Source organism: Apium graveolens, chromosome 4, assembly GCF_009905375.1.
Source record: "Apium graveolens cultivar Ventura chromosome 4, ASM990537v1, whole genome shotgun sequence".
NCBI classification, from domain to species: domain Eukaryota; kingdom Viridiplantae; phylum Streptophyta; class Magnoliopsida; order Apiales; family Apiaceae; genus Apium; species Apium graveolens.
Genome location: NC_133650.1, coordinates 122,315,452 through 122,387,540, shown reverse-complemented (window position 1 = coordinate 122,387,540; position 72,089 = coordinate 122,315,452). Strand labels below are relative to the sequence as shown.

The following is a 72,089-nucleotide window of genomic DNA, read 5'->3' as shown; positions in this document are numbered from 1 at the left end:
TTCTCCTAAACCGTACATCGGATTCAAGCGAACCACATATCAAAACGAAGCTCGTAACATGAACTACCTAAAAATGGAAATGGTCAGAATCTAACAGTGAGTGCATGGGTCCTGAAGTTAGGAACAAAAACAGTCCAAGGAAAATTGGGCATTACGACGGCTATAACTTAGCGATTCCCAAAATTTTATCAAATCAATTCAACACCAAACCACCATCAATCAATCCCAATACAACCATATGACAATATCACTCATCAACCACTTTAAACCATTTAAACAAAGCCCAAATCATACCATGAACCATCAAGAACAACTAGTACTACTCTTTACTCCCAAAATCAACAAAAGCACATAACAACTAAGATCTCAACATGGCAAAACAACTACTACACTTAATCTATCATTCCATCATCATAATCATTTATATCAAACAATCTTAATACTAAGATCATGAAGCCATCCTTCAAGCTTTTAATCAATGAAAGATCCTTGGAATGCCCATGGAAGCCTTGATCAATGCTTAAGCTACCTTGATCTTACAATAAAAATCAAGTATCAAAAATTTGTTCTTGAAAGTTACTATTCACCCTAGACTTTTAGGAATTGTTTAACTAGGTAAATCTTGGAATCTTGGATCCAAACTTATAGCATAACTAAGTTATGAATTATGGAAGCTAAGGAAACAAACCTCTTAATTTTTGATGGAATGGAGCTAGGGTTTTGAAAATCTCCTCCTTGATTTAAGAAGAAAGGCCGAGAGCTTTTGTTCTTGAAAAAGAAAATTCAAATTCTATTTTGTGTTATGATTTGCTTGGTTCCCTTTTTGGCTTGGCAAATAATTAGAATTTTTTACCATGGTAACTTTTACTTGGCCTAGAATCATCCAACCAAATACTTCTCCTTGTCATGCTTACATTACCCTACTTATGTCATCCATTTGCCACATGTCTTCTCCTTGTGGTGTGATGACACCATCATCCACTAACCTCTTTGATTAACCCCTAATTACTTGACTAATGACCACTTATCTGTTATACAGTTCGCTTAACTTTCGTTCTCGTTCGTCGCTTGAGGGGTCATATCCGGGATCTTATTACTTGGGTTCCCCTAAACCTTTCTCTATAATTTATATTGCTTTTATGATCCTCTCTTATAATCCTTGAATTAAAATCCTTTTAATTATGTTACCTTATACTCAATTCTTTCGGTATCTGGTGGATTTTTGGGAAAAATCAAAGTGTTCGAATTTGGATTCTGACGATCTTTACATACACCTATATATCATATAGAGTACTAATAAGATCTCAGAATATCAATAAATGAACCCCTACATAGTGTGGCATGAAAAGTTTTCTTATTCAGCATAATCAGCAAAAATCATTATTCATAAGGGTTACAAAAAGTCCAAAAAAATTTTTTGGGGGTTATTACAGTCTCCCCTCCTTAAAAGGGATTCCGTCCCGGAATCAGATAGAAAATAGTTGGGGATGCTTTTCTAGCATTGTGTCTTCTAATTATCAAGTCAATTTTCCCACATTGTGGTTCTGCCACGAAGTCCTGACTAGCATTTGTTCCTTTCTCCTAAGCACTTGTTCCTTTTCGATCTACAACCCTTCCTGGTTGCTCCATATAGGTTACGTTTGGTTGCATGCCTATGCGCTTATATGCCCCTATTTGTCTGGCATCCGGATTACACTTCCTTAACATTGATACGTGGAACACGTTATGAACTTATTACAGGTTCGGGGGTAGGGCTAGCTCACATGCTAACTTCCCAATATGTCTTAATATCTCCAAGGGTCCAACAATTCGTGGGCTTAGCTTTCCTTTCTTTCTGAACCTCATCCATCCTTTTCAAGGGAATACTTTTAACAAATCAAGGTTCCCTCCTTCATACTCTTTGTCCTTTTGAGTCAAATCAGGATACCTCTTTTATCCATCCTGGGGTTGCTGTCATCCGTCCTCTGATTAGATCCACTATGTCTTTGGTCCATTGGACCACTTCGGGTCCGAGCATCTTGTGCTCTACAACTTCATTCTAACATAAGGGAGATTGACATTGTCTTCCTTCAAGGATCTCATAAGGTGATATCTCGATACTGACATACCATCTATTTTCGTAAGAAAACTCAATCCGTGCTAAGTGACCATTCCAAATTATTTCAATTCTATTGCACAGACTCTCATCATAGCTTCTAGCATTATAGCTTTTGATTCTCAATACTCCCTCTTTTATTGTTCGTAGTCATTACTATCTTCCGTACATAATACTATACTGGATACACTTTTGCTCGTTAGTATTCTATAACCTTTTACTAACCGCGTCAACCTTAGTATCACGAACGCGTTTCGATTTTGGAGACAACACACTTGCAGTACTCATTTTCTAGCTACTTCTATCTTTGGAAGCTTGATCAATCCTATAGAAGTAAAGGAATTTATTGAGAGATCACTATGATCATGAACACTTGTTTTATTGCATAGTTAGTACAGAAGGTGGCCAACCTTTAGTACTTGACAAGCAATTAAACAACATGTGTTATCCTACTAGGCTTCTATCACACAGATAGATAGTCATTCGGCAATACATCCCCTTCTGGAAGGGTTGTTCTTCTCAGCTTACATGAAATGAAAAGGAGAGAAAAGAACGAATTGAAGAGAATCGTATATATATAAAAATACTGCCACAAAATATCTGGCTTGGAATCTACCTCTGAACTATAAAGGTTTGTCATAGGAGAACAAAACATATACGTATATATATATATATATATATCAACATCAAGTATTAGAGCATCGCATTTCACATGCCTAAATATTTTTGCTATTTCGTCCATCATTCTATGGACCCATGCTCTTGCAAGAGCTTATAAACAATCACCTTTAAAACTTCCTCGACATCGAAAATCGAATCTGGGATTTCATTCTAGACATCATAGTAATAACCAGTATTTTTCTTTGTAAATATATATATATATATATATTAAGTTAATTGTAGTTGTAAAAATAAATATTTATTAAATTGAGTGGATCCATATACATACTTATGCAAGATCTTAAAAAATATATATTTGAATAATACATTTCTTTATGTTTCAAAAATCTTTAAAACAATTACATATAATTTTATATGCTTACATGTCTATTTTTACTTGGTCAAAAAAAACAACACGTTATTCAGAGATAAGATATGGGTCATTTAAAAAATAGTGGGTGATAACTAACCGTCATAATAGGAGGGCACTACGTCAAATTTATAAATAAATATACGTGTCTCACCTAGTTTATTTCTTGCACAACATCTTCTTTATGAGGTACTCCTCATTCTCTCTGTTTTCTTCTACCTTTCTTTTAAAATGTGTTTTCTCACTTTTTTATACTCACTTTAATACATTTAATTTACATTGATGTCAAGTTCTTTCAAATGCTTGCATACTTGTTGATTTAATAATACGTGATTTATACATGTTATTAGATATTGATATTTGTTAATTAGTTCATATGTACTTGGTATATAATTTGTTAAATATTTAAGTACCATATTTTTAAATTAGTAATTTATCTTAGATAAGATGATTTATGGTAGGAATCTTATGATTTTATTAAATTATGTAGGTGTCTGCAAAGTATCAGGTTAATAATTTATATTGTTATTGAATATAATTATATACTCGTGTGCAGGGATATGTTTTATTGTAATATTATTGTATATAATATGTTCACTAACCTGCATATTTTATTAATATTATTATTATGTATTGTAATCATTATTGCTATTATTATATATTAACTGATTTGGGTAGTCATAGATAATTTATTAGTGAGTGGTAAAATAAAATGAATTGGTATTGTTTTGACATGTTATTATACTAAATATATTATGTCTAGACTTTAATAATGTGTTTATTAATTTATATTAGTTAATGTAAAATTTACACATGTTTTTATTATTTATTTTCCAAAGTTTTATACATCTTGTAAGTTTAATGTGTCTGGTAATGTTTGTATATTTATTTTCATCATTATGTATACATTAATTACGTGTTATTAATGTATTTGGCTTAATTTATATAATATAGTAGAGTTAGTAAATATTTTATTTGATTTGATGAATGAAAAACTATTATTACTTATTTATTGTTTTACACTATCTAAATTATGTTTTAAAATCTTAAAGTTTGTTTTGTTTATAATTTTATGTTGTCAGCCTATTACTTTGTTTTATTTTGTTGTCAACTAATTACTCTGTTCTTTTGTAAGCATGTTAGGGTACATAATTCTAACATGTATTAATCTGTGACATTGCTTAGCATGATATTTTCAGATTGGATTTAAGGTGTTTGCTCTACTTGTATAAATTAGGTTAGTAATTATCTTTGTTTGGTTCACTTAAATATAGGAATTACTTGGAAATATTTTGGACCATCATTAGCCCAGTAAGGTAAGTTAACTCTTCACACTTTATTTTATTTTAAAATCTTTTAAATATTTTTGCACTGCTTTTGTTTTAAAATTTATGAATCAAGTACCCTGTTTTAGAAATAAGAATTTCCAGTGAGCTCTGACTTATGAACCAGTTAGTAATTGCGTATAGTTCCGGAACTAGCCTTTGATACCTTACTAGGGAGTGCTACTTATGATGCCTTCGGGAGCGCACATTCTATGATACCTTAGTAAGGGGCGCATTATTGACATAAATTATGAACTTTTGATTTGTGGCCTTAGCTAGCTGTGGAATTTTTATATCTTATGTCATATGGATTTCGGAAAATGATTTTTGTTTTATAAAATTATGATACTTGATCCACTAGTGTAGAATTGTTTTCTTGCTGGGCACTTGGCTCATTACTCACAAATTTTCAGGTGCTTAGCTTTTGGGACATCTTAAAGGTGGACTTGATTTGAGCTTGCTTTGGAATAATATTTTAGTGATTATGTTTGTAATGGAGTTGCGTCTCCCAGGATTTGCTTTATTTTCAGCTTAGATGATCTTATTTCTGTCTGGGATTTTAGAATTTTATGAAAAACTATAAACTTATTCTTATTATGGATTTAATTTGGAGTTTTAGTTGAATATTTAAGTATAATTATTTTCTGAAAAGTTGGGGTATTACAATCATCGTTATTAGAATTCTATGCTTGCATTACAACCTTCCTCGTATAGTAATACGACCCTCTATTGATAAGAAGGAATAAATATTCAATTGGTAGATAATCGACTTAAATAGTCTATCAATAATAACTTATACATCACCACAACCCGATTAGTGGTACTCAATCTCAACATCCATTCCAATATGACTCTCACGGTTGCAAGTAATCGGCTCATTACTCGCAGAATCATTCCTGCATTACTATGGTCCACCGTTGACCTACTGTAGTCATTTGTCTTCCATGAAGTCTTAATAGCTAACCATACAGAGTCCATACATATCGTATCGAATTCTTCTAAGGAGGTAACATGATCACAGTTCATGATTCATGAAGGACACTCCTGAACTTGACGTACATATGACATGAAGCAGATAAAATTGTAGAAGAATATCAATCAAAGCAACAATAGCAGGTTATTACCGTTAGTAATCATATGTCCTCAATAAGAGACTGGAAACTCAAGGGTTCATTTAGTCCTTTCATAACATGGCCCTGGCTTATCTCAAGATATGACCTTCTAAGATAGATAACCCGCTTACGGCGATTGCATAAATTAAATCTTTACCAAACTACTATTACGGTTGAGTATCGCACAATCATCAGAAGGAATGTCAATCTTTCACACCATAATACCACCTTCACGGCTTTAACCATCATTACTGTATTCCTATGGCATGAGCGCCTATAATTTCTCTTTTACAGTTAGAGTGTCGGCCACCTCATTGGTATTTCCTGATAGTAATAGTTCCTTACAATCAATGTCCTTTGAATGATCTTCAACTAAATTTTCTACCTCATTTCCATTCACTGCTGGTGTGAAAATGCTCTTCCTTAAGCTTTGGTGAGAGAAAAAAAATATCACAATTTTCCCATAATGTATTTCCTCGGTCTTTGAATGTGAAAATTGTCACGACTGACTCTCAATCATACTTTGGGCGTCCCTTATCTTGGGTACTTCTCGTTGTCACCAATCTCGACCTTTATTGGGTCGATCTATAGCTTCTTATGGTTTAACACGTGCCCCACCTGGCATTATTATAATTACGTCATATTTCCTTTACCAAAGTTTCTACTCTTCAGAACTTTGAATATTACCTTTCTCCTTGTAAAACCTCTAAGGTTATCCGTGAATCGTTCCTCCTGTATTCCCTAGATACAAGGCATATCAAAATACCATTTACTAATACTAGAACCATTGTCTATGGAGTTCTGAAAACTTTCTCCACTGATCTTTAAAGATTGTTGTTGCCTTAATCCTTAATTCCATATTACCCAAACTCATAATGTCCCTATTAAGGGTGAAATGCCAACCTTTATGCATTCCCCTATGGTTCATCTCAAGATATCGAGGTTCCAACCTTAATTCCGCCTTTTAAAAAGGTACTTGTATCCTTCCATAGATAAATCAAGTCATGTATCCCTGATGAGGGTGTCTTATTCTATCATTCCCACCTCGATAGTATATGCCTAATTTCACGATAACATCTGCATTCAAAATGAGGTCAATCAATATGGCCTTCAAAAGATAACAACGGTTATCCGCTTTTCTTGCCTGATTTAGTAATGATAACAGGGATGTTCTGGAAGATATTGGGCGTGTTCAACGTGGACTTCTTAGTTCTAACTATTCATTTATCTTTGTTATTTATCTCAACAGTCATCTCAATGTTGGAATACCTTTTATACCTAGAGTCTCCCTTTTGGGCACCAAGCCACAGGTGTTACATACACTTCACATTCTTGAAGGTCACTTCCTTCATTTAACTTTCCTAATTTCTTACTTCCTTGTCTCCTCAGTCCATCCGTGTTTCCTTATTAATCAATCGATCTATCTCAAATTTTCATCGAATACTGTCAACTTCAAGGGAATTAACTATACGTATCACTTATGCCTTCAACCTTGAATTTATCTCATGATCAGTCACCATCGCGCTGATGATGACACACTTCTCTATATTTATTGCAAGGGTTTCTTAGGGTTTCCCATACCTAACTCCCTTATCACTTCTCAACTCTATTTCCTTTATATCCCTTTATACTCCTTCCCTTTTCAGTCTTTTATTTTCGTTTCCATTACAACCATTACATGAACCAACCCAACATAAGCATTGATTTCAAACATCTCGTCATTCTGGATTCGTGTCCTCAGAACGAATCTTGACAACTTTTACAACTTAGATTCATAATTCATCATACTCGTCCGCTTTTATCTGGCTCTAAAGCTTTTACACTACCTCCATAACCTTGGGAAGTACTTTCCCGAAAACAATCGTCTGAACTTTAATCAGTTTATTATTACCTCTGGCTCCATGCATTTTTTGACCTTTCACCAACGGGTGGCCTCTCTCTTAGGGGGTAAGTGACAAAAACAGTCTTTTGTTCTTCGTCAATCATTTAGAATCTCAAATGATTCCTATATTTCCATTAGCCAGGCTCTTGCCTCGACTGGGTCAACCTGTTCCTTGGAACTCTGAGAGCTTAGCGACTTAAAGGTCCTGAAAGAATTTCTCACCGCATTGCTTCCTCAGGTGGTGGTTGGGATAAAAGTATAAGTTTTGTTTAGGCAGGTCCATTAATTTCCCCATAGGAGTACCGTCCTGGTTCTCCCTATCTTGCTCAACTTCTGTTTTCTCAGTATGAAATATTCATCCTTCTCCCATAATCGGGGTTATCTTATACGTTAAAATCCTTGTCTTCCATTTCATTATGTTATGGGTTCATTCTTTCTTGATGGCGACCTCCCTGACTATCACATTCAGGGTTTGCCCTAATCTTATTCCTCAAACTATGGCTTTCATCTAAGATCCCATCCTTAAGCTCTTGAACGTTTGGAACCCAAATTCCGTAGGAACACCTCATTATTCCCTTATCATCTTTCTCGATATTAATCTCTTCTCTATTCATTGGCTCCCTGCCTTCCTTTATCACTTCTTCTTGGCACAATATGATCTTTTCCAATAATTCGGGCTGCAATACAATCTCAAACAACTTTTCAGTTTTGGCTCCGGTTAACTTTACTTCTGTTTCCTTTTTCTCAAAATCTCTTATCAATTCTCCCAAAGACATTATCATCTTGAGTCTCACCTTTCTACTAAGGGCGTTAGCCACCATATTGGCTTTCCTTGGATGATAAAGAATCTCATAATCGTAATCCTTGATTTAGCTCTAACCACCTCCTCTGGCGCGTGTTAAGCTCTTTCGGCGTGGAAGTATACTTGAGCTCTTATAGTTTGTGTAAATCTTGCACTTCTATCCATAAAAGTAGTGCCTCCAATCTTTAGGGCAAAACTATTGCCGTGAGCCCAAGATCATGGGTGGGATATCAAATTTCATATTCCCTTAATTGCATTGACGCGTATGTGAATACCTTGTCGTGCTGTCTAAGGACGCACCCTAATTCCTTATGCGAAGCGTCACTACAAATCATAAAATCTCCTTTTTCATCCGGCAACGCCAACATAGGGGTCGTCACCAACCTTTGCTTCAGTTCTTGGAAGTTGTTCTCGCATTTCTCTGTCCATTCAAACTTCTCAGTCTTACGAGTAAGCCGCATTATACGGGATGCGATCTTTGCAAACTTGAACGAACCTCCGGTAGTAACTGGCCAATCCTACCTTTGGCAGTCGCCCTGACTACGGTCATCAATTCCTCAGCAGTCCTTTCTTCGTTCTTGTCAGGATCTCCCACGGGATCCTCTTCAGCAACAATCCCTTCTGGGATAACATCCTTAACCGTTACATCCCTAATATGAACATCATCTGGTCCCTCATTAGAACGCTCTATCGGATCCACAATCTGATCTCCAATAAGTAATAAAACATCATCGCGCTGTTGCTCCTCAACCTCAGGGTTCGGAGTCCAGCTACCATATACGATAACGAACTACGCTTCTATCATGATATTTATAAGGGTTCCCATAAGGGTTTTAACTGTCAGTGCTACGTTAGGTAGCCCGACTATGAACTTGGCAAGAGTTCTTATTATCTTAGTGAACTTATTATCTTAACGCCACATCATCTCTGAGGTGTATAACGCTTTGCTCTGATATCATTTCTGTAGCACCCCCAGATCCGGGGTCGAGGATTCGGGTTGTCACGATTTCCATTTCCCTTATCAATACTTAATCTTAACATCCAACCAACTACTGCGTACTGTGACCCCACAATATACACACACACACCACAAGTTATAGTCTCAGAGATGAATACCAAAAATAACACAAGTCATTTTATTCCACAATTATAAGTCATTACACCTCAAAAGGGTTTCTGAATAAATTTACATTTCCTTGCCATTATTACAATTCATAAATATACATAAGTCTGGTACAACAAAATTTGAAAGCCTAGCCTATTGGTAGTTCCTACCTCAGCTACAACAGCATCAACGCCTACAGGAAACTGCGGAATATTTCCTATCCGTTCACGAATTGGGAGCTTGGTCTTGTTCATCTTTTCTATCTATTGTTGTGTGATGAAAGAAGAAAGCAAGGGTGAGCAACAAGCCCACCGAAATAATATGTATAATAATTAACAATATATGAGCATTCTCATAGTACTCATGAAAGTCTTGGTCAAGTAAAAATGAACCAAGTTTGTTATCTTAACGTGACCCAGTCGCAAAATATTCAGTATATATATACCTATATACTTTTCACAATCTTTGAAATCCTCTGACATGTATAATATACACAGAGTTCCAGTTTATAACTGTATAAAAATATCGTTGCAAGGTGATCTCATATATCTAACCTTATCTCAACATTTTTCTGAAAATCTTTGACATGCATAAGATAATCATTTACTAGACATAAGTTTAAAAGATGAAGTTACAAGATACTCCAGTATACTTATATCTTTTCCAAATACTACTTGAACTACCACCGTTCAAGTTATAATCAGTTTCAAAAGTTCATCACATAGATGAGACTACAAGATAAGATTTGAATAGATTCGATCTTTGAAATATCATTCAACAGAAATGAAGTTACGAGATACTTCATTAAGTCCTGATATATATATATACACCTATATATATATCTCATATTTTCCTTGGAAACCTCTGTTATAAAAAGTATAAACAGAGTTATAATATCTAATGAATTTGGAAAGAAGAAAACCTTGGCATAAACCTGATATCTTGTTGATCAGGAAAATATACCAATAAGTAATATTTTCTACTAGTAGATGGAAGAATTTCCCACTGGTCATCACCCTGGCCACATTAGGACCTATGCTGGACTGCCACTCAGCCACTTACGCATTGATGGACTCCCACTGAGCCACTTACACTTTCATGGACGCCCACTGAGCCCATGTTGCTTATGCCGACTCAAATAGATAAATTTACTTCCCGAACGATGGGCAAGTAATCAAGATGCTTTCTCAAAATAGCAACCTCGTTGCGAATGTAAAATACACCACTGAGCCGGATCCCTCAGGTTTTGAGCGAGTATTTAAATCCCCTTCGAAAGGAGGATCTTAAATATAAAAATGAGTTTTGGGATCCGCTCTAACTTTTAGAAAATCATTTTGGAGACTCGAAAACATTTTTAAGAATGTTTGGAGTAATGATGATTTAATGAAATAAATCAGTCCCGATATATTAGAAAATATCTGAATATTATTATTTAAATAATATTCCCATAAAGGATAATCTTTATAAAAATAATTGAAGTAGAAGTTTTAAAAACTTATACTTGAAATTAATAATAAATGATCAAAGATATACTTATACAAAAGTACGATCTTTATTTGAATAATCGAAAATAAGTTTGATTATCGAAACATTATTCTTTAATAAAATAAATAATATTATTTAATAAAATAAGCGGAGTCATAAGTCCTCGAATGAATATTCAAAAATAATATTCATTAAATAAAATAAGCGGAGTCATAAGTCCTCGAATGAATATTCAAAATAATATTCATTAAATAAAATAAAGTTATCGAATAAACCTTATTCGATTAATAGTTTTGAAAACTATATCTATATATATAAATATATATATATATATATATTATACTCGGGAACATCGACTCCCGGTTTAGAAAATGTTCACCTCTGGGTCCCCTATACTAAGGGTATACGCAACTACTGCTTATCTCTAGCATAGGTATTATGCAATTATAAGCAATTGAATCAACAATTAGATATCAAGATTACGAAACAGACATGCATATATACCATATCACATGCTCCAATATATCGCAAGATTTGCTAATAACAATCATGCACTTATCACAAGATAATGCATATACATATATACATCACAACAACAGTATAACGGGTAGAAAACTTGCCTGAGTGTTCCCGGATAGACTTAAGCTTAGAGTGGGTCCGATAACCTATGAACAACAACATAAGTCGGAATTAAACCCTGGTCGCTTAAGAAACTAGACTTTAACCAATTGAACCCTAACGTTCGCTTATGGTCACTTCTCCGCTTAACGAATCACATAAGTCGTTGGAGTACCCTCGGCTCCACCATTTTTAATAAATTAACCATTAAGAATTTTAAGGCGATTTTTTCGCGAGTACTTTACCAACTGCCTAATCCACTTTAAATAATTGTTTCATACTCCAATTTGTCATTTAAGGGCCTTAACCAAGGTTTCAAAGTAAGGTGAGGGGTAATGATTCGTTCGCGAAACACTGTTACTTAAAACAGTCGTTTCTCCTAAACCGTACATCGGATTCAAGAGAACCACATATCAAAACGAAGCTCGTAACATGAACTACCTAAAAATGGCAATGGTCAGAATCTAACAGTGAGTGCACGGGTCCTGAAGTTAGGAACAAAAACAGTCCAAGGAAAATTGGGCATTACGACGGCTATAACTTAGCGATTCCCAAAATTTTATCAAATCAATTCAACTCCAAACCACCATCAATCAATCCCAATACAACCATATGACAATATCACTCATCAACCACTTTAAACCATTTAAACAAAGCCAAAATCATACCATGAACCATCAAGAACAACTAGTGCTACTCTTAACTCCCAAAATCAACAAAAGCACATAACAACTAAGATCTCAACATGGCAAAACAACTATTACACTTAATCTATCATTCCATCATCATAATCATTTATATCAAACAATCTTAATACTAAGATAATGAAGAGTTATACCTTTCTTGAAGCTTTTAATCAATGAAAGATCCTTGGAATGCCCATGGAAGCCTTGATCTATGCTTAAGCTACCTTGATCTTACAATAAAAATCAAGAATCAAAAATTTGTTCTTGAAAGTTACTATTCACCCTAGACTTTTAGAAATTGTTTGACTAGGTAAATCTTGGAATCTTGGATCCAAAATTATAGCATAACTAAGTTATGAATTATGGAAGCTAAGGAAACAAACCTCTTAATTTTTGATGGAGTGGTGCTAGGGTTTTGAAAATCTCCTCCTTGATTTAAGAAGAAAGGCCGAGAGCTTTTGTTCTTGAAAAAGAAAAGTCAACTTCTATTTTGTTTTATGATTTGCTTGGTTCCCTTTTTGGCTTGGCAAATAATTAGAATTTTTTACCATGGTAACTTTTACTTGGCCTAGAATCATCCAACCAAACACTTCTCCTTGTCATGCTTACATCACCCTACTTATGTCATCCATTTCCCACATGTCTTCTCCTTGGGGTGTGATGACATCATCATCCACTAACCTCTTTGATTAACCCCTAATTACTTGGCTAATGACCGCTTATCTGTTATACGGTTCGCTTAACTTTCGTTCTCGTTCGTCGCTTGTGGGGTCATATCCGGGATCTTATTACTCGGGTTCCCCTAAACCTTTCTCAATAATTTATATTCCTTTTATGATCCTCTCTTATTATCCTTGAATTAAAATCCTTTTAATTATGTTACCTTATACTCAATTCTTTCGGTATCTGGTGGATTTTCGGGAAAAATCAAAGTGTTCGAATTTGGATTCTGACGATCTTTACATACACTTATATATCATATAGAGTACTAATAAGATCTCAGAATATCAATAAAAGAACCCCTACATAGTGTGGCATGAAAAGTTTTCTTATTCAGCATAATCAGCAAAAATCACTATTCATAAGGGTTACAAAAAGTCCAAAATTTTTTTTTGGGGTTATTACACCCATGGTTTTGATGGTGTCATCAAGGTCTACCCCAGCTAATAGCCTCTCACCATCTAAATTTAGTGTCTGGGTAGTGAACAAGGTTGCTTAAACCAAGTCACTCTATTGGGGCTACACTTGAGGACTTGATTCAAGTGTTTCAGTGTAAGAAGAAGAAATGTTAGAAATAAGATTTTGAAGCTCAGGATTGAGTGTTGGCAGCTCCCCCTGAATGGATGAGGGAGCTTCAAGGGATGTGCCCTCCTCGTGTGTGCCATCCTTATTTCTCCTGCCATACACTTGGATTTGCTCAAGTATTGGCTGTGCAGACTCTTGACAGGATGCATTGGGGAGAATGCTCTTTTCAATAGAAACATCATGTTGAGAGTATGTTTCTAGAATCTGTTTTGACCCCATTTGTACAACTGCATCCTTTTGGGAGGATACAGAGGTGGTTTAAGTGGCCAGCTCAAATTTCTTAGCCTTATTTGTCCTTTTGACCAATGGTGACTCAGGTTCTTTATGTTTCTCACCACTCTCATTCATAACAGTAAGGGTTATCTCCTTTCTCTTCTTTTTACTCACTTCATCCTTTTGAGAGGATGAAGTGGTTGGTTTCCTAGCTTCTACTTAGTTTGAAGAAATTGTCTCAGCTTGGGAAGGTCCCTATTGGTTTTCCAGTATTTGTACTTCTACAGGTTCAGGGACCATAGCTGTACTAGCTTGTACATTTGAATGGTTCAGGTTCAGGTTCAGGCATTGGGTAAGGGTAAGTCCTAAACCTCTCCATCATGAATGGAGTGATTTTCAGACTTATATTTACCTTGTTCTTTGTAGTAAGTGAACCAAATATTATTTTGGACACTTGCTTATAATTGCCTATTTTAGTGCTATCTATATCATTCAACAAATGTATGCTGTTATTTTATGATTTAAAGTAGACATAATGAATTTTGGGAAGAAAATTTCCTTACCTCTTGCAGATTGGGGCATTGTTAGCCTAGTTGCAAGTTCTTCCAGGATCAATAGACCCACATTCAAGTGTCTGTTGTGGGCTATTGAGAACACCAGAATCTACACCACACTTGAAATGTTGTCATACCCTGTCTTCCTGCATGTGAAGGCCCTTACTATAGAATCAAACATAAAGGACCATTCCTTCATGAGGTTTGTTCTATTCAAGCTTGCCAAATTGATTCTTCCACCATAGTTGATGAAGTCCATGAATTCAGCAAGCTCATCTTGTGTTGGCATCTCCACTATATTTACAGTTGGAAGACCCAAAGCTGCATTCACATATTGCTCATTGAACTCTATCTGTTGGCCTCCTATTGTGCAAGTTACCACCAAAGATACAGAGTTGTCATTCATAACAGTTCTCACCACAACTATTACCCAAAACTCATGCAGAACATCCAAGTACAAGACTGGGTTAGCAGTTAAAGCTCCTGCAAGGTAAGATTCAAACAATAATTTCACAAACCCCTTAAAACTATCAGGGGCTTGGTTAGCATCAGTAAAAGCTAGGTAATTGGTTCCTTTATCTGGGATAGTAACTCTAACAATATTGAGTGTCATTATTGTTTAGTGATAGTGAATGGGTAAGAAAAATTAGTGAGAAAGGAGTTGAAATGGGAGAGAAATCGGTTTTGGATTGAAAAATCTAGGTCACTTAGAGTTCTCGAAGGTGTAAGTATGTATATATATCGAGATGTCTGGGTATTTATAGTAAAAGCAGATGACTTGTCGAGAAGTCAAAAATAGACGTTTGGAGTATACTTATCGAGAAGTCATTTTGAAATATGAAAAACCTATCGATAAGTCATTTTATTTATTCTTGTAGAGAACTAAAAATAAACTTATCGAGATGTTAAATAAATACCCAGTTTGTCCAAAATGGACTGAATTATTTCCAATTTTTATTTGAATAAATCAAAATAAAATCAGAATAATTTTGCCAAAAGTATTTTACTAAAATAATTTATTAAATTAAATTATTTCAGTTCTGAGTTATTCATAAGTCTAAAAGATACTTGAAGAGAACTCTATAAGTTAACACTTATAGAGAACTCTACAATGACTTGTCGATAAGTCAAAATAAATGTTAGATATATTTGATAATGTCATGGCTAATATGATTTATGTTTAGTTTTCAGATCTTACTTAAACAGGATAAATTAGTACTTACTGGAAGTCAGGACTTAAGGATATCAGTACTTATATTATCAGGAGATAATCATCAGAAGATGGATATCTGAACTTAAGTACTGAAGGACGTTCAGATAAGGACAACAGCTGATTAAAGGAAAAAAGATCGAGACAAACATAAGAAGAGATATGCATGAAGAAGGAATTCTATGAAGAATAGAATACTTGGAAGAAAAGATATCTGATTGATACATTTTAGGAAGCAGAATTATATTTCATATCAATTAGCGATTATCTTGTAACTGTGTAGTATATAAACACAGACATAGGGTTTACACTATAAGTGTTATCATATTCGAGAAGATTATTCATTGTAACCCTAGCAGCTCTCGTGATATTTGTTCATCACTGAGAGGTAACAGTTCCATACTGTAACAGAGTTTATTATTTCAATAAAGTTTGTTTTCTGTTACTTGAGTTATTAAAATTCGATTTGATTATACTTTACACTGTATTCACCCCCTCTACAGTGTGTGTGACCTAACAAGTGGTATCAAAGCCTATCTGTTAACGAACAAACAGTTTAAGATCCAAACACAATCATGTCTGACACAGAAACTCCAACTAAGCCTACCAAAACTGAAGAACCTCCAAAGACACAAATTCAAAGTCGGTATGAGACCATCAGAGTTCCCATACTGAGACCATCTGAATATGCCATATGGAAGGTGAGGATGACCATGGTTCTGGAAGCTACAGATCCAGAATATCTTGATAGAATCAAGGAAGGACCTCACAAACCAACCAAGCTCGCTGTTGCAGTTGCAGGTGAAGCAGCAAAGACTGTACCAAAGGAGAAGAGTGATTATACTGCTGAAGATATCGCATCAATTGCTAAGGATGCTAAGGTACGACACTTACTGCATAGTGCCATTGATAATGTAATGTCAAACAGGGTAATTAACTGCAAGACTGCAAAGGAGATATGGGATGCTCTGGAAACAAGGTGTCAGGGAACTGATACAATTAAAAAGAACAGGAAGACAATACTCACTCAAGAGTATGAACACTTTGACTTAAAGGTTAATGAGTCATTGACTGATTTATATGATAGATTTGTCAAACTCTTGAATGATTTGTCACTGGTTAATAAGGAGTATGATCTTGAAGACTCAAACCTTAAATTCCTATTGGCTCTTCCTGAATGCTGGGATTTGAAGGCAACAACAATAAGAGACAACTACAATCTTGATGAAACAACTCTTGATGAAATTTATGGAATGCTCAAGACTCATAAACTTGAGATGGAACAAAGAAGCAAGAGGAAAGGAGGAAAGTCAAGGACAGTTGCTCTTAAGGCTGAAGAAGAATCCCCCAAGACAGCTACCTCAAGGAAAGACAAGGGTAAAGCTCTTTTCACAAAGTCTGATACAGAGTCATCAAGTTCTGAAAGTGATGATGACTCAGATTCTGAAAGCTTTCCTGAGACTGATGCTGATGAGGAGATGATGAAGTTGTGTGCTCTTATGGTGAAAGGGATCACAAATATTGCATACAGGAAGTTCAGGAAGGGAAAGAAGTTCTCCAGGAAAGGCATAAGTTCTGATAAGAAGAATTTTAGAAGATCTGAGGGCAGAGGAGGAAAGTCTGACAGAGGAGATTATACCAATGTCAAATGCTATAACTGTGGTGAGAAAGGCCACATATCTCCTAATTGCAAGAAGGTGAAGGGTGACAAAGGCAAGGCTCTTGTCACAAAGAAGAAAAGCTGGACAGACACCTCAGACTCTGAAAGTGAGGAGAATTATGCTTTGATGGCAAATGCTGATAAAGCAAGTGCTGAAAGCACATCTGAAGTTGTTGAATCAAAGGTACCTCAGACTACTTATACTTTTCATACTGATGATATTAATGGGTTGAGAAGATATCTTAAAACCATGTTTGTTAGTTATAGAGATCAAACTTTAACATGTGAAAGATTAACTTCTGAAAATCTTGCTTTTAAGAAAAGAAATGATTTCTTAGAAAAAGAGTTAGTTATGTTCCATCAAACTCAGAAAGATAGAGATGATGCTTTTTATGTTAGGGATGAAGTGCTAAAAATGGATGAATCTCTAAAAACTGAGTTAGAAAAGGAAAGAGAGATTATCAGGACTTGGACTAACTCTGGCAGAACAACTCAAAATTTGCTAAGTAGTGAAAACTAGAAAGAGGGCTTAGGTTATGGAGAGAATAAGAGTGATAAAGGAACTGTAGAAATTAAGCATGTTGTTGTTCAGCAAAAGCCAAAGTTAAAACCTGTTAAGTTTGTAGCAGTAAAGTCTGATAATGAGAAATCAGAAGTTAAAGAGGGATTAACTTCTAACAAACTTAAACAGGAAAAGACAGCTGAAGTAAACATAGGTTTAATGACTAAGAAGCAGCTTAAGCATAAGCTGAAAGATGTTCAGAACGCAAACAAGGTAAAATCACCTAGGAAAAATAGGAATGGAAAGGAAGGTGTGAATAAAAGCAATGACTATAAACCTGTTCCTAAAGCTCCTAGGAAAACGTGTCATAACTATGGAAGTTCTAACCATCTGGCTTCTTTTTGCAGGAAGAATAAGAACATAAACTCCTTACCTTCAAAGTCAGGAGTTAAGAGTCAGTCTGTTAGATATAAGTCACAAAATCCTTGTTTTTATTGTGGTAGTTTATGGCATTCCATTTAAACTTGTAAGGAATATCATAGTTTGTACTATGATTATTATCAAATAAAACCTTCTTTAAAGAAAGTTTACATTGTTCCTTCTAGTGTAAATTCTGATTCAAAGTTTGATAGTGTAAGTTCTGATAATAAAAATGTTAACATAAACTCTGATGCTAAATCCGCTGCAAATGTTAACAAACTTTATAAGGCCAAAGGATCCAAGCAAGTCCGGGTCCTTAAAACTAATCATTAGTTGTCTTTGTGATTGCAGGGCAACAGGAAAAACATCCTGGTTCTGGACAGTGGATGTTCAGGACATATGACTGGAAAAAAGCCCTGCTATCAGACTTTGTGGAGAAAGCTGGCCCAAGTGTTTCTTATGGAGATGGCAACATTGGAAAAACATTGAGATATGGGAATATCAATCTTGGGAATGTCATCATTAAAGAAGTAGCTCTGGTCTCAGGACTTAAACACAATCTGCTGAGTATAAGTCAAATCTGTGACAAAAGTTATTATGTTGATTTCTTTGAAGAACACTGTGAAGTTGTAAGTAAATCTAAAGGCAAAGTTGTTCTGAAAGGATACAGGCGTGGTAACATTTATAAAGCCAAGCTTTCAACAAGTACTGTTGGATCTGCAATCTGTCTGATGAGTAGAGCATCAATTGAAGAAAGCTGGAATTGGCACAAGAAACTCTCTCATTTAAATTTCAACAATATAAATGAGTTGGTCAAGAAAGATCTTGTGAGAGGACTGCCAAAGTCAGTATTTGCTCCTGAAGGCCTCTGTGATTCCTGTCAGAAGGCCAAACAAAGAAAATCCTCATTCAAGAGCAAGACTGAATCATCAATTCTTGAGCCTTATCACCTACTACATGTTGATCTATTTGGTCCAGTGAATGTCATGTCAATTGCAAAGAAGAAATATGCCTTGGTCATAGTAGATGAGTTCACTAGATACACATGGGTGTATTTCTTGCACACAAAAAGTGAAACTGCATCTATCTTGATTAATCATGTCAAACAACTGGATAAATTGGTCAAAGACTCTGTGAAAACAATAAGGAGTGATAATGGCACTGAGTTCAAGAATTTGATAATGGAAGAGTTCTGCAAAAACCATGGAATTAAGCAGGAATTCTCTGCTCCTGGAACTCCACAGCAAAATAGAGTTGTTGAAAGGAAGAATAGAACTCTCATTGAAGCTGCACGAACAATGCTTGAGGAAGCAAAGCTCCCAACCTATTTCTAGGCTGAAGCTGTGCAGACTGCTTGTTTTACTCAAAATGCAACACTCATTAACAAGCAAGGAAAGACACCATATGAGATGGTGAAGAAAAAGAAGCCAAATCTGAAGTATTTTCATGTATTTGGATGCAAGTGTTTTGTTCTCAAGACTCATCCTGAACAGCTATCCAAATTTGATCTAAAAGCTGATGAAGGAATCTTTGTTGGATATCCACTTTCCAAAAAAGCCTTCAGAGTCTATAATTTGAGAACAAGAGTGGTCATGGAATCTATCAATGTCTCTTTTGATGACAAGAAGATTACTGGACTTGAAGATTTTATTGATCATGATCAGCTGAGATTTGAAAATGAAAACTCAAATTCTGATACTGAAAATCCTGATGATCTAAGTCCTGATACTGCAAACTCTGATGGATTAAACTCTGATGTTATTGAAACTATGGTGACTACGCCAAAGGAAGATGCACCTATGCAGGGGGAGCATACTCAAGATCTTACCACATCTCAAGAAGCATCAGAACATACATCTGGCTCTTCAAGTTCCGATTCGTCAAGTTCTGATAGTTCTGAAAATCTAAATTTTGAAGAATCCAACTCAGAGAGCATAGTTTCAAGGGGAGCATCAGAAAATGAAAATGAAGACAGCATGGATCATGGAGGAGCATCCAGTTCTAGAGAAAACCTTCCATCTGCAAGGAAATAGACTAAATCACATACACATGTTTTGATAATTGGAAATCCTGATGCAGGTGTCAGAACTAGAACAGGTACTTCGAATGAATGTATTTACAATTCTTTTCTTTCTCGGACTGAGCCAAAGAAAGTGGAAGAAGCTCTTCAAGATGCTGATTGGGTGCAAGTAATGCAGGAAGAGTTAAATGAATTTGAAAGAAACGAAGTCTGGACCCTAGTGCCAAGACCAAAGAATAGATCTGTTATTGGTACAAAGTGGGTATTCAGAAACAAAACTGACAGTGATGGTATAATTACAAGGAATAAGGCAAGACTGGTTGCAAAAGGATATTCTCTACAGGAGGGGAATTGATTATGATGAAACATTTGCACCAGTTTCTAGGTTAGAAGCCATAAGGATATTTTTGGCTTATGCTGCTCACAAAAAGTTTATTGTCTTTCAAATGGATGTGAAAAGTACTTTTATCAATGGAGAATTGGAGGAAGAAGTATATGTTGAACAACCTCCAGGCTTTATAGATTCAAAATATCCAGATTATGTCTACAGGCTTGATAAAGCACTTTATGGACTTAAGCAAGCTCCTAGAGCATGATATGAGACTTTAGCTCAGTTTCTTCTGGAAAGTGGATTTAACAGAGGAACAATAGACAAAACACTGTGCTACCTCAACCATGGAAAGGACTTACTTCTGGTCCAGATTTATGTTGATGATATCATTTTTGGGTCTACAAATGACAGACTCTGTAAAAAGTTTGCCAAACTGATGCAGTCAAGGTATCAGATGAGTATGATGGGGGAACTTAGCTATTTTTTGGGCCTTTAAGTCAAGCAGAATGAAGAAGGCACTTTTATTTGTCAAACTAAGTACACCAGAAACTTGCTGAAGAAATTTGGAATGCAAGATTGTTCAAGTACATCCACTCCCATGGCCACTGCAACAAAACTGGACAAGGATACTGGTAAATCAGTAGATATTACTGATTACAGAGGTATGATTGGCTCTCCACTCTATCTAACTGCTAGTAGACCTGATATCATGTATGCTACCTGTCTTTGTGCAAGATTTCAAGCAGATCCAAGAGAACCTCACTTAACAGTTGTGAAAAGAATTTTCAAGTATCTTAAGGGAACAGCTGATCTGGGATTGTGGTATCCCAGAGAATCAGATTTTAAACTAATAGGTTACTCAGATGCAGATTTTGCAGGTTGCAAAATTGACAGGAAAAGCACAAGTGGAAGCTGACAATTTCTTGGAGGCAGATTGGTTTCTTGGTTTAGCAAGAAACAAAAGTCAATTTCCATATCAACTGCAGAAGCAGAGTATATTGCTGCAGGAAGCTGTTGTGCACAGATTATTTGGATGAAGAATCAGTTACTGGATTATGGGTTAACATATTTCAAAATCCCTATTTAATGTGATAATCAAAGTGTTATTGCTATGACAGGTAATCCAGTTCAACACTCTATGGCAAAGCACATCAGCATCAGGTACCACTTCATCAGGGAACATGTGGATGAAGGTACAGTGGAATTGCACTTTGTTCCAACAGATCAACAACTAGCAGATATCTTCACAAAACCACTGTGTGAAGCTACTTTTATAAGATTGGTAAATGAACTTGGAATGGTTTCAGGTTCTTTCTCTAAATCTGCTTAGTTTTGTTCTGATGCATCAGACTTTATGATCAGTATTTACAGAATTTACTCTCCTTGTGTATTCTGTGCTTAATTGAAAATTTGCTTAAGTACTGACTGTTGTCTGATGTAAGTTTCTAAACTCTGATAGTGATATGTCTGTTAATGTAACTACTCTATCCTATGAGGATACCTGTGATAGATGCTGACCTAGTAGTCTTCAATAAACTAGGGATCCCATGTTAGAAGTAATTATTTCTGTGGAAATCTATTGACACAAGCAAATTCTGATATTGAGCTTAGTTGAGTTTACTTTGTCTATCTTATTACTAAGTCACAAACTAGAATAATGCTTCTCATCTGTTAAGTTTTGACGCTAGTAAATCTGTGGAATGCACTAAGTGCTGATAAACCTCTCTTATCAAAAGAAAAAAAATAAAAGATTCAAGGATTAAAATTCAGGTACTCCTTTGAGATCTAGAGTACAAATGTGAAAGGGACGACCCAAGTGCATTGCTGGTATTAAGTAAATATGCATCAAAAAAGGAAAATATTTTCTTGGTGACTTTTCACACTCTATGATTACTGGAGAAATACTCTGATAATAGCATAAATTCTGATAAGCAGTCGTGATTCACTTACACTGAGAAGCCACTGTAAAATAGAATTTAAAAAGATGCACAAAATTAGCACAAAATAGTTGAGGTGGACTCAAGCATGAACTCATTCAATAGTAGGTTTCAGAATAATGACAGGTTTTTAGTAAAGTTTTATTTATGCCTTATTTCTAAGATGTACTGAAGTGAATCAGACTTTACTCTTTGTCTGATATTTAGCTTAATGCACACACTAAACACTCCATATGAATGATGAAAATTACTGTGGTGATCTATGTTATTTTAGATGAACAGTTTCTGTGTCACATTACACAAATTCTGAGGACAAGTTCTGATTGCATGTTCTGATGATTAAGTTCTGAAGAATCTAAATCAGAATTTGTGCGAGGACTTACTAAGTTAGGCATTCATTTTTCGAGTTAAGAAATTATGTTCTGATAACTGTTAAGTTCTGATATAAGTCTAAGTTCTAATATTAAATTCTGAATCTTTACTTGACTTATTTGTGGATAAAATCTAAAAACAGTTTCATTTTAAATCAGACTATGTTTGGGTAGAATATTAACAGTCAATATCATTAGGGATAGTGGTTCAAATACACGTACAGTAATTTTTACTTGTTACTTGTGCGCATTAATCCTGACTTAAACTTCCAATGACTGTTTTCCTTCTTCCAAGTCTGGGGAGACGAGATAGAGTTAATTCTACCTGTCAGCATTAAATTTTTTTGCGTCTCCTGGCATTCTTTTGCCTATAAAAACAACCACTTACCACTGACTTAACTCCATCTTTCAAAATTGTAAAACGAGCCTTTAATGATTTGGTAACTGCTGATGTTAAGAAGAAGGTGGTTAAATCCTTACAGATTCCTCAATCTGTAAGACAGATCTTAGTAAATGATGATCCTGATACCTACAGATCTATTTATCTAGATGTCCAACCAACCACCACATCTCAAACACCACAACAATCATCAGCACATACCACTCATCTACTCAACCTACCCTCAGACAATATCTCAAATCATACCTCTCCACTTCACAGACATTTCAACCTTCATCCTCAGCACCTCTTGTGAAGCCTTCATCTTCCAAGGCTAAGAGGACAAAGACAGTTTCCCAAACACCTCAGAAGAGAAGGAGGATTATTTTGAGAGATGAATCTAACAGTGAGGAATAGGTTTCTACATCAGAACCTGTTGTCAAAGAAGCTGAGAAAGTTCCTTCTCAGAAGGATTCTGCAATTGGGGGATCTAGGCTTCTCAAAAGGCTTAGAAGAATGACTGTTGCTGAAACTCCCAAGGAATCCATATCTTCAAAGAGATACAAGAAATAGAGGGCAAAAAGGCCAGTTTCAGATGATGAGGAAGCAGCAACTAAGGAAGGAGATCAGGAATCTCTGATCTCACAAGAACCAGAATCTGCTAAAGCCATTGCTTCTCCATTAACTCCAACTAAGGAAGCTGCTACTGAAAAAGCCAACACACCATCTGTCTCCTAAGACTGTATCTCCTGTTAATTCAGGCAAATAATTAAAATTATGATTTGCTTGGTTCCCTTTTTGGCTTGGCAAATAATTAGAATTTTTTACCATGGTAACTTTTACTTGGCCTAGAATCATCCAACCAAACACTTCTCCTTGTCATGCTTACATCACCCTACTTATGTCATCCATTTTCCACATGTCTTCTCCTTGTGGTGTGATGACATCATCATCCATTAACCTCTTTGATTAACCCCTAATTACTTGGCTAATGACCGCTTATCTGTTATACGGTTCGCTTAACTTTCGTTCTCGTTCGTCGCTTGAGGGGTCATATCCGGGATCCTATTACTTGGGTTCCCCTAAACCTTTCTCAATAATTTATATTCCTTTTATGATCCTCTCTCATAATCCTTGAATTAAAATCCTTATAATTATGTTACCTTATACTCAATTCTTTCGGTATCTGGTGGATTTTCGGGAAAAATCAAAGTGTTCGAATTTGGATTCTGACGATCTTTACATACACTTATATATCATATAAAGTACTAATAAGATCTCAGAATATCAATAAAAGAACCCCTACATAGTGTGGCATGAAAAGTTTTCTTATTCAGCATAATCAACAAAAATCACTATTCATAAGGGTTACAAGAAGTCCAAATTTTTTTTTTGGGTTATTACACCCATGGTTTTGATGGTGTCATCAAGGTCTACCCCAGCTAATAGCCTCTCACCATCTAAATTTAGTGTTTGGGTAGTGAACAAGATTTCTTGAACCAAGTCACTTGATTGGGGCTACACTTGAGGACTTGATTCAAGTGTTTCAATGTAAGAAGAAGAAATGTTAGAAATAAGATTTTGAAGCTCAGGATTGAGTGTTGGCAGCTCCCCCTGAATGGATGAGGGAGCTTCAAGGGATGTGCCCTCCTCGTGTGTGCCATCCTTATTTCTCCTGCCATACACTTGGATTTGCTCAAGTATTGGCTGTGCAGACTCTTGACAGGATGCATTGGGGAGAATGCTCTTTTCAATAGAAACATCATGTTGAGAGTATGTTTCTAGAATCTGTTTTGACCCCATTTGTACAACTGCATCCTTTTGGGAGGATACAGAGGTGGTTTAAGTGGCCAGCTCAAATTTCTTAGCCTTCTTTGTCCTTTTGACCAATGGTGACTCAGGTTCTTTATGTTTCTCACCACTCTCATTCATAACAGTAAAGGTTATCTCTTTTCTCTTCTTTTTACTCACTTCACCCTTTTGAGAGGATGAAGTGGTTGGTTTCCTAGCCGCTACTTAGTTTGAAGAAATGGTCTCAGCTTGGGAAGGTCTCTATTGGTTTTCCAGTATTTGTACTTCTACAGGTTCAGGGACCATAGCTGTACTAGCTTGTACATTTGAATGGTTCAGGTTCAGGTTCAGGCATTGGGTAAGGGTAAGTCCTAAACCTCTCCATCATGAATGGAGTGATTTTCAGACTTATATTTACCTTGTTCTTTGTAGTAAGTGAACCATATATTATTTTGGACACTTGTTTACAATTGCCTATTTTAGTGCTATCTATATCATTCAACAAATGTATGTCTGTTATTTTATGATTTAAAGTAGACATAATGAATCTAGGGAAGAAAATTTCCTTACCTCTTGCAGATTGGGTTATTGTTAGCCTAGTTGCAAGTTCTTCCAGGATCAATAGACCCACATTCAAGTGTCTGTTGTGGGCTATTGAGAACACCAGCTTCTACACCACACTTGAAATGTTGTCATACCCTGTCTTCCTATATGTGAAGGCCCTTACAATAGAATCAAACACAAAGGACCATTCCTTCATGAGGTTTGTTCTGTTCAAGCTTGCCAGATTGATTCTTCCACCATAGTTGATGAAGTCCATGAATTTAGCAAGCTCATCTTGTGTTGGCATCTCCACTATATTTACAGTTGGAAGACCCAAAGCTGCATTCACATCTTGCTCATTGAACTCTATCTGTTGGCCTCCTATTGTGCAAGTTACCACCAAAGATACATAGTTGTCATTCGTAACAGTTCTCACCACAGCTGTTACCCAAAACTCATGCAGAACATCCAAGTACAAGACTGGGTTAGCAGTTAAAGCTCCTGCAAGGTAAGATTCAGACAATAATTTCACAAACCCCTTAAAACTATCAGGGGCTTGGTTAGCATCTGTAAAAGCTAGGTAATTGGTTCCTTTCTCTGGGATAGTAACTCTAACAACATTGAGTGCCATTATTGTTTAGTGATAGTGAATGGGTAAGAAAAATTAGTGAGAAAGGAGTTGAAATGGGAGAGAAATGACTTGTCGAGAAGTCAAAAATAGACGTTTGGAGTATACTTATCGAGAAGTCATTTTGAAATATGAAAAACCTATCGATAAGTCATTTTATTTATCCTTGTAGAGAACTAAAAATAAACTTATCGAGATGTCAAATAAATACCCAGTTTGTCCAAAATGGACTGAATTATTTCCAATTTTTATTTGAATAAATCAAAATAAAATCAGAATAATTTTGCCAAAAGTATTTTACTAAAATAATTTATTAAATTAAATTATTTCAGTTCTGAGTTATTCATAAGTCTAAAAGATACTTGAAGAGAACTCTATAAGTTAACACTTATAGAGAACTCTACAATGACTTGTCGATAAGTCATAATAAAACTTATCGAGAAGTAACTCGAGAAGTCAGTAAATTGACTTATCGAGAACTCACTCGAGAAGTCTTAAAATGACTTATCGATAAGTCAGTTAGACTTATCGAGAACTCAATTCTCTATATACTTTTGATCACTTTGATTCTTCCTTGTGTTAATTTTACATATTAAGGATGTAAATTAACAGCTAGACAGTTTTCTTAGAATTTGAAAGATTCCAAGCTGATTTTTCATTTGAAAAATAAATATGCAGAGATTTCTGAAATATTTATAATTCATATTTCAGTTAATTTCTAATTAAATCAAATTAATTCTGATATACTAGAAATTAATCTGCTGCAAAATATTAGCTGAGTTATTGCCTTAGGATGAATAATTTAGCATTCCAATTTCACCTACAAGTCTAGTGAAAGTTGCTTCATCCAAAGGTTTAGTAAAAATGTCAGCTAATTGTTTTTCTTTTGGAACAAAAATGAGCTCAATGGTACCATTTGCAGCATGTTCTCTAATGAAATGGTACCTTACATCAATATGCTTTGTCATATAATGATTGACTGGATTAGCCACAACAGATATACCATTAGTATTGTCACAGATTATTGGAATTTTGTGTAACACTAGGCCATAGTCCATTAGCTGATTTCTAATCCAAAGCACTTGAGCACAACAACTTCCTGTAGATATGTATTCAGCCTCTACTGTAGAAGTTGACACAGATTGTTGCTTCTTGCTATACCAGGATACAAGTCTTTGTCCAAGAAACTGACAGCTTCCACTAGTACTCTTTCTGTCAACCCTGCATCCAGCAAAATCTGCATCTGTGTATTCAACAGCTTCAAAACCAGTTCCCTTAGGATACCATAACCCAATTTTGGAGTCCCCTTCAGGTATCTGAAAATCCTCTTCACAGCCATCAAATGTGATTCTTTTGGATTGGCTTGAAATCTTGCACACAGACATGTAGCAAATATAATGTTTGGTCTACTTGCAGTTAAGTAAAGCAATGACCCAATCATCCCTCTATAGCTTGAAATATCTACACTTTTGCCCTTTTTATCTTCATCCAACTTTGTTGCTGTAGACATATGTGTAGATGCAGGTGAACAATCAACCATGCCAAACTTTTTCAATAAGTCTTTGACATACTTAGTTTGGCTGATGAAGATTCCATCACTTTTTTGACTAACTTGAATTCCAAGAAAGTAACTTAATTCCCCCATCATAATCATTTCATATTCACTCTGTATAAGCATAGAGAATCTTTGACAGAGCTTCCCATTAGTAGAACGAAAGATGATATCATCCACATAATTCTGAATTAGGATCATATCACCACCATGCAGCTTGTAGAATAGTGTCTTATCTATTGTTCCTCTACTGAAACTATATTTAAGTAGAAAATATGTCAGTGTGTCATACCAAGCTCTAGGTGCCTGCTTTAGTCCATATAGAGCCTTGAGTAGCTTGTACACAAAATCTGGAAATTCTGGATCTTCAAAGCCAGGTGGTTGTTGCACATAAACTTCTTCTTCAAACTCACCATTTAGGAAGACACTCTTGACATCTATTTGATATACTTTGAAGTTAGAATGTACAGCAAATGCTAGAAAAATTCTTATTGCTTCAAGTCTTACAACTGGAGCAAAAGTTCCATCATAATCAATTCCTTCTTCCTGTGAGTAGCCTTTTACAACCAACCTTACCTTGTTTCTGGTAACTTTACCATTTTCATCCATCTTGTTCCTGAACACCCATTTTGTTCCAATTACACTTCTGTTCTTAGGTGCAAGAACTAACTCCCAAACTTTATTTCTTTTAAACTGATTAAGCTCTTCTTGCATGGCAGATATCAAATCAGGATCAATAAGAGTTTCTTCAATTTTATTGGGCTCTACTTGAGACCGAAAGCATGCATGTAGGCACTCATTAGCAGTTGCACTTCTAGTCCTTACACCAGCATTAGGATCACCAATTATTGCATTTTTATTGTGACTCCTATCCCATTTTCTAGTATGAATTTATTGACTGGTGCCTTCATCATTTTCTTCATTATTTGTATGACTGGTAGATTCTTCTTCTCTTTCTCCCCCTGAAATTGTGCTATCAAATTCAGGTGTATGTGATGAGCTTCTATTTTCCTGATTTTCCTATTCAGTAATCTCTTCATTCAACATCTGTTGTGCATTGCCTTCATCCTCTTCATCAGGATCACTGTTAATGTTGAGATTTTCAAATGCAAGGACTTCGGCTTCATTTTCATCAAGGCATTCCAAGCATGGACACTTGTCATCATCAAAAGACATATCTGGGCTCTCTATGATTTTCTTTTGATCAATTACATAGACCTTGTAGGCAGTTCTCTCCAATGAATATCCTAGAAAAATTGCTTCAAAAACCTATGAGTCAAATTTTCCCACATATTTAGAGTTGTCTTTTAAAATGTAACACTTGCTTCCAAACACATGAAGATGCTTTACAGTAGGTTTTCTCTTAGACATGATTGACTAAGGTGATTTGCCATGATTCTTGTTAATGAGATATCTGTTTTGAGTGTAACATGCAGTATTTATAGCTTCTTCCCAAAAACTAGTTGGCAGATTGGCATATTGCAGCATTGTCCTTGCAGCTTCTACTAATGTTCTGTTTTTTCTCTCAACTACCCCATTTTGTTGAGGTGTTCTGGCCGCAGAGAACTCTTGAACAATGCTTTATTTTTGCAGAATTCACTTAATGTTGCATTTCTGAATTCTGTTTCATTATCACTTCTTAATCTCTTTAGACAGTTTTGATCTTCAGCCTGTTTCTCCATCTTCTTTATGTGCTCAGTTATGATGTGTGGAGTCTCATCTTTAGAATGCATAAATTCTACCCATGTGTATCTTGAGTAGTCATCCACCATCACAAGTGCATATTTGTTTCTTGAAATTGATAAAACATTTACTAGCCCAAACAAGTCCATGTGAGTAAGTTGTAATGGTGCACTTATGGAATTCACAGTTTTTGACTTGTGACTTGATCTTTTCATTTTTTCTTTCTGATAGGCTTCACAGACTTCAACTTGAGCAAACTCTAATTTTGTCATGTCTCTCGCCAACTCTTTCTTGACCAGAGTGTTGATTGCCTTATAATTTAGATGTGAGAGTTTCTTATGCCATAGTTTGCTTTGCTCTATGGATGCCTTGGTGTAGAAGCAACAGATTTCATTCTCATTTGTTGAGTCTAAGTCTGCAATAAAAAAGCTTCCTTTTTTTGCTCCTTTTAGAGCAACTTCATTGGTTTTCTTGCTGATGAAGATACATTCTTCTTTTTCAAATAGAACTTTAAAACCTTTATCTGCAAAATGGCTGACACTGAGAAGATTTACTTCAAGACCAGCTACCAATGCTACATCATCAATGACAATATTTCCAGAAATAATCTTGCCATATCCCATTGTAAATCCTTTGGTGTTGTCTCTAAAGGTCACCAAAGGGATATCCTTCTCCTCAAATTGTGATATTAGGGCCTTATCACCTGTCATATGCCTGGAGCATCCACTTTCTATGATCCATATGACCTTCTTCATTTTTCCCTCCACACAATGAGTTTTAAGTGTGTTTAGCAACCCAAGCAGTGTTGGGTACTTTCTTCTTGTTAACTGATTTAGTAGAAGTAGAGTTAGAAGTCTCAAAAAGAATAGAATTCATAGATGTTTGTGTATTTTACCTTGTAGCTGTAGATCCAATAATGACTTCTTTGAGATCTACTCTCAACTTATGGCAACTTTTCATCACTTTTAAATTACAGGGAATGTAGTCAACTTTATCACATAATGAATAGGGGTCATTTGCCTTGGCTTCATTATACTTGCAGGCTCTTCAGATGGCTTGCTAACAACCTTTTTACAAAGGTGAGTTAGGTGATTCACAGAGCCACACTTTTCACATTTCTTCCTTGGAGCAACTGTAACATAAGCAAAATTGTTGCTTTTATTTATCCCAATCTTCCCATTTTTATTCTTCTTCTTCTTTCTTGCATCTTCAGTTTTTGTTTCCTTGACAGGTGTCTTAGAATCTTGGTTATCCATGAGCTTCTTTTCAGCTTTTGAAGTTTGAGTTGTTTTTGCATTTTTCTTCTCATTATCTTCATCAGCAATTTCTTGCTTTATGATCAACTCCTCTTCAGTGAAATCTACTTCACATGCTTTGAACATAGGTGAACCAACCTTTTTCAGCATAACTAGAACATCTTCATTTTCATTTGCTTTCCCTTTTTCACCTACAGCTTTTCTCTTGTTGTTCAAGGCATCATAATCAAGACCAATAACAATATTTGCACATGGCTTGTTCTTCTCATGGTATTGTCCAACCAACTCATATGCAATCCTAAAAGATTTCAACTTGACTTCATTCTTTTCTAACTTTTCCCCTAACACAACTTCAATCTCATTTGCACACTTGAACTTGTTCTTTAGATATGCATTTTCTTGTTTCACAGTTTCAAGCTCTACCAGCAACAACTCAATTTCTTGTTTCTTATTTTTAAGCTTCTCATTTATCTTTGTTAGTCTACTAACTTCTTCATTAGCAGCAACCATACTTGTAAGAATGTGAAATATTTCTGTGCTCATCTTTTCTACAGTTCCTTATATTGACTCACATTTAAATCAATGGTAGTAAGAGTTGGTACCTGTATTTTTGATGAGAATGACTCTCCTTGCTCCAAGGCCATAAGTGCATAATTTTTAACTTCCTCATCTTCATCATTGTCAGAATCATCCCAACTCTTTCCCTATGCAATATAAGCTTTGCTTTGCTATTTCTTCAAAAGAGCTTCATAATTTGCTTCTAGTTTAAGATAAGCTTCTTCTTTCTTTGTTTTCTTGGGTTTTCTACATTCTGTAGCAAAATGGCCTAGCTCATCATAGTTATAACACCTTATTTTGATCTGTCAACAGATCCAGTTTTGTTACCATTTTTGCTATCAAATGTGTACTTTCCTTTTCCTTTCCAGCTGTTGTCTTTGTTGAATGATTGTCCTTTACCCTTGAAGAATCTTGGTTTCTTTACTCTAATATTAGAGAACTTTCTTTCCAAATAGGCCATTGACTGATCTAGCTCATCAAGTTCATCCAAGGTGTAGAACTCATCTTCATCCAATTCCAGTATGACTTGTTCCTGTGAATCATTATTTCTTTGCTCACTTGTTGAGACAACTGAAGTGTGGGAACTTGGCTCATCATTAGAGGTTTGGCTTTCATTGACAATTAAAGCACTTGAGCCATCTACAACATGCCCTTGACCAACCCTTAATGACTTCTTTTGAATCATTTCCAATTCATATCTTTTTAAGATTCTATACAGAACTTCCAGAGTTATTCTACTCAAGTCTCTCCCTTCTCTGATTGCTGAAATTTTCTGTTCCAAATGTTCAGGAAGTGCGAGCAAAAACTTTAAGTTCACTTCTTCAGCTTCATAATATTTGTCATGCAGTTGCAAGTCATTAATCAGCTTGTTAAACCTTTCAAACACATCAGTAATACTTTCTTTTGGCTTAGCCATAAAACCCTCATACTGTGAATTCAATATCCTTTTCTGTGTATTCATTCTTCCAAGATCCTAAATCTGTTTACTTTTAGATTTTGTTCTGATACCACTTGTTAGATAATGAATCACACACAGAGGAGGGGGTGAATGTGTTTTAGTATTTTTCTGCCTTTCTTGAATTATTTAAGGTGGTGAACAAAGTAAATTAAATCTTGTAGTGAAATGTACTAAAATTAAACAAGAAAGAATAGTGGACACAGATATTTCAAAACTCACTTAATTTTATATTAAAAATTAAGAATGTTTTGCTATAAAATTTCTAGGCTCTTTGTTGATAAAAAGATTAGCTTCTTTCTTAAGAGAATACAAGATTTTTCTTATCTCAATTGTTACTCCTAAATAAAACATCCAGTGTTTACTTTATAGAACAATAAACACTGGTTATTACACAGTATGCAACAGCATGCACTAAAACCTATTTTTAGATAATCGAATCTTTCTATTTATGGCTTAGTGTATCTTTGCTAATCTTGCACGCCTGTGACTTTACTTTGCCAGTTAATCTTGGCCTTTGATCTTGTACTCTTCAAGCTGCTTTTGTAGACTTGTCAATCCAACTGATTAGATTGTTTGTTGATTGATAATCTTGGATATTGATCTGGTCTGGATTTTGTACTTTGAGTTTTCCCTCGAGATCTCCAGTTCTGTATATAGAGAACTTGACATCTCAATAAATATATTGGCTTATCGAGATCTCTAATCACTCTATAGATGTTTTGACTTATTGAAATTTCTGAGTTCTCTATAAGAGAATTTGGCTTGTCGAGATCTCACTTCTTCATGTCTTCACTTTAACTTATCGATAACTTTGAGTTCTCTAGTGACAAATAAACTTATCGATATATCAGAGTTCTCTAGTGAAGAAATGACTTGTCGATATCTCCAATCTTCATGTCTTTAATTTGGCTTGTCAATATCTCTGAATTCTCTAGTAGCTTTTCCTAACTTGTCGATAAGTCATTCTGGAGTTCTCGAATGACTTCTCTATAATACTAAATATGTGACTTATAGAGATCTTGACTTAGAATATTTTTCCCAAAATAGATTTATTTAACACCAAGCTTCTTCACAATTCTTGTGAGGTATGATCTTCTTGATCTTCTTTTAGATAGAATTCCTAGGATTGATACTGTTTACAGAAAAAGACCTCAGTCTCTCCTTGAACATTTTTACAGACTTAAGAATTATAATACATAATGCAAATATAGAATATCATACAACTTACTTAGGGTTGTCATATTGACTTAGTCTTTTTATTATACAAGCATGTCTTGCACAACTAATTTTTAATGACTTTTTGTACTATTTTAAAAAATTCAGTTGTATCAGAAGCCAAATATACAAATGTATCAAAAATAATTAGTATAAAAATATATTGATTATCCTTACACGCATAATCATACTTGTTAACCTTTATTTCACCTGTCTTAGTGTCTTATTTGTTGTCTGACCACTGTAAACATTCCATTACCAGGACTGCACAAAGGTAAAAATTTGGGACCGGACTGGACCGACCGAACAACAATTTTTTTTTATCAAAATCACCGACCGGGGATCAAACCTGCTAAATCCGATCTTGGCACTGGACCGGACCAGAAAAACCCGAATTAGACCGGGATCGAACCATTATGGACTTGTTTAATTAATATTTTATAATATATTTTAGTTTATATAATTAAATTTTGATTTTTTTTTTCAAATTTATATACATTTAAAACTTCTTCCACCTGGAACGACAATAAAAATTTAAAAGTAACTACATTTTTTTAAAAAAATATATGAATATTAATGTTTTATTATATGAAGTACGAAGTTAAATAATTTAAAATTTAATTTCGATCTGTTTTAATATTAACTTATTATATTTTAATTAAATCATTAAAATATGATATGTACATATGTTTAATTTGTATACTTATCCTTTTAAGACATAAAGTAAAGTTAAAATAATAATACGCATGAATTCAGGCTTATTCAAGTATGGACCATTTTTTCAGGTTTTGTACTGAATCAAACCGAAAATCGGATTTTTTTTATTTGAAGGACCAGAGACCTGACCGGTTATACTCACTCCGGTTCGGGTCTTGTACTAATAGACCCTATCTCGTCTCATTTACATGTCTAGATTGAAATTGTGTGTAGCCGCAATTATCAAAATCACTATTTTCGTCCTCGATAATTTTTTTTGATAACAACAAGTTAATCAAATCTAATATTTCATTTTCATTTCTTTCATTTGACAAAAAATTCAGAAACACATTGTAAGAATCAGTATTACAATTACTTTTTCTCATTAATAAAATATTTACTTGGACATATTTTAATACAAAATTACTTGCAATATCAATTATCTTTTATTAATAAAAAACCATTGAAAAATAATAGTAATAAAATATCAAAATGTTAAATTATTTGATTTCATTCTGATCGAAAGTTTGATTCACCACAACTATCTAATTATATAAATCAATTTATTATATTTATCTTTGTTGATTTTACCATGTTTGCATTCTAGTAACTACATAATTAAATATTATTTATTTATCATATACTTTTATCCTTATTCTAGGTTTAATTTTGCACAACTACATAATTTAATTATCATTTGTTAATTATAAAATTTTCAAGAATTTAATAAAATTATCGATTATTATAAATTAGGAGATAAGATAAAATAATATATTAGATAAAGAGTATTAGTGGAGTTGATACATTTTAATATGTTTGATATTACTATTTAATGTATCATCACATTCTTTACAATAAAATTAGTGAGAGATTCTTACTCATGTGAGGAAAAAATGAATGTGTATATTAAAAATAAGTGTTTTTTGTTGAATACGCAATTTTTTAAATGCATTTTTTGTGGTTATTTTTGACCAAACTAGTTTTTAGGTATTTTGCTTATTTAAAACCCAAACATTAATATTTTGGTACAACATCCTATATTATGTTTAACCAATTTTGATACATTTGTTTATCTAGAAAATTTTATATTATTCAAAAACTAAATAATTTATAAATAAAAATATTTAATCTAGTAACCTTTTGTATTATTTTAATCGTTTGTCTCATTCTGTTTTTCAATTTTTTGAATTAATAAATATCAAAAATAAAAATTACATTTTCTACAACATCTTCTATTAGCATTTTTGAAATCTACTTACCATCGTAATATTATTCTAAAATTTCTCATTTTCTTTACAATCTTGATATTTTTCTAAATTTTCTTTTTAACACCTTTCTCTTTAAATGATTTACTACATTAATATTTTCCTAAATTTCCTTTTTAATATCATTTCTCATCTTTCTGCTAAAATCAACTTACTAAATTATGTTTTCCTAAAGCTTTTCTTGTAATTTGTAGTCAATTACAAATGCAAGTATCTATAATTATATTTTCTCAATAATTTTTAAAATTATTTTATCATTATATTACATTTACGTAAATGAGAAGATAAGGGCGATGAGGTGGTTCCTCTCGTATATTTTTATTCTATTTTTGTAATTTTATCAAAATTTTTAATTATTAAATAGAAAAAATATTACATTGATTATTGTCTAATAAATTATATAATTTTATAATATTAGGTTTGTGAATAATGAGAGAACAACTCCTTGAAGTAAATATGTTTAACGAGAGAATGGATATTTAAAGTTTTTGATTATTAAATTTATTCATTATTTATAATTTCAGAATGATCAAAATAGATAAGAAAAAAAACCCAAACATTATCTTAGAATGCCTTTGCAAAACACAACTTAGTAAACTAGTTTATTTATAATTAAAAACTACAAATTTTAAAATTTTTAATGTAAATATGTGCAACCAAATTTAAATATATAAAAATTTAATAATAATAATTTTAAATTGATAAAAACATATGAAAAAAATCTTAATTTGCAGGCTGCAGTTAATATACAGTCAAACAAACAAATTATTATGGTTCAAGTGTTTAACAAACATTTGTAACAACCACATAATAATCGATTTTAATAAAAAAGCCCCGCAACCGCACCTTGTATTCAATCAACGCCTCCGATCCAATCTTTTCCTTATCAGTATCATCACTCCCCCCCTTTTTCAATTTTTTCAACTCCGTTCACTCTCTCCTTTTAAATCTCGATCCTCTCTCTCTCTCTCATGGAAGAGAGACTTGAGCTGGCAAAGCTGTGTAGCTCTCGTGATTGGTCCAAAGCAATTCGCGTCTTGGATTCACTTCTCTCCAAAACTTGCCTCATTCAGGACATCTGGTTCGTTATTAATCATTTGATTTCAATTTATCTAATTGTTTGATTATTGTTTAAGTTATTCACTGTTTGTTTGTGAATTCAGTAATCGAGCTTTCTGCTATAGTCAATTGGAGCTTCATAAGCATGTAATTAAGGATTGTGATAAGGCTCTTAAGCTTGATCCCGCACTGCTTCAAGCTTACATTCTCAAAGGTACATGATTCATTTTACGTTAATCAATTCGAATTTAGAGTTACGAAATTGTATCTATTTTCTGTTCTATCCAATTATTTACGGATTATACTTCGCATAGGAATTGGTGTTCTGAAGTTGCTTATGTTTTTCTAATACAATAGTGATCATGTTATAGGCCTATAGCATTTGTTTCACATATTTTATCTTCATACCATAATACTAGTGAAGGTCAGAGTGATTGCACTAACAGCACCGTAGATTCATTATTCTGTATAGATCAGGTCGGAAGTCTAGAAACAGAAATAAGTTTTGCTTTTCTTCTTGGTATGTTCTCAATTCATAAATGAATGTACAAGATAAAGTAGCAGGAATTTCCTACTATGCTATTTCTGGCTACAAGTCAGCCATTTTGATATGCGTTTCTAATTATGAAATGACAAGGGTATAATAATATTCACATTAGAGTGATTTTTTGAGCTGTTGGGGGATTATTTTGTTCTACGTATGTGGGTATGAACATGTATAGGTACTTCCCTAATGGTAGAGGAATTGATAGGTAATGAAAATAAAAGGAAAATTTATGTTTATGAGTAAATAGTTAAATTATTTATTAGTGCTCCCCAAATTATTTTAGACTTGATCATTGAGTAGTTGAATTGTTAATTGAGACCCTTTTTGTTCATGGATTGTGATCCAGGTCAGGAAATCCTAGGGTAGTTGATGAAGGACAAGATAGATACATATAAAAAGGTAGATTTAATGAATTAAAAATCGGGAAGCCCTAAGGTGATCATTGTTATTACGAAGACTACTAGGCGATGCGAAGGTTCGCCTGAGAGTCTCTCTTGAAGCCTGATGGGGCATTGATAACCATGATTGTGGTTGTGGTGTACCATGACATGATCAAACCAATGACCTAATCGAACCAATTGATAGTACACAAGAAAGAGATGGAGATGAAAATGTTATTAATATAGATCACTTTGCTTGATATTCATCACACTTGTGTTTTTATTTGCTTGGATATGTTTAATATTTGGAAATTGATGTTATTATGCAGAAACTATGCTTATTTTGAACTTACTATTCTAGTACTTCCGATTTAAATTATGGAACCGATGTATTTAGTTAAATTATATATTTAATCTAGTAAGTATATGTATAATGAACACATTGTCGACTTTTTACTACTAGCATTTTCGAAGGTAGGCTCGACTTGGCGCCATGATAACCGTGAAGGTGATCCGATCCAAACGACAGAAGAACTACTTTCCTTAGGATTCAACCATAGAACAATATTTTTTTTTGGATTGGAACCTTTAACAACTAACAAGGGAGATAATTGTCTCAATGTAACAATTAATCAAAAGTCTTCCAATGATAAAAGATCATCTCCTTTAATTGAGGCTTGCGCTTGACCAACAAGTAAAATACTAATAATAAAAGAAGGAAATCCTTTTCTTGTTCGCCATAATAATCTAAAATTGAGCTATTTATATATTCTAATTGAACTTTATCATAAGTCGCAATTAATTATATTCCTAAATAATAACATATAATAATTGTAAATTAATATTTTAAGTCTTTTCTCCAATTAGTATTAATTCTTTTGCGGTTGAATCTCCCTAGTTGTATCTTTTTATTGTTTTTATTTCAGAAATTATTGTTCATAAATCTTTTCCTACATCACAAATCTGACTTTGACTTCGTAATATTGATGTATGTTGGAAAACTATGCTTGTTACCAACATTAACAATGTGATCTTGATATGTGCATGAGTAATTAAATCCCTTGTGGTTGACCTTAACCACACTCATGGATACAATCACCGCACCTTAATGTAAAACTCTCACTCATGTATCGCTCTCTACCTAACTCTCCGATTTCGCATACTTTTCACATGATTTTAATTAGTGTGGGTGGAAGCACGTCTTCTGCACACCTAAAAAAAAGTCCTTAAATTGTTCTCATTTGTAGTCGCCACATATTTTCTATTTCTAACACTCCCTCTGTCCCATTCAATTCACTACATGTTTTTTTTCAATATTTGACACACATTTTTAAGGTGAACATAAAGTATAGTAGTATACCTCCGTAATTTATTTATAAAATTTTCTTTTTCTGTATTAAACTTTAAACATTAAATTTTTATTCAAAAGAAAAAAAATCAAAAAATTTATATAACTATACTTTAGAGGAGCATTAAAATGCGTGCCGAACTCCCCGTCCCCTAATGGGGCAAACCCAATGGGACAGAGGGAGTACATGTTTGAATCATATTTATTAGAATTACTAACTTTTTTTTTAATCATATATACAGTATATATATATATGTGTGTGTGTGGAAGGGTTTGCATGCAAGATTCCTTTAGTAATAATAGTAACCGCGTAACTACTTTTATGACCAAGATTATGTAGTAGGCTTTGTCTTGTGAGTGAATGCCATTGCCATATCTTTGACTAGTTTAGCTCTCATTGCTATGGTGAAAATTTGCGTTGCTCGTTTAGTGGAATACTTGATTAATATTGCATGATATTTATTTTAAACATGTTTTCCTCCTGCTACGAGGTATATTAAATTGATATCTAATTAAAGCTTCTTGCACTTTTCTCTTGAACTCAATATTTAAGCATTTGTCTAGGTCGTGCATTCTCTGCTTTGGGAAGAAATGAGGAGGCGCTTGTGGTTTGGGAAGAAGGTCATAAATATGCTGTCCACCATTGTACAGATATAAAGCAACTTTTAGAATTGGAACAGCTTTTGACAGTTTCGAAACAAAATAATACTCTTTCTTTTCAGTGCCATGCTGCAGAATCTGATATTTCTGCAACTGAATCAGTTATTACAAGGGGATCGACTGAAACTCATGATAATAGTGATAAGTTGAATGGTAAGCATGAGCCACCCAGTGAAACTAGCGTAACACCAGAGGTTGGCAATAACTCAAGTGATAAATCACAGAAGCACAATGTTTTAAATGGTAAAGCTAAAGGGTGCAGGACTGATGGCCTATCAAATGGAAGTTTTGAGGGTCCAAAATTGAGTGACGGGTCAGAAGTATGTAGTCCACCTTTTGCAGTTCGCACTAAATCAAGTGATGAAACAGAGAGTATCATTAAGTCGGGCAGAACGTTTGATATCACATCTATGGGTGAAGTGTCTGAAGCGTTTACTGGTTCAAGTAATACTTCTGAATTGAACTATCAACCTTCTGCAATCACTGATAAATCAATAAATAAAACCGATGCTCGCAGTAAGCCAAGCGATAAAATTGACATGCATCTGGATTTGAGCGACCAGAATAAGAGGAATAAAAAGTTCTCTGTTACTAGGATTTCAAAGACCAAATCAATAAATGTAGATTTTCGATTATCCAGAGGGATTGCCCAGGTAAGGATATTCACCTATATTTAAGAATTATCAAATGAAAATATCTGTGTATAATATCGTTTGAACTCATAGTGGAGTTTTGAGTATATATATGTGGATATTTTTGCCCCTTCGTGATGTTCCGAATTTTATAATTTCAGAGGAATTTAAATAATGGATTGTAGCATTTTTACTATCGAATATGCTTTAATCTGTTGCACGTTTGCAATTTGATTTTAAATGTAAAATTCCTAATTATGATTTTGATTTTTACTATCGAATATGCTTTAGTCTGTTGCATGTTCTTTAATGTGCGTGTGTTGATTTGTGGTGCCTTGAGAATTTCAATCTGTATACTTTGGAAAAGGTTTAATTATGGAAGTGGCTACTTTTACTACATTAATATTTCAAGTTTGTCACACAAGTTTTATCGCGTCTCACCCAGGTCACTAGGTACGAAAAATGTACACTCTGCTAAGATTAAAATGGGAAAGAAGATATGAGCTTTATACACGTATCAATACTTATTAAGACATGAGCTACACCGATTACTTCCCCACTTCTTAAACCACCAATTATGTCTTTTTAGCTCCATCCTTGACTGATACGTTTAATATATTTTGTTTAAAATCATCTTTCTTTGCTGGGGGGATGACTTCCACTGGAAATTGGCTGTGAGAATCGACTAAGGTTTTGGTGCTGAATTTTACCAAACCTCCCCCCCCTCTCTCTCCCCCCTTCTTCCCCTCTAAATCTCTCTCCCGCTTTCTCCCCATCTAAATCTCTCTCTCCTCTCCCGCTCTCTCCCTTGCACATTCTAACCCCTCTGTCCCCGCTCTCATCGTCTCTCTCTCCCTCACCCTCTCTCCCTCCTCGTATACTCATAAATCTGCATCTATATTTATGCAACATTATTCTTGATTGACATGTGTGACATTGGTTGTTATTATCAAATATAAAGCAACATACCATTGAGTCTAGTTTGCTCATCCAGAAAAATTAATTAATATTTTATATTGAAGAGTTTTATAAAATAAAGCTTTAAATAATATATTATTGTTATAATTTGAATACTTTTGAATAGATTTAATATAAAAAACTAATATAATAAATAATAAAAATTAAAAAACATACCAAAAAAATAGCCAAACATATTTACAAAATAAAAAAAACACGTGCTGTTGTATTTTTGATATATATATATATAATAAAGTTCCATGGAGTCCTTTGGGGAAGATTCAGTAGTCCACCATCCATTACAATCCAATTTAATGGTCCAGGTTTTGTGTATTTTAATAATATAAAAATAAAAACAATAAACTACATGGTATAACGTGTGTAGTGGTGTTGTATCATTAATGTTTGAACAAGTAAAACAGTTTTGTTTTGTAAAGTGAGCATAAACGTTCGGCAAACTAAGCATGTTTTGCATAATAATATATTTTGCAATGTTCTTCTTACCTAGTGATGTTTGTAGGACGTGAGTCACAAATAAATATGTTTTGCAATATTTTACACAATATTTTACTTGTAGAACATATACATATATGGACCCCGGGACTCCAAAAGAATATGGGACTCCATAGAACTTAACTATATATATATTTTTGGTCACAACAAAGCACAAGAAGTATCTAATCGCTAGGTTGGATCTCTAGTCCGGGCCGAGTAAGAGAATTATCAACCATTAAGAAGGAATTAAAGTAAGCCACACAATCTTAACCATATTAACCGTGAAGTATCACTCAGCTGAATTAAGATTTAAAATAATGAGGTCCTAAATAAATAAATGCTTTGGACAAGGTGAAATCAGAAAGAATTTAATTGAAGAAAAGTTGGCTATAGTCTATAGATAAGTGTCCTATTATTTGATACGGAACTGATACCTGAACAAGTTCTAATATTGTGCGATTATATTGTCTTTTATGTGCGTACTTCCATTGTAGCAAGTGTTAGGATGAACATGGAGGCATCCGACAATTGATACGAACACTTAATTTTCCTGGTAGCAAGTCTTTTTTTGTTCGTACACCTTGCTCCCGAGTTCGGGAGGAAAGTTTGTGAAGAGGAAAGCAAATAATGAAATTTGCATTCCAATCTATGCTCAGAGTGTTTCTTAAAAATGAAAGCAAGTGAAAGTGAGTGAAACTTAATATGCTTTCTTCACAAAACTTCCACTCCAAAAATGGGATGAAAGGAAAGCAAGTGGTGTAGCTAATTTAAAAACATTTAATATTACAAATGTACCCTTGCTAAATTTTAAACTTTTTAGATTTATGGATTAAATTGTAACTTCCAGTCATTTATTTGCTTTCCTTTCAACTCGGGAGCATGTAATTAAAACTAGTTTCACTCTGTAATTTTTTAAACCCGGAGCAAGTAAAACTTATTAGATCTCACTTCAATTGCTTCCTTTTGCATATATATACTCTCTCTCCTTAAAAACCTCGGGAGCGGGGCGTTAGTGCTTATATTGGTGTTGGCATCTGGCATGCTCCCATCACGTAACATATATCCAAGCTAAAGGAACATTGCGGTGATATCTGAGCTTAAAGCGTCATTTCAACCTTATTTTTATTATCAACTTAAGCTTAGATGGTTTTATGTGTAATATAATATATTTATTTATTAGGGTTCATAACTTCTTAGGAAAGTCTACCCTCCCTGATCTGTATTATATCTGTGGTCCTAGTCATGAGGGCAGCCATTCGTATAGCTTTAAATTTAACCAACCTATGTAGTTGAAATGAATTTTGAGCAAGGGGAAAAATATGGAACACTGGTTGAAAAGTATTGGTAATACGATGTGTCACGTTTTATGATTTTGCTTTGGTGATGAATTGCTACTTTCCTGGCGAACATCAGTTATAAAGTATCGGGTTCTTTTAATTGCAATGTAGTGAATGTTTTAATGAAGGATTGATTTGAAGTGGCTTTCTGGGAAGTTTTTTTATCTTCCCTCTCACCCACTGTGCCATGCAGCTTCCCGTAGTGTATTCTTTTGAGATTTACCGAGTTACAATATTTAGGTGCTTTTATTTTTTGTATTGAAAACACTATATTGTTGTAACAGGTCAATGAAGGAAAATACAATCATGCCATATCCATATTTGACCAGGTTAAACTTTTTATAGCCTTAGCAAGTTTTTATTTATATATTTATTTTATAATTTTTAAGTAGACCCTTAAGAGGGGGGTTGCTGGTTGAGCCATTTTTCGTAAAACATATCGCTTGATTGCCAAGTCTTTGTACCTCCCTGCACAATAAATGCAGATTCTGCGAGAAGATCCTAATTATCCTGAGGCTCTTATTGGAAGAGGGACTGCGTATGCATTTCAACGTGAGCTTGATGCTGCTATAGTTGATTTTACAAAGGTATATGAAGCTTATAAGCTATAACTTTAATGCATGTGTCATCTTAAGATTTTGTGATTCTAACCACTTTTTCGTGAGTTTTTGTTTTAGGCTTTACAGTCAAACCCTTCTGCTGGCGAAGCCTGGAAGCGAAGAGGACAGGCCCGAGCTGCATTAGGGGAATCTGTTGAGGTTGGAACCCTTTACCTCACTCATTAAGTTTTTCTTCTCAACTCTTAAGATGAATTGTTAATTTTGCGATTTCATTTTTGTGGAATTTGCTTGTGTTGCATGGACATGCTATACATGTAAATATATTCCCTAAATACAGTCTTGTTGCAATAATTGAAACTGCTCAAAACTTATATTCTCTCGTATAGTGCCCCATTGTGATGTTGTGTTCTTTTCATGGTTATATTCTAGTACCGACATGCTCGGAAAATCTTTTCTTTTTTCTTGGTGGAATAGTTTTAATTAGTATTTATCCAGGGAGACTAGTTATTTATGAACTATTATAGTAAATTGGCTGCTATTTGTTTCTGGAAGTGATAGATGAGAAGTTGAAGAAGCAGAGAATCGTCAAATACAGAGAGATCGGATATGTGTAAGAGAAGAATTGATAACTTTGTGACTCGTAAGAGAGAAGAAGTGATAGATTGCAGGAGAAAAACCTGAAAAGGGGGAGAAATGGCAGAAAGGATTCCAGTTTCATAATTATATTTTATCCTATATATAATAAGAGTAAGAGGGATAATATACAAGTACTACCAAACTTCAAGGGTTCGATCCTCACTATCAGCATATTTAGATTTAAAAATTATTATTTTATATTAACAAAGATTAAAGGTTCGATATCAATATCTAATTTTAATAAGTTCTAAATTAAAAATATAAAATTACCTATTCAAATATCATCGGGATTAATAACTAATGTATATATTATTAGATCTAAGAACAACAGATACGGTCTAATTGGAAGTATTAGTTTCAAATATATTAATAAGCACCTTGATTAATAGTGGGAGAATTTTGATGCTAAACTCACAAAAAATTATGTGTGTGTAGTGTCTGAATTATTTACATGATGAAGCCAGGAAGAAAATTGAAATAATTTTTTGGTTTATTATTTAGTATGATGTTTTATGATGTTTCGGGCTAAAATTTGATCTCTGCATGATTCGTTATATAGTTTGTATCCTTGCATATTCTTCTAACAAATTGTAATATTCAAATTTTTTTAATATTTATTCTAATTATTGGAAAAAGTACACTAACAAAGAGAAATAATTCTTGGGTAAACAAATTTTAATATAAAAAGAAATTAAGATATAAAAAATTTAATATTAAATTCATATACATATATATATATTTATATATATATATGTATATATATATTAGAAAGAACCTGTGCTTTGCATGGGCAATAAGCTAGTATTGAAAATAACAGTAGCATTTTAATATATATATATTATATATATATTATATATATATATATATATATATATATATTAGAAAGAACCTGTGCTTTGCCTGGGCAATAAGCTAGTACTGAAAATAATAGTAGCATATTAAAGTTCAGTTTCTATAGAGAGTAGGCAGCTACATTGACTTTTATCTTGATTAGCTACCTTGATCTTATTCTTGACTATACATTTTCTTGGGTAAAGCTTACACAATCAGAGTTATTTTTATACTACGGGTTGCCTCGTTACAACTAAATCGATACAATCGTTACATCTTTCCTCTTCAACTCATACAAAATGTGTGCCAGTACACGATGAAGTGATATTATTCTTGACTATACATATTCTTGGGTGAAGCTTATACAATCAGAGTTATTTTTATACTACAGGTTGCCTCGTTACAACTAAATAGATAAAATCCTTACAACTGCCCTCTTTAACTCATACAAAATGTGTGCCAGTACATGATAAAGTTAAAAAATAACTTTCTTTTTAACTTTATAATAGATGTAAGCAATATTGTTTTCTTGAGAGCTACAAATTTTGGCATCTCAGAGACCTAGTAATTGGGACATAAGCTGGCGGCTAGCTTTTTGGTTCTGTTATATCTTTCTAAGTTGTGAAGTGAGAGAAAAGGCACTTAAGCAGCAAGGAGAAGGGGGGGGGGGTTGTCGGTAGCAGGGTTATGGTTCAGGCTTCTCCCAACTAATTGCAATTCCTCTCCCCTCGTGTCAATCTGACGAGCCCCTTCTCCCCATACCAAGGATAGAGCACTGTATGATATCAACCCAAGTATAGTTACATGGCCTTAACTATCAATTACCGATTGATTGAAATGAAAATGTTTGGGTTGAAAGGCATAGTGCTGATACCAAAAGCAGTAAACCAGATGCCTAGTATGTGTTGTGTAATCCTTGGGTTGCAGTGCTTATTTCGACATAATGTTGGGTCTTTTAAGCTATTTTCTTGGAAACTAAATAATAATGGTTATATTTCTGTTATTGGTTTTCTAAGTAAAAACAAGCATGCATAAAGCCCGCGGGCACAGGTCTCAATTTGAAAAATGCAAATAAATCTAAATCTGTTAATTTTTTTTACTTATTTAACTAACTGTATATATATTGTTTGAATGTAATACTTAGCTGAACAGATGGTCGTCATTCACTAACTATTTGATGCTTTCAGTCAGAGCCTTTTGATACTTATCCTACCATTCTCTTGTATCTTTTTTGCTTTAGAATAAATTGTTCTTGAAAAGTATCTATTTTTGGTGCAGGCAATTGCAGACTTGACGAAAGCATTGGAATTTGAGCCAAACTCGCCAGATATATTGCATGAAAGGGGTATGTTGTACATTTACTTTTTTATCTGATTCTTGGTAGTTTAGAACTTGATTCTGGGTTGTGCATAGTGTATACAATATGATTTATTGGCATATTTAGCTTTTATTGTTCTTAGGTTCCGGAAGTTAGAATCTTAGAAAACATGCAAGTGGTTTTGTGCACTATTATTTTTGACAACAATGAATACAAAGTTAGTAAGCTCACCCCTATCCAGGAAAATAGCGAGGGAACCATTACATTAGTTAGTAAGGCAGTAATGCCATATATATACAAAGTTTGGGTCAACTGATCAAGAGAGAATTAAATACTAAAAACGAACTGGAGAACTAATTGGTCTTTGGATTATCTCTAAATAAATCGTTCGGTATCATTTCATTTTAAATAAAAAAAATTGTAAGGATATTGTTGGATAAAAATGTACACAATTAATTTGATTTACTTAAATAAGGAAATTAATCAATTACCTTTTTATCAAAATCTTCTCTTTTTGTTAATATTTTTTGATCTCACATTTCTTTTGATTGATTTTAAATTATGAAATTTCTCTCTCTCTCTCTCTCTCTCTCTCTCTCTGTCTCTCTGTCTCTCTCTTAAAATTTTAATTTATTTTATTAAACGTCTTTTACAAGAGAATAATTCCTAAAGTAACAGGGTTCCAGTGCATTACCTATTTTGATCTGCAGTAGAAATACAATGTCCTGCTGCTGAATTTTAAAAGTTATGCACATGAACTTTAAAGCTCTACGACTGAACTTACTTATTTTTACAATACTCTGATGTTGGACATTGTTATCTCATATCGTATTGATACCACAACTTGAATGTTCTCACAGAAATTGATGGCAGTAAAATGTTGTGCTAGTGGGAAATCTTGTGATGTTAACGATGATTTTGTGAGATGCTACAGTGATATATGTATCGATGTTGGTATATAATTATAGTTATTAATCAAATATCAATTACATGAATTTTATATTTTGTTTATTTTGAAAACTTTACCCATAGTCTATATTTATAATAAAAAAATATATATATAATAGATGTTTTCTTTATATATATATATAAGGTTCTTAGGGTTCTGAGCAGTGTTACCCGGTTCGCGGGTCAGCCTATGGATCCGTGAACTGGATCGCTTGTACCGGAACACGGGTCGAAGTCGAACCGGATCGCAATGGGTCGCCTACCAATTCGCCATTTCCGGCGAACCCATCTGTTTTTTCCGGAGGCTGTAAAAGTGAGATGAGGGGACTGTAATGAATGGTGGGTTATTTGATTTGTGGATTGTGGCGAACACATCTGTTTTTTCCGGCCATGTTGATTATACGTGTATATATATATGTTTTTCTTTTGCATAAAGAGGAAGAAGAAGATTAGGAAGAAGAAGAGGCTGCGGGTTTCGAGAGAAAAGTTAGTGGGTATCAATAATGTAACCGATGACTTGACTAGATACATACAGCTGTACAATGGTACAATATAAAATAAAAATATTACTGTGTGTTGTGACTTTTCAACGATTGCTCTCTCTCATGTTGTCTGTCTATATAAAATTCACCACACTATTTTTTTTGAAGAAAAAAAACAAAAGTAAGCATTACTCTAATTTATTTAATTTTTTCAAATTTAGCCATGAAAACAAAAATTATCATAAAATTAATATTTTATGTGTCAATACTTAATGTCTTGATCTTTTACTCTTATTATTTGTTTTCCAATATGTATATGTGGACAGGTGTGTTACAAACAGAAATGCAGAGCTGTAAAATATGATTTTATGTTCCTGTACAGTTTTGTAGTCCATGAAATATATATAATTTTCAATAGATACAAGATTAAATCGGGATCCTCAAATCGATCCGCGAACCCGATTCACTCCTCATCGTACCCAATTCACTCAAGCTAACATCCCTCGTACCCGTACTCGTACCACGTACCCAATCAACCCGCGATCCGTGCAACACTGGTACTTCAGTGGCTATGGGTTCTCCAAGGAACATGACCCATATATATTTATATATAGTATTAGTGATTTTTGTCATATCATATCCTTCTTATTAAAAGATTTAACATGTATCAATAGTGATGAGAGTTGATACCAAATTCTTACTATTCACTAATTACAAACAGTGGAGAGATTATTGGTAAATTAATAACCTTTAATCCTACTCTAGAAGCAAGCAAAACCTAATAATCAACTGTTCGTGTTATTTGGACAGTCATCTATTACAAATTATTATATTCTTGTTAATCTAATTTATTTCTTGCACTAAAATCCAAAAGCTGCATGTTGGAATTACATTAGCATGTTATGTGAACGAGAAGTAGCAAGATCTCTTTACTTGGAAACTTAATCAGTATCGAAACTAACATTGATTTATCTGCAGGAATTGTAAATTTCAAGTTCAAAGATTTTAAGGCTGCTGTCGAAGACCTCTCGACTTGTGTAAAGTTCGACAGGGATAACAAATCTGCGTATACATACTTGGTGGGTGCATGATATCAGACTTTGCCCGAAATTATTAGTGTATTTCTTCAAATTATTCTGTATTATATCGGGAAAACTTGTACTGTAATAGGGCTCGGCGTTGTCTTCAATTGGTGAACACAAAAGGGCCGAAGATGCACATAAGAAGTCCATTGAACTGGACAAGAATTTTCTGGAGGCATGGGTTCACCTGACACAGGTATTTGAAGAAATCTTATGAACCTCTTTAATTATAATATCAATGGTCCTAGATCTTGTAATCTACTCATAACTGAGGTGCTATTATGTGTCTCAGGGACCAGTTATTTTTCACCCAAAAAATTTCTTTGACATTCTTGTTCTTTTGGTACTTTTTTTTAGCCAACAGCAGCCAATACCATAGCAATGCTTTCTTATGATTAAACCAAATACTATTTTCACGTTATGATTTATTTATTTTACCTCCGATATTTGTTCTTTTCAGTGGTAATACATACTTAAAAGTGGTAATACATACTTAAAAGCAGCGTTCAACAAATTTACGAAATTTACGTTAGTCTTTTCCCTTCTTCTTTGTAAGGGGTTAAGTAGGGTGAGTTTTTCTGGACATTGTAGTGGGTTCTAGTTTTGTTATCTTTGCACAAGTATTGTCATTGTCTTTTTTCCCCACAATAGTGGGTGTAATTCTACCACCAAGTTCGTAGGAATTTTCTGCTTTACAATCTTACCTTAATTAGGATTGCTAAGGGATTGGGTTTCGGTGTCTCCTTGGAGGATTAATTCTTTTGCGGAATCAGTTGGCTTATCCTTATGAATTAGAGTAGGGCACACATTTGGGATTTAGCAAGTATCACCGTTGCCTTTTTAGAATTTTTTTTCTCACAAATAGAATCAACTGTATAGAACCATGTACTTTGATAAACATGTTGAGTATAGATGCAGTTAAACCTCGATAAATTAGTATATTTAACCTCGAGGTTAAATATACTGTCCCTGTTAATTTGAGACCAGACAAGAATATTCATTTTATGAGGTTGTTTGTTTATCGAATATGGGTTTATCGAGGTTCTAATGTAACCTAATTCATTTGCAAGCTTGCAGCATCTGCATCACTGCATTATCTAAACAAATTGTACGTTGCAAATAATTTACAAATAATATATTTGAAATTACTTAAGAAAAAATTGCACCATCTCATGGATGTTTGATCTATCAACAGCTTTATCAAGAACTAGCCAATTCAGACAAGGCTTTGGAATGTCTTCACCAAATTCTGCAAATTGATAGGAGGTGTGTGCATAGTGACATTTTGTTTCTGGTTAGGGTTATATTTAGTGCTGGACCTTTTGTTTGTTATCACTAGTCCATTCTCTTCACTAAACAATGTGGGGATCGCTGATAGTATTGTGATTTGTGAGTTGTTAATAGGTTTGCCAGAGCATATCACTTGAGGGGCCTACTACTTCATGGCATGGGACATCACAGGTTAGCTAAACAGTTCAGTAATGAATGTTTCTATGGGTGCTATAAATACATCAGTGAGTGATTTTGTTTTTGTCAGTTTGGTTCAGTAAAAGTAACGAACATGTACTTCTATTCATACCAGTGTGCATTTATCCTTCAAGAAAATTAATGTATTATAAGCATAAGTTATGCACCCACCATACTGGAGTTATATGTTACCCAAGCAGTGCTCTACTAGTTGTTCAAGGCAACAACTGAAAATTCCAATCTATGCAATTAGTCCTGTCCGGTAGCTCAGTCGTTGCATAAATTCTCACTGGAAGACTAGCAGCAGACTAGATGATATATATACACATATATTCCTTTTTCTGCATTCATTTTTTAATCAGATGTTATTATTAGTTACATATAATGGTAGCTAGGTTTTCTTTATTGATGCCCACATCCTGATATTATATATGGGATACATCATACATGCACATCTTTATCATACATGCACATCTTTAGATCCTGCGCAAAATAATATCTTGATTTCCGAGCTGTTATTTTATCTCATTTGTGTGAAGTAGTATATCTACAAGCCGGTTTAATAGGATCCACCTTCGACCCACATAGGCTAAGCTTCTGATTTCATTCTCTCCTAAATTTGCTTTCCACATTTTGTAAGATAATTTTGCCTTTCACAGGAATGCAATAAAGGATTTATCTGATGGATTGAGTGTTGATAGCACAAATATTGAGTGCCTATATTTACGAGCTTCTTGCTACCATGCTGTGGGACAATATAGAGAAGCAGTATGCTGGATTCTCTTTTCTTGTATCTTCATCTTTGTCGTTTAGTTTTTAGCGTTTTGGCTTTTACTTATCTATTGGTTTCTGATCTTGCATATTTGTGTTATTGTGATAAAGGTGAAGGATTATGATGCTGCTTTGGACATGGAACTTGAGTCGATGGACAAATTTGTTCTTCAGTGTTTGGCATTCTATCAGGTTTGACTCTGTAATTAGAATATTGAATATGCAATAGAAAGAATCATTTTACGCATGATTGTCACATGCAAATCTGCAGATCACTTGACAAACCTAAATTTCTTGAACATACCTTGCCTTGGTGGCTTGGGCAAGTTTTGATCTTCTGTGAGGACTTCTAGGCATTACTTTACTCATCTTCACAGATCTTTCTTTACTAGTAGTCTTTGCCTACAAGCTGCTTGTTATCCCACTTCTATATATCTAATATATTTCCTATAACTCGTTAGCAGTCTTCATTACAAGGTTGAGGTTAATTTGGTGGAATAAAACTTTTAGATCAGATAGGAAAGAAAGAAAAATAGAATTATGTATGGTCCAATGGAAGGTACGACGCTACTACCTAAAAAAAGTTGTTATGGGCAAGGTATATAGTTGCTTACAAGAACTTGGAAGACAGCTTTAAGTGAGTGCTGGAAATATGAGAAAAAATTTCTTCTTCCACGGACATAATAGTGCCCAAGACATGCGCCTTTGGTCCCTTCATCAGTTACTGGAATACTTAATATATAGTCTTCATATATCCGTCCAGTTTGAGGGTTTCGAAGATGAATAATGACGACATATTAATATCAAAAGATCAAAGTTAAATCGTTTACTTGTGTTTTGGTATCATGGTAGAGATAGGTTTTTCTCTCTTCTGCTGCTGAATATTTAAAGGAAATCAGTTATGTTTATTGAACATCAGAGGATTAATTCTTTTTGAATCATCTTGTTTATACTTTGTTTTTTGTGGTTAGTCCTCTTATCCTTTCTTTTCTTAATACTTTTAAGAACTAGTCAGATTCACATCAAGAATCTTGGTTGTATTGTGAATTATTCAGCCGCTGTTCTTGTGTCGGACACTTGGACATGAGCATGACACTTACTCCTGTCAGATCCTTTGACTGATATGTCGCATTTTGACCCACTCGAGATGAACCTATGGTCCAAAAACAAAAGATATGAGAAATAAAAATGAAGACATGGGAAAACCTAAAAAATTAGAAGTTCCCAAAGTTGCAGCCCATTCTGAATCATGTTTATTTGATTTTTATTTTTTGCAATGTACGTCAGCTTGTATTTTGTGGAATAATATTGGCTTTCTTGTTTTTTTAGGATATGTTGGTGTACACAAATGACACGACTAGTAGCATGTTTTTGTCTATGTGAATGAATTGCACTTTTAGTATATTACAGTTTTTTTGGATGCTTGACTTATTATCATGTGAACTAATCGTGAAAGTTTTTTTACTATATAAATGTAAATGGATAAAAACGTGGTATCTGTGTCTGTATATTGAATAACCATGTGCATGAATTACTTTTTTAAATAAAACATGCAGTTGAGATATCAAGTCATTTCCTTGTGATGATTCTCGTTTGCAGAAAGAAATTGCTTTATATACTGCTTCAAAGCTCAGCAGTGAATTTTGTTGGTTTGACATTGATGGAGACATTAATCCTCTTTTTAAGGTAATACCTAAAATGATGCATCATGCATGTTAAATAAATATTCTATTTAATGCTATAAAGCCTACAAGGTTTGTTTATTTGTTTATACTCCCTCAGTCCCACCCAATTCTTTACATTGGGGGATGGGGGCTCGACACGCACTTTAAGCTCTTATAAAATGTAGCTTCCTAAATTATTATTATTTTTTTTTCTTCTAAATAAAGATGTAATGTTCAAATTTTTATATAAAAAAAGAAAATTTTAAAAATAAATTATGGAACTATATTTTATAGTAGCCTTAAAATGCGTTCCAGATTGAGAAAAAAACTGTAAAAAAATGAGTGGGACGGAGGGATTATTAATTACTGTAGGCTAATAACTATTAATGTTTACATGCGCGAATACGGAGCGTTTGAACCTCAACATTATAACGTGCACACGTTAAGCCTTAATATATAGTTAATTGGAAAGTACCCTAGCTACGGCTTATACTCAATTGAAGGGACACAATTGGTCAGTTATATCTCCCCCTCCCCTTGGTCGAGTTGCTTTCATTAAATTATACTCTTGATTAATTCAAAGGTTAAAATTACAGCTTGTCACTGAATGGGGTCTTAATCGTCATTAAGCTCTTCACTGTTTAGAATGGACTTTGTAGTACTAGGAAATTGGGAAGAGAATGATCTAAAAGTTTATTTATATCACAAAAGTAGAGAAAACTACAGCTTTTTGAAATATTAGAGATGTGATCTACTGTAATTTAAGTTTCTGTTTGTACAATACTGCCTGTATTTTAAGAAAATTTAATATTGATAGGAAAATTTTATTTGTGCCTGTATTTATTGCATTGATTGAATATAGTATGGGGAATAGAGTTCATCTTGGGAATATAAATTAAAGTGTGATATTGGAAACTTAACTCAGAAATTGCATTGAAAGTTAGACATGGACAACTAATTTGAAACTATTAATTTTTTAAAGGTGGACTACTATTTTAAAACAGAGGAGTATTTCCTTTAGCAAATGTGTCCTATTCACTAGAACCTATATCTGGATGATGGACAATGCGGCCTTATGGGGCTAGAGAGCAGAAACCTTAATGCCAGTACTATATTACTAAAGAGAAGCACCGAAACAGTTGCTTAAGGAATACACAGAACTTTCTTTAATTATGTTATTAACTTTCCTCTTGCCTTGTGCAGTAATTAATTATAGCCTATGGTTACATTTATAGAGGGTCATTGTTAGGTCCAATTTATCATGCAGTACATGTTCAAGGCAAAATCAAGTTCATACTCTGTAGTAATGTATGAAAATATATGCATATAAGATATTTATATATATCTTATTCGTGCCTGAGTACGAGCTCTTTGCCGCTTTACATTATTGAAGATTTTCCTACTTGATCAGCTTCTTTCTTTTGACCTAAAAAATGATCAGTTAAAAGTCTGTTCACATTGTCATTAATATTTTGTAGGAGTTCTGGTGCAAAAGGATGCACCCCAAAGATGTATGTGAAAAAGTATACAGGCAACCACCGCTTCGTGATTCTTTGAGAAAAAGCAAGCTGAAGAAACAAGAGTTTACTTTTACGAAGGCAAGGACAACTCTCATAGATGCTGCAGATTCCATAGGGAAGAAGATTCAATACAATTGCCCCGGGTTTTTGCCTAATAGACGTCAGGTTGTTTATGTCATGGACTATTCTTAACAAGTTTGTTCTTGCTTTATTTTAAAAACAGATTCGGTTGTACTTTATCTTTGTTTTTCTTCCATACCATTACCATTTCCAGTTTGACTTCCATTTGTACTTTGGGTGATATATCGAGTAGTAATTGTACCACTTTGGCGGAATGCTGCTTAAACTTTGATTTCGTGAGCCTACTAGTACAAGCAAAACCAGATATTATAATACTTATACCCGGCCTATTCTTTTCTTCTATCTTTTCTCCTGAATTATTTTTATATTGTTTTTGTCACCCTGTGTATTCCCCGATTGTATGAACAACGGACATAATTTTATCTGTACATCTATTGATTTTAAGTCTTATAACTTGTACAGCATCGTATGGCTGGATTGGCTGCTATAGAGATAGCACAGAAGGTATCAAAGGCTTGGCGTGTAGAATGGAAAAGCTCTAATAAAAGCATTTCTAAGAACAGCAAGCGAGCCCGAAGAAAGGAAAGACTTAGTCCACCGAGTCAAAATAGAGGTGGCGCTGGTTGCAGTACTAGCAGTTTATCAGATATGTTGACTTCGTCTGTTTCTGCGGAAGATAGATCATCAAGCCGTTCTATAATGTCATGGCATGAACTTTACTCACTGGCTGTCAAATGGAGACAAATATCTGAGCCTTGTGACCCTGTGGTGTGGGTTAACAAGTTGAGGTAATACACTTTGAAATTGTTTCTACTTTCAACCTGACAGCTCGGTTTTTTGGCATGCACGTAGAAAGATTACCATGTCATTTTACTGATGGATGTCTAAACGAAAAGAAGAGCTGGTTACATATTGTTTATCTGACTACATATGCAGTGCTCATCAATCCCCTCTTTCCACCACAGCTCATCAATCCCCCCTTTCCACCACAATCTTCATGCCCCTTGAATTTAGAAACAAACTTTAAAATCTTAATATTATACGATATCGTACTAGTAATCCCACAACATAAAAGTTTGGTAGTTGGTTGGTCATCAGTCATTTTTGGCCGGAGTTAAAATAATAAAAATTTGAAAAAGAATAGTAATAAAGGAAAAGGAACATAATATACTGCATATACATAGTTCACTTTCAATACAAGTTGAAATAAAAATACATTTAACCAAAAATTATAATATTATAATATTTTTATACATATACATGTATTTTAAAACAAAATAAAATAACTAATTATTTTTGTTATAAGTATAAGAATATTCTTAATATTATATCAAACAAAATTGAATATATTGTTGATAGAATAAATATTGTTTTTTAAAAAAAAGAATATTGAAACAGAAATAAAAAAATAATAAATTTTAAAAACTTAAAAATATATTAAAATACAAATTAATAATCGGGGTTAAGGTTTCCAAAGTTAACTTTAGATAATTATATAAAGTTAAGTGAGTTTTCAATACAGAATTAAGGCTAGTTTTGTAAATGCAGGGGGGTTAGTTCTATTATTACAAAAATGCCATTCAGCATTCAACATTTATATGCAAAATCCTAATCACTTTAGATAATTTTACTAAAGTTAAGTGTATGAATCTTTTTCTCTAATTAATTAACAAAGTATAAGAAAACCTATGCCCTGCACGGGATATAAGCTGGTACATATTATTATACTATTTCATAATAATTTCAACTCTTTCATAATGCTTCATGTGTTTTGTGTTTTTATCTCATGACCTCTTTCATCCCACTTTGTTTTGCTTAGGCATGTCCAGTTTACCTGCAACCATATCTTTTCGAGGATGATAATGTAACCTGACCCCGTGGGACTTGTATGTGTGGTTCATGTTAGCCTGCTTACGCCTTTTTTTTGATAAAGGTCTTGTTGATGATGATGACTACCAATTTAGGAATAGGTCAAGGAAAATGATTAAAACAAGGATATATAAATTCAATAATATTGTTTGAATATTTATCGGGTTACAGTCATTATTGGATATATATCTGAATATTACCAATTAATTGAACTATTTTCTCCTCTACATCCCAACCAATTGAACTATTTTCTCTTGTGCATCCCCTCGGAAAAAATGTGACCTCGAGTTTGTTAATAACAATCAACACTTACTCAAACACGACCCAAGCAAGTCAGACATGAACGTTTAAGTCATTTACACAAACAGATATATATATATATATACATGAATGTTTAAAAGTCATTTACACACACTCATATATATATCTGTTTATGTGTGTGTGTGTATATTTTATATGCTTGACTTTAAAAGATCATTCAGAAATAACAAAGTCATAGTAGACTGTTGGAGAAGGGAGAGACTTTAAAATGTTGGCATTCTCCTATAGGATCTCTACATAATCAACTTGTAGCTTTGGAATGTTAATATAAAGATAACAAAGTTCATCCAATCAACTCTAAAACTTGTACTAGTAATAATAGTTGTAGTTGTCACATTTAGTTTCTCCACAACTTTATAGTTCTTTTCGACTTGATGCATAAATCTTCAACTAGGTTTTCTTGATATATCCTGGGTTTCTTATAAGAATCATGCAAGTGCTTACCTTCTATCTTTATTTATCTGTACCTATCAACAGCTACATATTCAGAACCATGTGGATTTGTTTGGTTAATGATACCTTTAATAACATGAAGTAATTCAACAAGTTGTGAATTTGGATGTTGAATACTGTGTGATGTATGTGAGCCATACTAGATTATTGTTAGGCACAATGATTTCTGCTGTAGATCGTGTTTTTGTCTTGATTGGATGTGGACTTTGGAGAATGAACTTTGACGAATGTGTGAGGTTAGAAAATTGGGTAGGAAGAAAATAAATGTATCAGAAAGTATCATGAATTTTGGCTCTTAGTACCACTTTATGCCGGAGATGGTTAAAGACAAGGATTAAAACAAGGTTAAATTCCTCTCCCCGAAGACATTCGGTAAAGTCACCAAATTTTTTGAGATGTCTCCCACATTAATCAATTTAAAATATTCAGGATCTTTAATAATAACTAATAAGTATTCAAGTTTATATTGATTTCTAAATCTTGGAGATTAAGTAATATCCCACATAAAGGAAACAATTATACTTATATTTAAAGGGTCATGTTTCTATTAGAACCCTTAGCCTAAGAATTTTTAGAACTTATACCTCTTAGCTAAGTTAACTAAGATTCTCCAGCAGAATTCGCCTAATTTTGTAGTTTTGTATTTTTCAGATGAATTTTGTAATTTTTATTGAAATTATGAGATATTTTAATAATTGAATTCAGAGAGTCTATTCAAAATTTTGGGTTCTGCAAGAGCATTTGCCTTGTTTGTTGTATTAATTAGGGTTCTCGAGGAGAATTCGCTTTATTGTGTAGTATTATTGTGCTATTTATGTGGAGTTCAGGTATAGAACATAATATTTTGTAGCAAAATTCGCTTTATTCTATAGTATTAATATGCTATTTACGTAGAGTTCAGGTGTAGAACTTTGCCTTGTAGTATAAATTAGGATTTTGCAGCAGAATTGCACATGCAAAATGTCGTGTTTATGTATAATATTTTGAGATTATTTTTAAACCCACACAACGATGCAAAAAACATGTATTTAGAGTTAGCTCCTGAAAGTCTATTTAAAATTTAGGGTTCTGCAGCTGAATTCGCCTTATAGTAATGATTTTAAGGTTCTATTTTAAGGATTTGTTCTAAGTTGAGTGCACCCCTTTATCTAAATTCTTGATTAATTTATATTAGATAATATAAACACAATTACAAAACAAATTTATATCTAAAATAACTATTTAATGTAATTACCTACTAATTTAATTATTTTCTATTCAGCATCAACGTCCTTTACGATTTCATTTCATTGGGTCATTTTTATACTCATATTTATTTAATGCTTTAAGGTCCATCACTCACACTTGTTCACACTCCAAAATCCTGTATCCCTTTTTGTTGTGTGTTGGTAATTTACATTCTAAAGCCAACATTCTGTTAACAATTCCGAATTGTTAGCTGCTATAACTGAACTTGTTCGGAATGTGTTTGCCATGTCTGTCCGTGCGCATGTGCGTGGTGCGTAAAAGCTGCTGCCTATGCTTCACAGTTGCTTTTTTTAGCTAGTAACAACCTTGTAACTAATTTTTTTTTTAGTCGGTCAATTGCAAAAATATACCCCTTTTAACATAGAACAAGTTGAACTTTGTCAATTTTGCCTTGTGAATGTGTCAACGGTCATCCCTGGATAATATGGTTTAAGTGAATAAATCAAGTAACATGGAAATTGTTTCGTGTACTTTCATGTTTGTGTTTCTTATCGTGTACAAAATGTCGTGCCTAATATTAAACAAATACGTTTCTATAATAAATATAGAAACTTTATTATACGTTTTCATCGCAATGGCCAGTGATGCTTTGACTGTCGGAGAAAGTTGAATAGATTAGAACTTGGACTTGATGCGTTGCTAGGTGTTAATATCTGTCTATTTTATTCTCATATTCTCCAGATATTTTTACTCTTTGCTGACGGAACTTAAAATTGAAATAAAGAACTCTATTTAAGCTTGTGATTTGATTGACTGGGACATGCTCATAAGTGTGTTAGATGATGTTTATGTTTTGTTCGGTGCATTGATGGTCAACAGTCAACTGAATCTTCATTTCATTGTTTGTTTTTAATTTTCAATTTAGTGAGGAGTTCAATTCTGGTTTTGGATCGCACACCCCACTCACACTTGGCCAATATAAAGTTGTGCGGTACTTTCAAAACTCTCAAAGGTAAAACTCTGATTTCCTATATCTCCTCTGCAAGCTTTTTGAAGGATTTATGATTGCTATAATTATTTGATTGAGTCTTCAGGGTAATTAATTTGGCAAAGGAAGTAATAAAGGAGAAGAAGTTTGTCTATAGCAAGGAAGATAACATCATTGATTTATCTAGCGAGGGGAAACTGCAAGAAGTGAGTTGTTCTGATGTCTGATATCCGCTTACCATCACCTTTCTACTTTGCTTGAATGTCTTTCCTTTTGTTAATTGAGGCCCTCTTAACAATTTGTTAGTATGTGCCAGTCTTCTTGCTTATACTCTTTGTATTTGTCTACCCCGTGTGAGCTACAAGATTTTGCAATGTGAAATTTATATGGTGAAAAAGTAATTCTAGTCGGTGGTTCGATTTTGCTATTTGCCTTTTTTTCTTAATACCACTCATTTTTTCAGTTCCTTATCCGTGGACAGATATGAGAAGTTACTTGGTGATGGTTGTTAGGAATGACTAGGATTATATCTAGGTTGGAATTTATGAATTTATATTATCTATGAATGTTTTGTTTGGTCTCCCCTGCCTCCAGATCCCCGCCCTTCTCTCTAGTTTGTAATACTTAATACTTTAATGGAGGAAGAATGTTTGTGACCTCTCTGTTATGCATTCGATCTTCCGTCTGTAGATTATTGTGTAAAAACAGTTTTCCGGTTTGGATGACTCAAGTTTTGGTCAGTTTAGATTTTCAGTTCCTTGAAGTTTTTACAAATCAATTTTGGTATGATTTATGCAGGTTATGAAGGCACACTCCTGCTCTGATCTTCATAAAGCTGTTGGCCAGGACTTCTGGTTAGCTACTTGGTGCAATAGTACAGCATCTGAGGGGTATGTTATACTACCCAGTTTTATCTTGTTTATTACTTATATTTTTAACTACCTGAATTTAAGTATAGAGTTATTGTCTGACTCGTGCAGGATTCGCCTTGAAGGAACAAGGATCACTCTGCTCAAAATGTAAATTTAGCTTTACTTGATTGAAAATTTCATTTTGCTGCATGATATGACCATACTAATTTATTATCCTGAATTCGTGGTGCAGGGGAGAATCTGGATATGATTTTGCAATTAGGACGCCTTGTACACCTAGTAGATGGAATGACTTTGATGCTGAAATGGCATTGGCATGGGAAGTAAGTAGCCTAGACTTTAAACCAGATGAAGAGATTATTCTGGAGTTCAGTTTCTTTAAATTAAAATATTCATGACTTGGCTTCTATTGTTGAGTTTGCGTCTTTGCCTATATAATCTGGAGAATTGCACGCCGGATTGCATATGCTATGGCATGGCATATACATTAATCATGAGTCGGTCTTTGATTGAATTCAATATTGCGTCTTTTTATGTTTTCAGAGATTCCTATTTTCTTACTTAAAATCATTGCTGATCTTACAAAAGCTAAAAGCTTCTGTTAGGTTGACTAGAAACAAGAGCCAGTATGTGCAAATCCTATCATTCATGACTTGAAAACTACTTTGATAGTGCTTCTTAGCTTTATATAATTTGTAGAATTGCATATTGGATTGGATGTCATGGCATATACAAAAATCACGAGTTATCTACAATGAGATTCAATATTGTGTCTCTATGCTTTATCAGATTATTGTTACTAATTAAAATTTTCTAGCGGGTCAACTAGAAATCAAAAGAGGCGGTTTTGAATAGTAACAGTAATTTGTCAAACCTGATTGTTGGCACCCTACTATTTCATAGCCATTAATAACCGAAAGGTGACTTAATAATCACCTTTCCTATGATCCCCTTGATTTTGACTATTTATTAGTCTCTATACTCCCTGTTTAGAAATTGCACACTTTATTCAAACTAGTTTAGCAGCATTAAGTGCTTTTTTATAAAGTAGTAATGAAAATTCAGGTGGTCTGATTCCTCATCTAACATGCTCTAGAGATGTGCATGTAATCTCCTAATTTAAATCTTACTAGCATAATGTGCATGCCAGATCAACCATTATCCAAAAGTATAGGTGCTTTGGCACACATTAATTACTTGGTTTGCCCTTATAAAGGCTTGCAAACTTACCTTTTGTCAGTCCAGATAACTCGGTGAGGCTTTCAGGACTTGTACATCGATGCTTTTTAACTGTTTTTATATGATATTGTATCCCCAGCTTATCTTATCATCGTTCCTAGCCTCTATAGTTTTATTAGGGGAGTTGTAATCTTTATTATATTCCGTGCATCTTGTAGTCTTTCCATGCAAAAATTGCAGCCTGTTTGTAATGAATATGACCAGCCTCTTCACTTTTAATTTGGAAGAATTATTATCTTTTTAATTCCATGGAAAAACTTGCAGGCTATTTGTAATGCATATTGTGGTGAAACTTTTGGGGCAAGTGATTTTGACGTGCTTGGAAATGTGAGAGATGCGATATTGAGGATGACATATTATTGGTTGGTTATTTGTAATTATCTATCACACGAATTTTCTAGTGGGACAAATATTGAATTTGTGAATAAAAATATACTTTCAGGTACAATTTCATGCCCCTTTCCAGAGGAACTGCAGCCGTCGGATTCATAGTTTTGCTTGGAGTATTTCTTGCTGCTAATATGGAATTCACAGGAACCATTCCTGTGGGGTTGCAGATGGACTGGGAAGCCATTCTGAACTTTGATCCGAGCTCCTTCATGGATTCCGTAAAAAGTTGGTTGTATGAGTCTCTTAATATCAGCACAAGCTGGAAAGATTATCCAGATGTAGCTTCAAGTTTTGAGACAACAGCATCGGTTGTTGCTGCATTGAGCTCTTATTCCGAGGGAGCAGCCAATAAACTACATGCAGAAGGTAAATAAGCTGATCTTTTGATCTGCTTGCCTGTGTGCAACTTGAAAAATGCTCCCTTGATTGTAAATGTGGAAAGAAAAATGAAAGTGAATTTTAGGTTAGGTTGCATAGGTAAAAAGACCAAAAGACAGAGAGAGAGTGAGAAAGAAAAGGTGAAATTTGACATACAATTTCAAATAATAGAGATAGTATAAGGTCTATTTAAGATTTAGGCGTAGAATCTGAAAGTTGTCATAGGAATTTCTTTTGTGTGTTACAAATTTAACCATAGAAACTTTGTGTTTTTAGATTTTATGTGGCACCTTATCTTGTATGATAGCTTTAAAGGATAAACTGACTGAGAAGACAGTCCAATGATGTAGCCATATACAGAATTCCGTCTTCAGTGGGTGAATAAATTATTTTTGGCATCTCCCTTTGTATCTGTGGTCATGTGTGACAATTATTTTCCTGTTAGTATAACATTTCTGTATCTCTTGTTTTACAACTGACGCCTTGCAGCCCTTAGTAGGTGTTTAAATATCAAGTAGCACTGCACTTCTGTTGTGCACCAATACAGGCGTTTAACAGTATTTAACCTAAAAATATTTATGTTGATGTGTTGCTTTAGTTTACAGGTTTTCAAATGTTGACGTGTTGCCTTAGTTTACAGGTTTTTAATGTATGGTGTGCATCCTGTGACGCCCTAGGTTGGGTTACGAAATGAGGATCCACGTACCTTTAATTTAAACTAAGAATAATTAAGCATAAATCCCGATTTACTAATAACACGATCAAACAGGATTAAGTTTGAGACATGATTACAACTACCAACCGAGTAATATATATATTACAACCCAAAATAATATTTAATTTACACAATCGATTCCGACTTGAAACCGACAGATAACTCATTGTATTTTTACAAACTTTCCAACTAAACGCTTGCTCACACACAACTTGTACTAGCTGCTCTGGCATCTGGAAGCTTATAACACGGTAGGAGCCATAAGGTATGATCTTACAAGTAGTGCGCCTAAGTCTGACCATACTCTTGCTTAACAGTTCTATGATGCAATAATTAACATTTATCCACAATTGCTTTTAAGACATTCTATTTTAAATCTCTAGGTGGAAGATTTCTATTTTTGGGCTGTGAAAGGGTTATGAAGAAATAGTTGGGCTTTCAAGAATCAAGGTTCAAGATAAGGTGAAAACCGACATTCATTACAAATCATTAATAGGATCTAAAGGATCTTTCAAATGAAAATCAAGAATCTATTCAACTATGAGAATCAATTATATGATTGATAACAATATCAAAATAAAAATCAGGGTTCACAAGCTGTATGCTAAACAAAATCAACTCATTTCAGATTATTATAAACCATTTCCTTTTTAAAAAAGCAATTTGCTAAAGTAATGTATTCAATATCTTTGTATAAAGTGATAGGGAACCCTTGATTGGACTACTTTAACTTTCATTAATAATAATACGGGTGATCAGCCCGTACCGACCTCCATCTGGTCGTTAAGGTACCTATGACATAATTTCAGCCTTAAATTGGATTAGCCTTGCTAGTCTCTTGTATGACTGGACTAGTCCCACTGGTCTCTTACGTCTCAATCCAATCCATCAGAAATTCATTTGGAAAACCTTGTGTTTGAAAAGAAAGGTTTTACTAAATTCATTTTATCATTATCAAGAATATGAAATCATTCGGACTTTTTCAAATCGAAAATCATTCTTAAGTTCAATTTCAAGAATGCAAATGAATTGAATGGATCAAGGCAATCAAAGATCAATGCTATGGTCGAGATCAAATGATAATCAAAGTACGTAAGTTAGGGAATCCGAACAGTCTTAGAGATCATTAAGGAATAAGGCATACAAAGGAAAGATATAGGTTAATCAAAACAATACGCAAAAGAGTTCATAAGGGTTCTTATAAGGTTAACAAGAATTCAAGGTATCCAAAGGAATCAATAGGTAATCAAGGTATGAATCAACAGGTTTATACTAAGGGTTTAAACAATAATCACATCAAGTCGTTACAAGAACACTATCAGGGTGTTTCAAGGAATCAATAACAGGTATGGCACAAGAATCAATATCAGGGTTCAAGAATCAATAACAGGTTATCACAAGTGTTAGAAAAGATCAATACTCATGGCATCATCGATATATCCTTTCATTACACATGTTAGGTCTCAATATGTTTGTAGAAGGGGGTTGAATACAAATAATACCGTTTAATCGAATTAAAATGCGGAATAAAAAAGTGAAATAAAATTCAAGTTAAATAAAACTATTATTAAACTTGAAAGGTGTTACAACAACGGTATCGTTTACAAGGGATTAATCTCAAATAAATTATTCCAAATCTAGAATAAATTCGACATGAACTTTTTCTATTTTTGAAATAAAAAAGAATCAAATGCTAAAAGCAATTTGAGATTAAGTTCTAGTGATTTTGATCCGCTAGATAGTTACACAAGAACAAGAAAAGGATTTCTAGTGGATTAGATTTAACAATGAATACTAGAAATAAATGATCTGAGAAATTGCAATAAGTTCTCTGCTGTTTTCTTGAATCTGTGTTCTTCTCTTAATTTGATATTTAATGCTCTGTTGAAAAACAAACTGCTGCTTCTCTTTATATTCAATCCTGTGTTTTTAATTGGCAAGACAATCCTTTTAGCTCAGCAAGACAATCCTTTTAGCTGGTAAAACTTTCGGTAGGACAATCTAACTGAACTTGTAAGACTTTCGGTAGGACAATCTAAATGAACTTGTAAGACTTTCGGTATGACAATCCAATTGTCATACCAGTTCAAATATTTGTCTTGCTGAATTAATTTTGAATATTAATTCAAAATCACTTCTGAAAAATGCATAATATTAATTCAGAATTAATTAACCAATAAATTCAATTAATCAATAAATTAATCTTTGCAGATATAATTTATTTTCTTAATTAAATTATATGACTTAATTAATTAATTAAAGAATTAATACTAATCTTGAACAACAACCACTCTTCTGACAATCTTCTGAAAATCACTGAATCCATTTCACCACTTCAATGTTGACACTCGATGTACTGTCTGGTTCATGAATGACTAACTTCTGTGATGTTTCTTCATGTCTTGATTTTCTTCAGATTAAATCCCTGTAATCAATTGATACCCTGACGAGATCTCTGTCACTTGGTTAAATCCACAATCTTGATTTATATCACTGAGGCATGATCAATATCTTGAGCTTCTTCCAGTGAATTAAGTCCTCAAGTCTGTAGATGAACAATGTTACTTAATCCTTTGACATATGTTACTTTGAGAGATCTCTCTGACGATAGAACCACTATTTACTTGTTACATCCTTATTTGAGTTGAGTTAAATCCTCAAATAAACAAATAGGCTATGACATATGCCTTTCAATCTCCCCCTATTTGTTTGTTAGACAATAACAACAAATACCTAGAGGATAACTCAGCTAACAAATAAGAACAGTAATGCAAAGTAAATAGCAGAAAATCTTCAGGATTATATTTAACATTTTCCAGATTCCAAAAGAAATTTACAAGTGAATACAAGATAGATGTTCCTCTAGAATGAACATATAACTACATTAGTCTATCTTGATTCATAAAGCTCTAAGCAAATTACATTAAGTTTTGAGCTAATTGAATTCAGTTGTCTTCTCTTCCGAATTCACCTTCTTCCAAATCTTGAAGCAACTCCTTGTCAAAGACACGATCCTTTTCAGAAGTGAAGCTGGCTGGCCTGACTGGTTGAACTCCAACTGACTTTAGCTTATTCTTGAACTGATTGTACCTTTTAATATTCTTTTCACAATAAGCTTGAATCAGATCAGCTGCTTGAGTTTTCAACATGGATGAATATCCAGCAGTTCTTAAGTGATGTTCCATCCAGACAAGATGCTTAGCAGAGTAGTCTTTAAGAGATTGTGAATCGAGCTAGCAGATTTGAAGACAGTCAGACTTAAAGAATCTTACCTGATGAGGATTGTTGACCACTTGAGGACTAGCCCTGCTGGCAAACTCTTTGAGCCTTTCTCGAAGAACTTCATTCAATTCTGAGCTTCTCTTGACTTTGTTGAGAAGAACCCAAATCTCTGATAAAGAACGATTCTCAAACAGATGAAGTGATACCTTGAAAGATCCTTCGCTTTGACAATATACAAATATGCTCATTTCATTTAGAGATCTGTCAAAGGCAGCTGTGATCCTTGAGACTTCAGTCTTGATAGCATTCATGTACACGTCATTGTTTGGATTAGAGATCTCCAGCTTGTCAAGAAGATGTAGAAACTGCCTATCATTGTTTGTGCTTAGCTGAGGCATATCAAGTACTCTCCTAGCTTCATTCCATTTTTCACCAATCTTCAGTTTGACATCTCTTCTCCTTTCTTTAGCTTTAATGTCATGAAGACGTTGCTTTTCAAGAGTTTCTGTTCGTTCAATGTTTTTCTCATGTCAATGATCTGGGATACCTTTTTGAGTTCAGCTTCTTTTCTTTTCAACTATGACTGTTGCTGCTGAAACTCTTTCTCAAAAACAAGATCTACTGGAGCTTCCTCTTCCCATTCTCCAAAATCACTTTCCTCCTCAGCTTCAAAGAAACCATCTTTTTCTTCCAAGACTGGTTCAGTGGGAATGTCAAAAATATCAAAGTCATCCTGTTCTCCACTATAGTAGACATCATCAGCCTTGCCTGTGCCTCCAGCAGAAGAATCTTTTTCTTTTCCCTTTCCACTTCTCCCTTTCTTCTCCCCCTTAGTTGAGGAATCCTCTACAGACTTTCCTCTAGACCCTCCATGACCTCCATCACCTCCAGAGCCTGAGCCTCCACCAGACGGCCCTTCAAAGAAAGTCCTTTGTTCTTCATTAGGGCAATGAGAATTTTTAATCATGAAATATAAGTGCTTCATCCCTTCATTGAGATGTTCCATGCCCGTTTCTATCTTTAAAAATCTGGAGGAGTCCAGCGAATGATTCATTTCAACCAGGTCTTCAAGAGAAGTCATTCTTGTATGGAAAGAGCAGAAGTTTGAAATGTCTTCAGCTGATAAAGTTGGAGATGCCTGGATTGAGTTAAGCTTTGGTACAACAGAGGTCTTCAAATCTGATATTTCAGTCCTGATGAGAGCCAGCTGATTATTGACAGAGGTGGAAGAAGAAGACCGTTCAACCACTTGTGCTTTGAATGATTGAGCCTCAGCCTTACTTTTTTTCAAGTTGTTCTTTCAGATCAGCAATTTGGGCTAACAGATTTTTAGTGTTTGTGTCTGTGTGTGCGCTCACCTGAATATCTCTCCTGTTTGATTCACTCAACTCACGTGCTTGTGTATCTCTCAATATTATTGCTCGTGAGGAGTCTTCCTGATGCTGATCTTCTGTACCTGTAATTGAAATCACCCTAGCCTCTTCAAGAGAGGTCAGTGGTGGTGCAATGGGAATTCGCGAGTCCCGATCCTCAATCAAAGCTATCTTTTCATGTGAAATAGATGTCTGAATTGCTTCAGGGATAGATTAACCGAGTTGCCCTCCATTTTCTCCAGATAAATCTGCGAGTGGAGAATCCCGTGAGGGAGCCAGAGGTGTTGGATCTGGGAGGGGAGAAAATGACTCTATTAAAGGTGGCTGAGAGTCAGATTTTCCCTCAGAAGCATGTGACTGCTCTTCTGCCGTAACTATGGCAGGCACTGTAACCGACTCAATGTGCACTCCTTGCTCTGTGTCCTGAGTATCATCTATTGGTCTGTATGCTTCGATTGTGAGTAATGGAATTGTGCTTGACTCAGTATAGGATGCCATGGCCCTATGACGAATTTCAATAGATTCATCCTGTTGAGAGAATGTCTCTAGTAACTGTTCAGTGGCCATTTCAAAGTCCATGTCCTGTTGGGAGGACACGGATGGGCTTTCAGATGCCTCAGTAAATGTTCTTCTTTTCTTGGGAGGAGGCAGAGATGAGGGTTCATTCACATCCAACAACATACTACTTCCTACTAACCTTCTAGGCAACATTTTAGACAGTGGGGGAAAGGTTGAGATAGGTTGTGACTCTGTGTTTGGCTCTATGACCTGGGATTGAAGCTGTGGTTCTACAACTTCATGGTCAGCCCTATCAACCACTGAGGGTCTTTCAACAGAAGTAGGAATAGTTTGTGAATGAGAAATTATTACCTGCAGTGGAAGAGCATCTGATGTTTGAGCTTGGGTGGCTTGAACCACTGGAGGTTGAGCTTGCTGTTCATGACCGGAAAGATTGAAAATTGGTAAAGGAATGTAAGTGGCCATGAAAGCAGATACAAGTACTGGAACTTGCATGAATTTGAAGGTTGTGTCTTGGCGAGTGTAAATCTTTTTGCTTACTGGAGGGGGTTCAGTTACTGAAGAGTTAACAAAAAGAGCCTTATGCTCAGGTGTGAGAAGATGTTCTGCTATAAGCATAAGAAAACGAGCGTAGTAGCATGATACCCTACGATTTGTAGAATGATCACGTAAAGCAGTAGTGAGACGTCTCAGAAGAATGGGTAAAAGTAGTTTGCCAAAATTGATCCTTTGATTGAAAACAACCGCAAGATCAATATACTGCAGAGTGGAAGTGATGTTGTAAAAGTTGGATTTAGTGCAGTTGGCAAACACTTTGGAAAGAGTATCGAAGAAAATATCCCATTCAGAAACCAAATTGGATTTAGACAACTTGGTTAAATTAATCACCCCCTGATAGTGAATAGCATGGAAAAAGTTTGAAATATCATTTTCAGAGGGCAAATTACAGAAATTGTCCATTGAAAAATTTAACGCTCGATTGACGACTGTTTCATCAACTACATACTGTGTGTTTTCCACGGTGAATGAAAAAGATTTAAAATCATCGGCCACAGTAGAGGTTGTGCAAATCAGTCTAAGCAGATCGACATTTAAAAGCATATTTGATTTAATAGCAGAGCTAACAATCGAATGGTCATTTAAAAATCTAATCCACGGCATAAATTTTTCCACATCATATTTTTCTGGATTAAAATAACCAACAAGATTATGCGAGACAATTTGGAAATTGAGAGCCATTTTAAAAACAAATACAAAAAGACACACACTGTCAGAATTTTAAGAATTAAATAAGAAAATTCGAATTAAAAATTAATTAATAATTCGAATTAATTCAATTATATCCAAAAAATTTAGAAACAAATGTGTATTGACCACCAAAATCAGATATGTAAACAGATTACTCAAACATACAATACAACAGCCAATGAAATGAAAGATTGATTTTGAAAATATTTTTTTATTTTAAAAAAAATTGGCAGCACTCTTGTATGTATATACGTGTATGTATATATAACAGGAGTGAAAATGTTATGCTGAGTAAAAACTCGAGCAATAAGACAATCAATGGAGGTTTGATTTTGATCGAATTGAGAGAGAGAGAAATAAGAGAAAAAAAACTATTGTAGTGAAAACTGAATTGAATTGAATTACAAAACAAAACAAAAAAATGTTAAGTAGGACAACTGGTATGACAATCGAGGAAAGTCATACAGACTGTCTTCCCGATTGTCTTCCCGATTGTCATACCAGGCTAATGGAAATAATAATAAAAACAAATAAAAATAAAACTGGTATGACAATCTGATAGTCATACCGATTGTCATACCAGTATAAAATACATGAATATAACAGAATAAATTAGAATGACAATCGATAGTCATACCGATTGTCATTCTAGTATAAAATTAAAACAAATATATCTGATATAACTTTTATTACTGGCAAGACTATAAATAGTCATACCGATTGTCTTGCCAGTTATAAAATTAAACTGAAATTAAAAATAAAATTAAACACATATATGTACTGGAATGACTTTCAGCAAGACAATTTCAATTGTCTTGCCGATTGTCATTCTAGTATAAAATTAACTTATACACATAATTAATACTTACAGTTACAGAATAAATTTACAAAAACAAAAGCAATATTTCAGAAATAATTATATTTTATTCCAAAAATAGATTTTTGTTGAATTTTAGCAAATAAAATTCATAGAAAAATATTTTTAGAGAAAATAAAATATTCTAAGATATTAAAATTAACAAGTAGAATAAATAAATAAGATAAGATAATAAAACTTACATAGAAATAAGCAAGGAATTATGGAAAATATGATAAAATAAATTTGCAAATGAATTTTTCATTTATGAAAAATTCATTTGTAAATTCATTCAAGAACAGATTTCAGATATTAACAAGTTTAATCACTAAAGCTATTCAACATGCCCAATTTACCAACTAATTTGGTAAATATGGATTCATCAAGAGGTTTAGTGAAAATATCTGCTATTTGTTCTTCTGTTGGAACAAAAAATAGTTCAACAGTTCCATTCATGACGTGCTCTCTAATAAAATGATACCTGATGTCAATGTGCTTGGTCCTTGTATGCTGCACAGGATTGTTGATGATGACTATTGCACTTGTATTGTCACATAGAATAGGTATTTTGTTCAATACAGAGCCATAGTCCCGTAGCTGATTCCTAATCCACAAGATCTGAGCACAGCAGCTTCCAGCAGCAATATATTCAGCCTCGGCCGTTGAATTGGAAACTGTTTGCTGTTTCTTGATGTACCATGAGACTAGTCTGTTACCCAGGAATTGTCAACTCCCTGAGGTGCTTTTCCTATCAACAACACTTCCTGCGTAATCTGAATCTGTATATCCGACAAGGTTAAAACTAGATTCTTTAGGGTACCAAATACCTAGATTTGGTGTACCCTTAAGATATCTCAAAATTCGTTTAACAGCAACGAGATGAATATCTCTAGGATCCGCTTGGAACCTTGCACATAAGCATGTAGCATACATAATATATGGTCTACTTGCAGTAAGATAGAGTAACGAGCCAATCATACCTCTGTAGCTTGTGACATCTACCTTAATGGAGTTTTCACATGGTCCAAGCTTGACAGCTGTAGTTGATGGAGTCCTTGCTGATGCAAAATCCTCTAGATTGTACTTTTTGAGGAGTTCCTTGAGATACTTGGATTGACAAATAAAAGTTCCATCTAACCTTCGATTTACTTTTAATCCAAGAAAGAACTTCAGCTCTCCCATCATACTCATTTCAAATTTGCTGTGCATTAACTTAGCAAATCTCTTACAGAGATTATCATTAGTAGACCCAAATATTATATCATCCACATAGACTTGGACTAATATAGTATCATTCTTATGCTTTTTAGAAAAGAGAGTTTTGTCTATGACACCTCTAATAAAGCTATTTTCAATAAGAAATTCAGAGAGAGTGTCATACCATTTTCTCGAAGACTGTTTGAGTCCATAGATAGCCTTGAAAGAAAGTAGACAAAATCCAAATGATCTGGATCTTCAAAACCAGGAGGTTGCTCTACATACACCTCTTCATCCAGCTTTCCATTCAGAAAGGCACTCTTGACATCCATTTGATAAACTTTAAAGTTAGAGAATGCTGCAAATACCAGAAATATCTTGATGGCCTCTAGTCTAGCCACTGGAGCATAGGTTTCATCATAATCAATGCCTTCAGCTTGAGAATACCCTTTAGCTACCAGTCTTGCTTTGTTTCTTGTAACCACACCATCTTCATCTAGTTTATTCCTGAATACCCACCGAGTACCAACGACTTTCTTGTGTGTAGGTCTAGGTACCAGTTTCCAGACTTGTTGATGTTCAAACTGATTGAGTTCATCTTGCATAGAAATCACCCAATCTGGACCAGTCAGTGCTTCCTCAATCTTCTTAGGTTCCATCTCAGAAAGAAATCCTGAGAACAGACACTCATTTTGAGTAGCACGTCTAGTTTTGACTCCAACATCTGGATCACCAATAATCAACTCAAAAGGATGAGCTTTATTCCAGACAGTCTGCCTTGGAAGATTTGATCTTGATGATTCGCCTTGAAATTCATTGGGATGTTGTGTCCTACTAGTTGATCCTTCAGCATCTCCCCCTGAGTTGTTGCCATGTTGACTTGAAGATTTTCTGTCAGTAGCAGTGGTATCTCCATTGTTGCCAAAGTTTCCATCACCATTACCTTGAGTATCATCATGATTAACAGGTTCTTTACCAGCAACAACCTCAGGTACTTGATCATGTTCTGATTCTGAATCTGACATATCATCAAACTTCAGTTTCTCAGAAGGATCTTCAGTTTGGATACTAGGGAGTTTAGTGTCATCAAATGTAATATTGACACTTTCAGTTACTTTGTGTTGATCAATGATATACACCCTGTATGATCTTCTTCCATATCCAACAAAAATACCCTCATATGCCTTTGCCTCAAATTTACCACGACGATCATCTCCATCCTTGAGCACGAAACATCCAACACCAAATATATGAAAGTATTTGATAGAATTCATTCATAATCTCATAAGGAGTTTTCAT

General features: G+C 34.1%; 1 protein-coding gene across 1 annotated transcript; it reads left to right on the top strand.

Annotated features, from left to right (window-relative positions):
• The first annotated feature begins 36,017 nt into the window (after positions 1 to 36,017).
• LOC141719408 (suppressor of RPS4-RLD 1) lies at positions 36,018 to 62,060 on the top strand. The gene is made up of 23 exons (XM_074521787.1): positions 36,018 to 36,268; positions 36,351 to 36,460; positions 39,086 to 39,834; positions 42,887 to 42,931; positions 43,088 to 43,189; positions 43,280 to 43,360; positions 45,908 to 45,974; positions 48,356 to 48,456; positions 48,548 to 48,655; positions 49,655 to 49,725; positions 49,864 to 49,920; positions 50,586 to 50,694; positions 50,809 to 50,889; positions 52,297 to 52,383; positions 53,840 to 54,046; positions 54,425 to 54,750; positions 58,719 to 58,805; positions 58,888 to 58,987; positions 59,580 to 59,671; positions 59,762 to 59,800; positions 59,886 to 59,976; positions 61,157 to 61,254; positions 61,335 to 62,060. Exons 1-23 carry the CDS (start codon positions 36,159 to 36,161, stop codon positions 61,654 to 61,656), a joined length of 3,240 nt encoding a protein of 1,079 aa, XP_074377888.1. The 5' UTR covers positions 36,018 to 36,158; the 3' UTR covers positions 61,657 to 62,060.
• Positions 62,061 to 72,089: the final 10,029 nt, after the last annotated feature.

Excerpts from the sequence above, each read along its gene's own strand:
- LOC141719408 (XM_074521787.1), top strand. The coding sequence starts at position 36,159 with ATGGAAGAGAGACTTGAGCTGGCAAAGCTGTGTAGCTCTCGTGATTGG. Across the intron at positions 48,457-48,547 it reads AATCTGCGTATACATACTTG|GGCTCGGCGTTGTCTTCAAT; the intron begins GTGGGTGCATGA and ends GTACTGTAATAG. Across the intron at positions 48,656-49,654 it reads CATGGGTTCACCTGACACAG|CTTTATCAAGAACTAGCCAA; the intron begins GTATTTGAAGAA and ends ATCTATCAACAG.